The following is a 72,089-nucleotide window of genomic DNA, read 5'->3' on the forward strand; positions in this document are numbered from 1 at the left end:
TAGAACAGGGTCTTTCTACCTTCTCTGGCCTTGATCTGTAGTAAAAAAAAAAAAAAAAAAAAAAAGTCATATTTGTCCCAGAACACAAAAATACACAAGAAAACAGACTTCTTGGAAGAAAATTTTATTTTTATGTGCACACTATGGTACACTCTTATCATATTTGTATTATTTTGTTTAATTTTCTCCAAAGTGCTGATCATCAGTTGCTGATTCGTTTTAAGGATGTACTAACTGGGTTGTTTTGCTACAGTTTGAAAATTTCTCTTAGTGAGAGCCATTGCTCTCAGTTCATCCCACAAAAGTCTCAAGACAAAGAACATGAAGACTGAGGCCGGGTCTCCTCTCACTCTAATCAGTAATGCCTGGATTCCACGCATGGCTTCACGCATCTGTGTTTATCTATCTAAGGACTACTCATACTCTGGAAGCTGCACTCTAGGTGATATGTATGTCTAGGTATTAGGAATGAATATGAGAGCTAAAAAAAAAAAAAAAATCCAGATAGCAATAGGAACCGTGGGAACACACCTGGGGTCAGAGACAAAGTCATAGGTGTTCAGTTAGACAGATAGACAAGATGTCCCACATAGAAGCAGAGCTGGTCATGCTACAAGAAGCTAGAAGATAACCACTGCCTTCTAAGAACTTGTTGGAAGCTGAGTCCTACTTACTAGGGCTGACCTCTGAGACCTTCCTACTGAAGTGAGGGAGAAGTCCCTTGTGAGGTTGGATTCTGCTCTCTGAATCGCTTCTTGGGAATTCTGAATTATGCCAACATAGGAAAAGGAGCTTATGATAGTTCAATGTAAGAAGTCACTTCCAGCATAGAGCAACTTTAACCTCTATTTTCCTCTAAAGTAAGAGAAAGGGTCTCAAACCTAGAGATGGACTTCGGAGTACACAGCTCTGTTGACTGTCTCATTAGATATTCAAGGACACTCCTTCCACAGCCACATCTGTGCCCAGTAGTTGTGACCAAGTTGGGTTTCTATAACACCAGGATCTCCTGGAGTGAAGCAAACAAAATGTCTGAGTACCTTCAACAGTGTCAGCAAACACAGAGACAGAAGATAGCATTAGTATACTTCAGCAATGAAAACAGAATGGAGTACCCATATGTTGAATACTATTTAATAGGAAAATGAATAATCTACCAAATTATGCCAGTAAATAAGTTGGATATCAAGTGCCTATTGATAAATGAAAGGAGCCAACATAAGAAGTCTTTATACTATGATGCCACACTCCATTTATATGACATCCTTGAAAAGGCAAAACTGAGGAAGACCTTTTTTCTTTTTTTCTTTTGTTAATCTAGGAAGATATGATCAATATGTACAGTTCTCAACTGAGACAACCCTGCAATGTGAAGTCATTCCAAAATGACTAGGGATCTACTCAAGCTTAACAGGGACAACACTGAGTAATATTGTAGGCATTTTATGAGTCATTGGCATTGCTACCATCTCCATAGACAGAAAGCCTGTGAGGCTAATGCTTGATCCTTGAGGTAAGAGACTCAGTCGATTAATAAGAACATCTGAGGCATCTTTCCCAGAGAACCTCTCAGCCAGTTGCAGAAAAGCAGAATTGACTGGCAGATGGGTAAGAATTGCATTGCTCTCAGTTTGCCTTCTTTCAAACTATCTTGCAGCATGGGACAGCAAATGCATACTATTTGATAGTGTCCTGAAGATATTTATTTCCCCTAATTCACTATGACATGGTTTTGTTCATTTTCTTCCTTGTTCTAAAATTCTTAACCAAATTGGACATAATTTTAATCCATCACGTAGACCTTGGTTATGAGTGTGTAACTGGCATTCTGTTATTTCTCCTTTGTTACCATTTTATGTTAATATTGATGCCATATCTTATTATGTAATTACTGTCACTGGCCTTATGAAATCCACATATTTTAATTTTTAGTAACTTGCAGAGATAATAAGCTCATGATTAGCAAGATGTTTTTGTTTACTATTTCAGCCTTCATCTTAGAACTTATGCCTCAACCCTACCTCCAAAATCTACCCCAATAGAGCAGTAGCTACCTAGCAGGGGGCGCATGCATGTTTGTGTACTTGCTTCTCTCGGCTGTCGATAACACTGTACCTCTTCCCTCTGTTTGTCTTTGATCCGTGGCTCCTTCCTCCTGGGGGCATTTATTTGGTGATAGCCTTGTGTGCTCCCATGCAGAGATGCCACCACTCCAACCAGAGTTCATTCTCTACTATCAGGTGCTTTAGCAAGGGAGACTGCAAACCAACTTTGTGAGGAACAAGCAAGGAGAAGGGTGGCTCTTTGCCCAACATCCTAAAGAGATTCCAGACAGTCATTTGTATGGGTGACATTCACTTTTTAATTTCAACCTCTTGTCACTAGGCCTCGGGCATGACCCTAGAAAGACTAGCCCACAGAGAGACAAAGAACAGTGTTTTCATGGGACTCTGGATCCTTCCTCCACTTGCACATGGCCCAAGGCCTTGTCACTGGTACATTTTTTTCAAGCTGACTATTCTTAGGCAAACATTGTCTAGGAGGCTCCAAGATAGGGTCTGCCATAGTTACTTTTAGGAAAATCCCCCTCGCACACAGGAAATTATATCTTTCTATTGTCTTCCTGTAACTTAAAAAATAATAACTTTGGGGCTGGAGAGATAGGTTAGCAATTAAGTCACTTGCCTGCAAAGCCCAAGGACCCAGGTTTGATTCCCCAGCACCCACATAAGAAAGACGCACAAGATGGCGCATGCATCTAGGGACCACTTGCAGTGGCCCTGTCATGCCAATTCTTCCTCTCTACTTTATTCTCACTCTCTCTCTTTCTCTTTCTTTCACTCTCTCTCTTTCTCTTGAATAAATAAATTAAAAAAATTAATGATGACTTTTATGATCAGGGTATTACAAAACTCCTCATGAAGCTTACTAGAAAGAGGCCAGCAGTAAGTATAGTCTGTCCTTGAGCAAAGATACACTTGTGTCCTCACGTTGATGTTCAGTAGCTCTCTCAAGTCTTCTGAATGAGTCTTGATTTCCCTTTCTTTTCAGGCAACATGGTGGAGATCCAGAAGTTTGGGATATATAAATGATACAGACACAGAGATAGAAATATGTATGTACATACATAATGCACACATACATATATTTAAAACTATCTGACAGGATGTAACAACACCTTTGTTTCAGGTCCTGTATTGTCTTTGACTTCCCTGAAAATGACCTGGTGGGAAGTGACTGGTCTCTTCCTTTCCAGAGACTATGTACTGGGAAACACGCAGCACAGCAGCACGCAGTGCTGCACTTACAGGAATTGTCCAACCTGAGGCACTCATGTTTAGTTTTACAATTGGCCAGTTTCTTTTAACAGCTCTGGTAATTGTTACTCTGAGGCAGAACAATAGGATTCTGTGATATTTATACTTTCACAATTCACATTTCTGGCTTCTAGGATTGTTCTGGAATAAATATTGTCCCAAACAAGAATCATTTATTAATACTATAATTAATATAAGATTAGTTAAATTAAGTTATATACAATTGGGGTTTCAGATGAGTTTTTTTCTTTCTTGTTACCAAATTTATACATGCTCATTAAAATACAAGAAGAATGAATACTCTATAATCTCATCACCAGGAAATGGCTCCACTATTACTTGGAAATGTTTACATTATTTGAAATAGTTCTGACTCTGTCCTTGAACATATTTTCTGGTCTTTATATAGTTAACCTTTCTGAGGCTTATTTCCTCATCTTAAAAATGTGGTTAATGGGCTAGAGAGACTTCTTAGCAGTTAAGGCACTTTCCTGCAAAGCCAAAGGACCCAGGTTTGATTCCCCAGGAGCCATATAAGCCAGATGCACAAGGAGCACATACATCTTGAGTTTGCAGTGGCTGGAGACCCTGCCATGCCAATTCTCTCTCTCTCTCCCCCTTTCTCTCTCTCAAATAAATAAATAAAAAATTTTTAAAATGTGGTTAATATTTTATTTGGGTGGGGGACAGCTATAGTGATTGGAATATTCTTCCTTATTTTTTCTTAGCAAGGTCATTGTTGGAATATATGAATGCTACTGATTTTTGTATATTGCTATTTTTCATCCTGTAACTTTGCTAAATGTGTTTATTAAGTCTAAGAATTTTGGGGTAGAGTCTTCAGTCTCATTTAAATATAGAATTATGTCATCTACAAATAGGGATGGCTTCATTTATTCCTTTCTTACTTGCATTTATTTATTTATTTATTTATTTATTTATTTATTTATTTATGAGAGAGTGAGAGAGAAGGAATGGGTGTGTCAGAGCCTTTAGTCACTGTGAACAAACTCCATACTCATGCACCACCTTATGTATCTGGCTTATGTGGGTCCTGGGGAATTGAACCTATGTGCTTAGTCCTTGTAGGCAAGTTCATTAAATGCTAAGCCATCTCTCTCCAGTCCAGAATTTTATCCCTTTTATGTCTTCTCTTTTCTTACTGATTAGCTAAAACTTTGAGAAGTATATTGAGTAAGAGTGAGGCAGTGAGCTCCCTTGTCCTGTTCCAGATTTTACAGGACGTGTTTTCAGTTTTTCCTCACTAGGAATAATGTTGGCTATAGGTTCTCACACACATAGCCTTTGTTAATTTGGGGTATGCTTCATTTATTCCTAATTTCTCTATAACTTTCATCATGAAATGACTTCTCTGCATCTATAGGGATGCCCATGTGATTTATGTCCTTCAGTTTATTTTATATGGTGAATTATTTAGACAAGAAACGTCTCAAATTAATAAACTTAAATCATACTCAACAAAAGTTCAAAGGAAGAATATAAAAATAGCCCCGGTGTTAGAAGAAGAAAAAGATCAATAAAATACGAGTAGAAGAAAAATGTGGCTAAGAGTAAACTGACTACATTGCTATGTGCATTGAGGGAATGAATGTATGTGAAAACAGACCATTGTCTGAGCATAGTAAGTACTCGGTATGTGCCCATTGTCAACACTGCTATCACTGTGGTGATCAATATAATGCCTCTTGTTATTTTCTTAGGGTACTAACCTTTTCTTCCATATAATCGTTTTATATACTTGAGTTTTTTGCAGTCTACATAATCTTGTACATTGTTAAATCCCAAGCATTAAAAGATAAACACCGAACTAAGTCACTGCAAACCCTTTGTACACTTAATTAAAATCATGAAGTGATATTCTACTTTGATGGCAAACCTTAGTTTACTCAACTCTTGTGGAGTATTTAAGTTGCTCATAATTTTTCAGCATTACAAGTAATGAGACAGGAAACATCTGTGTGTAAGCTTCTTGTGGGTGTTAGATCTAATTTCTTCAGAGTGAAATTACTAGTTCAATAGTCATACTTGGAGTGCATCATGTAAAATTATTTTTTAAAAGGGTTGTGACAAATCATATTCCCAGGAGGAGTGCATAACTGGACACATTTCATCGAACTCTTGACAATGTTAAGGTCCATTTGGAGTTTTGTAGGTGATGGTGTGTTGTCATCTAGCATATTTAGCTGAGCCTACTGTGTGGTAAACACTATGCTGGGCACTAAGAAAAAGGAAAAAAGAAAAGAAAAGAACAGCCTATGTTCTTACAGAATTGTTCATGTGGGTCAGGCATAAGGAGGAAATGAGCACAGCTCAATTGCTGGATGGTGAATATGATAAAGGAGAAATAAATGCTACAGAGGGAGATGAATGAGGCAAGCAAATTGAACCTTGAGGGCTTTCAGGAGCTTCCTTCAGGCCCCGATGCCTCGTGTGCTCCATAAAGGGTGGGTGGGCCACAGAGGCAAAAGGGCAGGGAGTCCAGGCAGAGAGGATGCACCCGTGAGGATGTGGGGGGGGAGACCAGAAGCACGATTTGCTGGTGAGGCTGAGGAGATAGCCAGTGATGTGGGCCCTGAGAGGTAGGAAAAGGGGGTGAGGACATGTCCAGGCTGACCCATTAGGAGGAGAATGGTTTCTGGAAAGAAATGAAAGGCCAGTGTAGTTACAGAAACCCCTGGGGTTGGTTTTATAGGTGGGAAAGACAAGACATTTGAGTAGCAATGGGAAGAATCTAGGGAATTAGTGGTTGGGGATAGAGGACGGGAGGGGATACTGATAAAGCAAGGTATGAAAAAGACGAATGTGATTCAGGTACTGGCAGGGCAGTGGCCACAGCAGTAGAGTGGACGCCTCCTCCTGTTGCATATAGGTAGGAGGGGACAGATGCCCTCGTAGACAGGTTTACAACGTTGCAGGCAGGAGCTTCAGGAATGACTTGGGTGATTCCTTAAGACTAAAGTAAGATGATGGATTGAGTGGGAACAGACTAACTGGGCATCTGAGAAATACTAGGAGAATCCCCCCAAAAGCTGTTGAAGAAAACACCAGTGGCCAGGCCGCTGTAGTTTCATGTTTTTAGGGTATGCTAAGACACCTGGGTGTGTTTTGTTTTATGACTTGTGCTTCAGTAAAGGAGATGCCATTTTGTGCTTCATCTAAAGTTGCTGTTTTTTCCAAGTGAGCCGATGGAAGCTGGTAGGGAGATGGGAGCGTAGAGGCTACGTGACGACCGCGGCCGGGGAATCCAGCTTAGGAATGGGGGAGGCTGGAGGAGGAGACCAGGGGAGGGTGCAGCGGCCGTGCTGGAGACCAGCCGAGCACGGGGCTGTGGGACGGGAGGGAGGAAACCACGGACGTTTTCCCCAGAGGCCTTGGACGAAGTGCTGTGATGGTGATGGAAAGAGAAGTGGCATTTGAGCGAGTTTATGGATGGAAACTGATTCCCAGAGAACTCTCTGAACAAGGAAAGTGGGTGAGGAAGTGGACAGCCGCGGTGCTCAGGAAGTAGGCAATCCTTGCGTAGTCATAAGAATGAGGCAGCTAGGAATTCAGCCAGAGAGAAAACAGGGGAGTGGAGATTTGGGGGAGAGCAATGGAGTGTGGCCAAATGTCAGGAGATGATGAAAATGACTAGCGGGGGAGTGGAACACAACCTGAAGACTTAAACTTCCTTATTGCAGTTCATATATTTCTAAATGGTATGGAATTTGTAGGCTGTAGAAGCTGAGCTGTGTCTGTGGATCATGCATCTCACTTGCTGCGTGGTAGACACTTGTAGGTTCTCTGTCAGCGGGGTTTCCCATATTTTTCTATTGGAGTTTTAGTGTTTTTTATGATTGATTTTTGTTAGAAATACACAGATTTTGTTAGCTGTCATATACATTATTATAAATTAGCTATAATTATGGATATTTTAATTAATTTTCACATGTATGTATTGTGGGGGGGGGTTGGAATGTGGGTGGGAGTGACAGGGTCTCTCGCTACCGCAAACACCAGGCGGACACATGCATCACCTTTTGTGTCTGGCTTTGTGTGGATACTGAAGACTTGAGCCCTGGCTGGCAGGTTTTGCCCACAAGCACCTTTAACTGGTTAGCCATCTCCCCTGCTCTCTGGATTTATTAATGCATATCTATGTATTTTCTTTGTAATTTCTTGTAGTAATTTGAAACTTTAAATATTCTTGAGTGCACTACATCACAAAGATGGACATGTTTATGAATTTCCACAACGTCAGAATCTTTTGAATAACAACGATTTCACTATGTATGTTTTTTTTGGGTTTTTTTTTTTTTTTGGCAGTAATTTGCTATGTGGTCTTGTTTTACTTGACAGCCAGGTCAAAGCAAAGACAGACTCTTTTATTCCAATCTTAACTACTAATCTTAACTCTCAAAGCACACATCATACGAGAGAGAGAGAGAAAGAGAGAAGTAAAGAACTAAAGAGGCGCTAACAGAGCTGAAAAGATCCTCATAGAGTCCTGAGAAGTCGAAGCTGAGAAACTGATGGGGACCCACAAGAGGTCTCTTCCACAGGCATCAGATACTGAATCCAGATGGGAGATCTGCTGGAGGAGCTCCTACTGCTGTTATTCGGATGACAGCTGGTCACAAGTTTGAATGGAGGGGCACAAATGAGGTGTGGGATCAGGAATGCTACAGAAGTGAAGGGCTGTATAAGGTCTGAACAGGCAGACAGATGTTGGATCCAGACAGACAGATAGATGGGCAGGTGGCATGACCACATCAATTGCAGGGGTCCCAGCTGGGCATAAGCCCCTGGACAGTAAGGAGTTCTCTTCCTCGACAAGTTGGTGGGATATTACCATCTTAGTTTTTAGATTTCTTCCACTCTAAGGGAGGTAGTAGCATCCTTTCCTCAGTCTTGTGTCTGATAAGTTCTTGGACCTGGTTCTCTGGATAACAACTTAATTTGCCCATGGGCCCTATTGTCTCAACTTACTTTGACCAATGTGTATGGTTGTCCGTCTGAGGAATACTTTTATGTCTGTCTGTGGCTTGTGGGTAGTGCTAAGGCAGATGAAGCTGCTTACATGTCATGGTGCAGAGCCATTCTCCACCTGCAGAAAGGAGTCAAATTCTACTACAAAGCAGAGTCTCTCAGGGTGAGGCACATTCTGAAAAACTACCATTTTCTACAGTATGAATTGACTTACGGCTGGACACATCCTGGTCTTAACATGTGGCCATTAAGGGAACAGAGAGCTGGGGCTTTTGCTCAAAGATTCTTAGTATCATTAACAAACAAAAAACAAAAAACAAACCTTAGAAATGGAATCAAAAGAAAGTTTGAGGACAGTTTTAATGTTTCAGAGAAAACAACAGGGTAGGCAAGTCGTAAATTAGAGAGGCTTCCAGAAAGATGGAGGTGAATAACAGGAAGAGGGAAAGTCATGCCTTTTGAGTTAGGGTCAGGTGAGTTTAACAATGGATCAGCAAGTGGCTCCCTGAGGGAGGCAGAGTCTTTGGAAAAACGGTGGAATAATGCGGAATGTCTAGTCATGTTTTTCTGGGTTGAGGTCAAGAATACTGGCCAGGTCAGCCATGAAAATCTGGGAGCAGCTGTGTTGGGTGGACATGTCTTGAGAGAGAGAGAGACAGAGAAAGAGAGAGAGTGGGGGGGGGCAGGGAGAATGAAAATGTCCTCAGAGTCAGGTCAAACAGGCTTAGGATTTTTGGCTTGTGTTCAAACAAGAAAGATAAAAACTAGGAAAAGAAAAGAGTTGTGCTGAGTCAGAACTTAGAAATCAAGCACACGTAGTAGTGGGGATATATAAGAAATTACATCTTTTCAGATGGCAGTGACCTCTGGGATGATTCAGAAGGCATCATGGTGCTGGGAAGGAGTGACAGGAGTGCTCAGCACTAAAATATTTCAATTACACCTTCCATGGCTTAAGCTCCATTGCAGAAGAGGTGGCAGAAAGAATGGAAGAGCCAAAGGAAGGGTAGGACTCCTTACAACGTGCTCCTCCAGACACAAAATGGCCTGGATATCCATGACCTCACAGTGCCTGCCACTACCTACACAAGAACATCATAATAGGAAGAAAAGATCATGACATCAAAATAAAAGAGAGCCTGATTGAGAGGGTTAGGGCATATGATGGAGAGTGGAGTTTCAAAGGGGAAAATGGGGGGAGGGATGGAATTACCATGGGATATTGTTTACAGTTATGGAAGTTGTCAATAAAAAATATTTTTAAAAAAGAAATTACATCAAGAGAGGAGATGCTGGGGTACCTAAGTGCATATCTCACTAAGGGGACAGCCATTTCTTCCATCTTCAGGTGTATCGTGTTCCTTGAGCTTTTCTGGATGGCTTCCTGAGGAGACATTTTCCTGCCCATGGGATTTATAAACCCATTTGGATTGATTCCTCAGGGAAGAAACAATAGTATGCCTTTATAATGGTATAGCAGATTATGCAGCTCATAATGTCATGTAGAATGAGATTAGGAGCAAAGTAGTTTTCTTTGCAAATAGTTAGCGAGGGACACAAGTCCAAAAGAACGTACGCATCAATCTGCCCTGGTGAGACTAGCAAGGAAACCCCAGACTTAAGAACAAGGCAATCAAGGGCAGTTCTCTTCTTCACCTCCTGCTTCCCCCTCCTCCTTGGAGGCTTTCAGTGAATCATTTACAGTGGTGGGAATCCACATTTCTTTCTTTAACTCATCACCCCATCGGTAGCCCATCTCCCACACGTTCAAACTAACCATTGGATTTCACCCCCATTTGATGCCTAATTTACATCCCAAGTTATATCCCAAGGCTGGAGAGATGGCTTAACAGTAAAGGCACTTGTCTGTGAAACCTAAGGACACATGTTAGACTCTCCAGGTCCCACGTTAAGCCAGTCGTGCAGGTGATGCAAGCGCACAAGGTCGCACGTGTGCACAAGGGGGCACGTGCCTCTGGAGTTTGACTTCAGTGTCTGGAGGCCCTGGTGTACCAAGTCTTTCTCTTTCACTCACTCACTCTCACATTAAAAAAAGAAAGGGGGCTGGAGAGGTGGCTTGGCGGTTAAGCGCTTGCCTGTGAAGCCTATGGACCCTGGTTCGAGGCTCGGTTCCCCAGGTCCCACGTTAGCCAGATGCACAAGGGGGCGCACGCGTCTGGAGTTCGTTTGCAGTGGCTGGAAGCCCTGGCGCGCCCATTCTCTCTCTCTCCCCCTCCATCTGTCTTTCTCTCTATGTCTGTCGCTCTCAAATAGATAAATAAAAAATGAACAAAAAAAAAAATTTAAAAAAATAAATAAATAAGAAAGGGCAGTCTGTTGGGCTTGCCTGAAAAAAAAATTCCAAGTCACCAAGCAGTTGCTCACTTGGACCCCTCCCAACTAGAGAGCTACCTGTTATACTTTCCTTCCTAAAATAACATCTTGCCCTTCTGCCATGTCTGAACATGTCAGCTTTCTTATGAGTCCCAGGACCACAAACTCAAGAGCGCCTGAGTGGGTGGCTGTTGAGTGTTCTAACTCCTGAGCTACACACGTCCAGCACTGAGAAAGGTTGCTTCGAAAGCAGTAATGATGTCTCTACCCAGGGACAGAGGTATAAAACAAATCCCATTCTTTTGACCAAAACTCATGTGACAGCATAGATTAAAAAGATTTAAAGAAAAAGAAAATGGGCTGGAGAGATGGCTTAGCGGTTAAGGCACTTGCCTGTAAAGCCAAATAACCCAGGTTCAACTCACCAGGACCCAAGTAAGCCAGATCCACAAGGTGACGCATGCATCTGGAGTTCATTTGCATTGGATGTAGGCCCTGACACACCCATTCTCTATCTCTCTCTCCCTCCCCCACTCAAACAGAATAAATAGATAATAAACTATTTTTTAAAAAGAAAGAAAAAAATAATAAATTTATTAAAATAGCCATGCTTCATCATGGGGAAGTAGCCTTCCCTTAGTGAGATCCAACAAAGCCATGCTACATCCACCTTCCTCCTTTCACAGGGCATTGTAAATATTAAGGAGGAACAATGTGCTACTTCTTCCTGCCTTTCATATGGCTTCTCAAATTCTAAGAAGGACTAGTCATGAAAACTTCCCTTTCCTTAAATTAGTGTGATACAGGGACACAGAAAGCAGAATGAAATGCTGATGATGAAAGAGGTTTCTCCTTAATGACCTTCAAGCCTTCCAATGTCTAACTAGCAACATGAAAGTTTAAATTATGCATGCTAGACCCTTTTACTAATTGCAATATTTTTATAGCATATGAGTAGACTTAGAATGATGATACTTGTATCTTTGCTGTTTTGAAAATATTAAAAAATAAATGTTTTTTGTTGTCGAAAAGCCATTTACCCATAGGAAGACAGGAATGACATTCTAGCTATATGTCTGCAACATATCACATGTCCCATTAAGTAAGCTATTTAGATGTCAATTTTTAAAGCATGACAATATTTTAAGTTCCAAATATTTTTCACACTGGGCAATTAGGGTAGTTATTTCATAATGCACTCGTTTCAGAATTGGAAGATTTTTGAGACAATTTGGATAGAGAGAGTTAGGTAACTAGCCAATATTAGGCATGCCTTTGCGATTTTGAAATTCATATTTTGGCATTTAATAAGCCTTTTTTTTATTGGAAAAGTACCTGTTTGGCTTATAGTATATGAAGACTAAAAGAATAAATAGTCTTTAATTTGTGCTAATGGCTCCCAGTAGAGAGGGTGTTTTTAATTCTGAAATCATGGTACATGTGTGCTGTTTATGCTGGTTATAAAGGAGTGCTGGTCTGAGTTCCACAGGTCAAGTGCAGTGCCAGCCATCTAGACAGAACCCAAAGTGGCTTCTGGTTATGGTTTGAATAGAAAATATCTCCTTCAGGACCATGTGTTGTATGGTTGGCACCCAGCTAGTGGCCCTATCCTGGGAAGTCGTGAAAATGTTCCCAAGAATTAGGATCAACGTCTGTACCCTGGAAGCCTTACAAAACCAGGCTTGGCTATCCATCCCCAATAAGCCAGTTTAAACAACCAAACTGATAGTGCGATGCAGCAAAAGGAGATTTATTCAACATTGGGAAGAGGGAAAAAGAAAGATAATGACCCAGCCCACCTACACAGTCCAGCTTCAGGGTCCTGACATGGTGTTTAGGTTGCAGCAGAAGGACAGGGGTTTGCAGAGCTAAGTAGTGAAGGAGAATAGGAGAAATCTAGCTTCTTTTAGGTGGTTTCAGTTACAAACTGAGGCCCAGAGAGAGCCAGGAGATGCCCCCCACATGCTCCCTCACCTTGGCAAAAGAATGGAACTCTCCGCAGGAATGGAATGCCTATCTGACTGAGACTGATCTCCAGTGCCCTCTGCTGCTGGCAGTCTAGCAAGATACCTACACAGATGGCCCAGGTGTGCCTGCCCGAGGTCTGCCCTCCAAGTCTATAAGCCAATGAGGACTTCCCCTTAAGTACCTGAATCTGATGAAAGGCTGTGCCTTTCTTCCTGTTGCTCTGTCTGGATTCCCTCTTATCCCTGCCTGGATACACGTGAGCGACTTACTGCTCTCAACTAGCCTGGCTGGGTGGGAGGTAGTGGACAGAACACAACCTCTTGGTCTGGATGGTTTTTCTGCTTGCTTTTTCCCCCCTGCTTTACAGCTGGGGAAAGCTTCTCATTTTAATTACATGTGTGATTTTCCTCTGCTCTTGGAATCTACTGTGGGTCTTTTCCTTACACTCTAGATTTACCACGTGGGTGCTTTTTCTAACTCTAGGCCTGTTACCTGTGTAATTACTATAAACTCAGGGTAACCATGGGTACAACACTCTTTCCTACTCTTTTCCCATCTGAATATTTTCTCCTCTGTCCTATTCTTCCCTAAGTCACCAGCATTTTCCCCTTTAACTTTCATCCATGGGAAAACTCAGCATGTTTAAGATGGATGTTCCTTCCAAGTCTCCCTACATAAACACCTAAATTCTCTCTTCCACAGGTTTATTCCCTAAAACCCTCAATTTCTTTTAAATGAATCTCCTGGACTATGCTGTGTTTTCCACATGAGTGTGTGTTTCTTGTCTGCCACATGCTTATGGCTCTGCCTTCTTGCTAGACCACAATTTCCCTTAAGTAAATTCCACAGATTGTGACTTTTCCCCAAATAAACCTAATAATTCGTAGTATCCTTCTTGACTTTGTTTTTTATCAATTTTTTTGTTAAAAATACAGAGAGACTCAAAACTGGGGTTCAGAAACTTGGGAGACCCTTCTTGAACCCCAAAAGCCTGCATCAGTATTGTTAGTCAAAGTCAGGGTGAATCCTTATCTTGGCTCCAGGCTCTCCTGGGAGCTGGCCTGACAAGCTCTCCTCACTGTGAGAAATCTCTTTCCAGGACACAAGCTCCCATTCTGGCTGGCTTCAGCCTTTTTCTTCTCTCAGCATGAGATTCCTGGGGAAAATTCCAGTTCCTCAATCCTTTTTTTTTTTTTCTGGAAAATTCCAGAGTCCATTGTTCCAAGTCTGATAGCTAAAGGGAAGGGCAGAAGTCTTTAGAATAACTTCATCCCTGTCAGAGTGGCTATAGAAACGTCAGGAGGGAGCCTCACTGGAAGAGTGGGTCATTGGAGGCAGATTTGGGAGCGGGAACCTTGTCCTTGGTCCTTTCCTGTCTCTACTCTCTACCAAGAAGGGGAGAGTAACTTTAGCTGCTCATCCCCACTGCCATGGTGTTTCGCACAGATTCTCAGGTCCGAGAATACATGAATTGAACCCAAGGAAACCGTGAGCCAGTGTAAGTAATTCCTTCTTTCCAGTCAATTCTGCCAGGTAGGAGAAAGGTAAGTTACACAACCGAACAGGTGCGTGGCATGTCCTTAGCGATGATGGCCATCAAGGAGTGCCCAGGTGAGATGCATCCGGAATGAGGAAAGAGCGCAGCAGAAGCCCAGAACCGTGGCAGCGAGAGAGCGACACCGGCAGAGGAAAGGACACGGGATTTTTCCATGTCATCCCTGGTGCACGTGTTGGGAGAACACTCGGCAGGCAGTGGAGGCTGTGCACAATTCCGGTGGTGGCGGCGAACGTCTGGGAGCAGGAAGAGAGGGGTGGGCTGGGGGACGGGCTGCCCTTTGAGACATTTAACACAGCGCCCTAATTACCACTCCCCAGGACAAAGGCCAGTGCCGAGAAACTGCACGTGCACCTTCAAAATCTCACAAATGAGTTAACTGATAATCTTCAACTGCTTCGTTGGAGGTTAGCCAAGTCTGCACTCTGAGCTCTATTCCTCGTGACAGAAATATCCCGGGTCTAGCATTAGCATGCCACCGCCTTCGCGTTCGCTCTGCTGCCTCCGTCTGCTGTCCCGCAGCCAGCATAAATCAATAGTAGCCACCCTGGGGCGGAGGGATTGTTGGAGGTTCAGCTCACAATGAAAGCGGAACAAACCCCAAACCACAGGCCTTACCCACAGCCTAGACTCAAAGTCGTCTCTGAGGCCCCGAGCTGCCAGGAAGTCCCCATCCCAGCTTCGCAGGAGGGCCACAGGGTAGGAATAATAAAGTCACTCTTAATGCTTCACCACCTGCACCCTTTGAAAGCCTTAGGCAATAAAGGCCAGCTTGTTTGGGGCCTGGTGCGGGAGAAATTCTGACTAAGCAGTGTGTCTGGATTTGCACAGGGGGGCCTCCCTGCCCCCACACCATCACCGTCTCTGTGTGCCCCTGGCAGTGGTGTGTGTGGACCTAACGGTTTGCCTGTTCATACAGTAGGTCACAGACAGATGCTGTCTGGGTGTGACAGCCACTAAGGGAGTCTCTTCTTCACTTTTCCCTAAAGCTCAGTCCTAGCCAATCAGGAGATGGGCTGCAACTTAAAACAAATACCAAAGGCTTTCTCATTTCAGTGAATCATACATAAAGCACTGTTAAAAAAAAAATTAAAAAGCCTTTCAAGGGCTGGAGAGATGGCTTAGCGGTTAAGCGCTTGCCTGTGAAGCCTAAGGACCCCGGTTCGAGGCTCGGTTCCCCAGGTCCCACGTTAGCCAGATGCACAAGGGGGCGCACGCGTCTGGAGTTCGTTTGCAGAGGCTGGAAGCCCTGGCGCGCCCATTCTCTCTCTCTCTCCCTCTATCTGTCTTTCTCTCTGTCTGTCACTCTCAAATAAATAAATAAATAATTTAAAAAAAAAAAAAAAAGCCTTTCAAATGACAAAGGATCTCAAATACTGTAGAATTCCTCATTTTGGTAGTGTTTATACATTTTTTTGTTTTTCAGAGGCTGGTGGTAGGTAAAAGACACAGGTGAAGGAGCACAAAGCTTGAGGTGACCTGCTTTTCTCACTGAGAACTTCTTCTGTTTTTGTATATGCATGTGTTTGTGGTACACATGCATGTGTGTTCACGTGTGTGGACGCTCATGCGGGTGGCTATGTGTGCGTGCATGTAGAAGCCCGAGGACATCAGATGTCTCCCTCGATCACTTATTTCTTATTTATTGAGGCAGGGTCTCTTGAACACACGCCTGCAGGCTTGGTTGGTCCAGCTAGTTAGCTTGCTCCAGGACTCCTTGCCTCTGTCTGTCAAGTGCTCAGATAACGGTGGGGCCGCCACACCCGTTCAGAGTTTACATGGCTGCCAAAGATCTGAACTCCAATCCTCATTTGTAGGCAGCAAATGTTCTACCCACTAGGTTATCTCCCCAGCTCCATAGGTCAACAATTTCTACCACAAACCCTCTGTACCAGTTACTTTCTTGCTGCTATTAACAAATACCAGGCCAGACCAACTTAAGGAAGGAACACGTTTATTTTGAGTTATAATCCTCGACATTAAAGTCCTTTATCCCAGGGAGAGCCTGCTAGCAGAAGCCGGAAGCCGGCATCACACTGTAACATAATCAGGAGGCAGAGGACAAATAGCATGTAGGGCCCATACCCAGTGACCCACTTCCTCCAGCAAGGCTCCACCTTTTAAAGGTTCCACAGCTTTCTCAAACAGCACAACCAGGAGAGAATCAAGTGTTCAAACACATGAATCCTATTGGAGGCATTTTATATTCAAACCACATCACCCTCTGTTAACAGAGCTTGGCGCCTCCGCCTTCTCATGCTAAGTACTGAAGGCTTTAACGCTTGTGTCTGTTATTCTCCTAGAACTTGATCCATGCCCACAGACGGAGTTCTTTGCATTGAGAAGGGGCCTCTCTACATGGCACCCGAGACTGCGCATACACGGCTTCAAGTAGGAGCCTAGTTGTGCAGAGTCTGGAAACAGGCCCCGCTCAGAGCAGCATCTCCCAGTGCTGTTGATACCTCAACTGTGGCTGCTCTTGTTAATGCGCTTGTGTCTTTCGCCATCCTCTCTATCATTCCTCTCTTCAAAAGCCAGTCCTCTTCTTAGAGCCAGACTTCCTTCTTCTGTTCCTCCTGGCTGGAGATTCTTAATTTAGGATGAGGGAGATGGTCTTTCTCTCAAAGGTCCAAGTCATTTTTTAAAATTTATTTATTGCATATCTATTTATTCATTTATTTATTTAAGCAAGAGATAGAAAAATGAAAAGAAGCAGATAGAGGGAAAGAGAATGGGCTTGCCATGGCATCTAGTCACTGCAAATGAACTCCAGACACATGCATCACCTTATGCATCTGGCTTACATGCATGCTGGGGAATCGAACCTGGGTACTTAGGCTTTGTAGGCCAGCGCCTTAACGACTAAGGAATCTCTCCAGCCCCGAGTCTTTTTGTTAATGGCATACATATTAGAGCCTGACATTTTAGAGCACAGATTTTTATCAATCAGAATCTCTGTGAATGCCTTTATGTCACGTGAAATTTTTTTTTTTATTTTAATGAAGTAATACTCCTGTTGACTGGTTGACAGAAAGTGAGTAAAAGAAAAGATATCTCAAAATACCATCCCACAACACTCACTAGAGAGTGACATCTCAGGGGCTTGGACGCCCACAAACCCTAATAGTTGCCAACAGTGTTTTAGAAATACTTGTTATAAGACATGAAAAAGAAATGAGATATAAATATTGAAATGAAGCAATCCAAACTAATGATTTGCTGGTGACACAAGTGGCTACAAAATCCAAAGCAATCAGTTCAAGGACTACTACGGTTATGCTTCAAAATGTAGAAGAGTAGTGTAATAAAAGACATCCATCTGCATATATTTATGAAAGGTATTTTGCATGATTGTGATCCCAGTGACCTTGGAATGTTTAGTCCTTTCTTTTGCTGAATGTTCTAAATTTCTGGTTTGGAGTCTTCAAAATACCATACTAATAGTAAAACCATTTACAGACTTTTTTTTTTTAAAATCTCAGTGGACTTTTTCCACTCAAATTCTCCATCAATCAGAGCTATGACATACAAAAAAAAAAAACCCAAAAAAAACCTCTCACAAAACACAACCCTCTCTAAAACAGCATTGATTCTTTTAAAATATTTATTTATTTGCAAGCAGAGAGAGAGAGATGGGGAGGAGAGAAACAGACAGAGCAAATGGGTGTACCAGCACCTCCAGCTGCTGCAAAGAAATAAACTACAGATGTGTCACTTTGGGCATCTGGTTTTACATGGGCACTGGAGAATTGAACCTGCATCCCTAAGCCATTCGGGCAAGCACCTTAACTGCTGAGTCATCTTTCCAGCACCCCCACCCCAAGCACCATCAATGCTATTCACTGTAGTAAATAAAAGGATGGATGCACTCTGGTGGTTTTTGTCACTTTACTTTTTCTTGTCATTTATCACATCACATACACAATATTATCCTTATTTTTCTAAAGGTGTGTGTGTTTATGTTGAGCCAGAGTATCATTGTGTAGCCCAGGATGGCCTCCCTCAAACTCCTGATACTGTTGCCTCGGCTTCCTGAGTGTTGGAATAAAAAGTGTGTGCCTTGTATATCAAAGGCCACTTTGCAGGCTGGGGAGATGTCTCAGTGGGTGAAAAAGCTTAGTGCATAAGCGAGAGGACCCATGTTTGTTCCCCAGCACCCACGTAAAATGTTGGGCGCAGTCATACGTGCTTGTCATACCTATGCTATGGAGGGTGGAGACAGGGCGGGGGTGGATTTCTGGCACTACCTAAAATGGAGTCACCAAAGACTGGCCAACCAGCTTCAGGTACGAATACCCATTCCCTTTGAGTCATGGGACATCTTTGGGATGGTCTGGCCCTAGCTTTTGCCACTTTTAGGGCCTATATGTGGACTATTCTTGCTACTTGCTCTGGCCCCCTGCCTTCTGAGATGCATCCAAAATCTGGTGGACCAATTCACCCACCAAACATTCAACCAGCTTTTACTCGGCCTGTCCTTCTTCTATCTTCTACCAGCCTTTAGCCACTGAGGAACCCTCTCCTGAACACCTGCCCTGAAGGGACACCCATCGACCACATTATCCAACCTCCCCCATAAGAGCTCATTGTCCCCTATGGTCAGCCTGAAGACACTACAGAAGAAAAACCACGGCTCCTTGTCATTAACAAAAGGCTAGAATGTGAGGTCAATATGGGCTTTCCAAAGTGGAGTCACCAAAGGCAGCAGGATGGTGACAGACACAAGGAAGTGCGTTATCCAAATTCCTCAAGAAACTGCCCAGCCATTATCTCTTCCTTGCCTAACAGTGTCCCCCAGGTCATGACTTCCTGCCCTCTCGTCTTGTAAGTCACCTGATCACTGTTCTGGTGTCACGCCCTGGCTATCTTAGCTCTCCCTTAAAGAAACCTTTCTTTTAACTTTTCCCCTCCTCCCCTTCCCCCAACTGAAGAGCGCTATAAAGCCCATTGTCTGCGACCCCAAGTTGACTGTGCTCTACCCTTGAGAGCCAGTCCTAGCAGCTCGTGTTTTTTCCCCCAAATAAAAGCTTCCATGTTTGCCTCAGAGTGGCCTCCGTGGTCTCGGGCAGTTCTGAACCTTACACCTACTCAACCAGTTTAAACAGAAAACAGGATCTCCAGGTTTTGTTTTGGGGAAATAAGGCAAAAAAAAGGAATAAAGGATGGCACCTGACATCTTCTTCAGACATCCACACCTGGACACATGATATGAACATCTGCACATACATATGTATTCACCACACACACACACACACACACACACACACACACACACATACACACATAATGTACATTCTGGTCATCCATACACACCAAAATGATGCTGCCTTGCTAGTATTACTTTGAGATGCTGCTCTGTCATGGTTTGAATGTAAAATGTCTCCGTCCCGTAGGCTCGTGTGTTAGGCTCACTTGGTGACAATATTGGTGGCAGTATTTGGGAAGGTTGTGGGTCCTTTAGGAGGTGAAGCAGTAGAAGAAGTGAATAACTCGGGGTGAACCTGGAGGTTTTATAATTCAGCTCCACTTCCTGGTCACCTACTGCTTCCTGCCTCTGGCTGAAGTGTGACAAGCCAGGGCCTGCTAAGCCGTCCGTGTCATAAAAGACTATATCCCTTTAAAACATTTCCTTCTGGGCTGGAGAGATGGCTTAGCGGTTAAGCGCTTGCCTGTGAAGCCTAAGGACCCCGGTTCGAGGCTCGGTTCCCCAGGACCCACGTTAGCCAGATGCACAAGGGGGCGCATGCGTCTGGAGTTCGTTTGCAGAGGCTGGAAGCCCTGGTGCGCCCATTCTCTCTCTCTCCCTCTATCTGTCTTTCTCTCTGTGTCTGTCACTCTCAAAAAAAAAACAAAACAAAAAAAAAAAAAAACAACCACATTTCCTTCTTCTACTTGCTTCTGGTCAGGTATTTTACCCAAGCGTTGAGGAATGTAACGGATACATTCCTCATATTGGCATCAATAGAGTAACAATCTAGTAGAGACAAGTTGATTCTTTGAGAACTTTTATATAATGGAGGATAATACTATTGAGAGAAAATGGAATGCCTACTTAGAAAACATTTATATCAAATCTGACAGGTTAAGGGATAAAAGATAAAGGATTATATGAAAAGCTTATTGAAATGTACAAGCACATAAAATAGGCTTTTTTTGTGTTAAGAATAGCAACAAATAAAAGTGCTTATACAATTAGCAGAGAGGTGATTGGAACGTGATCATCTTTCTGGTATTCAAAGAACTGTTCATGTAAAGTACCTGTAGTAGTCATTTTGTAGGTATTAAAAAAACAAAAGCAAAATGACAAAAAAAAAAAAAAAGAAGAAGAAGAAGAAGAGATGGGTGTGGTGGCGCACGCCTTTAATCCTAGCACGCGAGGCAGAGGTAGGAGGATCACCGTGAGTTCAAGGCCACCCTGAGACTACATAGTGAATTCCAGGTCAGCCTGAGTTAGAGTGAGACCCCTACCAGGAAAAACAAAAACAAAAAAGGGTATGATCCCATGGACTGTGCTTTGCTAATGAAGTTGGGAGGGGATAGAAACCTTTTGGGAAAGTTGTGGAAATACTGAGCATAAAATAGAACAGTATTCACATTTCTTGGCTTGCCTATGGTTTTTCTCTGAAGTAATGTTTTCCAAGACAAAAAGCCTCATGTTTTCACAGGTAGGTTTGCTGTAGCACAGAGAGGGATGTGGTATCCTACCACACACACTGAGGAGTTGCTGCCCTGGAATTCAGTGACAAGTTTTTCTCTCTCAGCTACCTGGTGGCCTTGACAAGCAAAGTGACTTCTCTCTGTCTGTTTCTTCATGTGGGTATTAATGATGGAATCCAAATTGTGGGTTTAGGATCAAATGAGATAACACACGTTGAGTGCTTGAAGCATGGCTGGTGTAGGTAAGACATGATGTAGCCACCATTTTTTTTAAAACAAAGTCAACTTTGCTACTCAGCATTAGGAGAGTAAAGGTTATATGGTCCTGACATATTGTCCCTTAAAAGAAAGTTAAGATGGTATTTTGAGGATTCTGAAACAGAAAACCAAGTTTGTGGTGGAATGTTTATACAAAGAACTAAAAACTGTCAAGTCTCATTGATCACAGACATATGAACTATACAAGGAGGGCCCAAGAGCACTCTTTGGCTAGAAATGATTAGGATGATGTAGTTTACAGAACATTTTCTTTCATCTTAAGTCACCTGTTTAATTAAAAAAAAATGCAAAACCATAATGAAACTACTTCTTTTTAAGACTGCCTTGGGCTTTGAGTGCTGTGGCGTACAAGATCAGGTACAATTGGAATGAGGAAATTTGAGAAATCTTAGAGGCTGTAGACATTGAGCTGTGTGCTGGAAACAAGGGCACTACATGCTGTGTGCTCGATTGTGCTGGGGCACGGCTTCACTTACTGTTGTAGAGCTCCTTGCCCTGGCCCCATGCCCTCCCTCTCTCCCTCCTTCCTTCCCTTCTTCCCTTCTTCTCTCCCTCCCTCCCTCCCATCCTTCCTTCCTTCCTTTATCTCTCCCTCCTTCTTTCTCTCCCTCTTTCCTTCTCTTCTTCTCCCTCTCTCCCTCCCTTTCTCTTTCTCTCCCTTTTTCTCCTTCCTTCCTCTCTCTCTATCTCTCTTTCTTTTTTTCTTTCTTTCCTTCCTTCTTTCTTCCTTTCTTTCATTTCTCTCTTTCTAGAAACCTTGCCCTTGGAGAGGCAGGCATGCTCCAGGTTTATGACTGCTACTTGAGGACTAGTTTGTAAGAAGACATGAACGTGGAGGCAGTGTGGAGTAGCTGGTGGCGCGCTACTGGTTTAGGTAGAAATGGCCTGGCTCTGGTATGTTACCACGCTCTTCTCCTGTGCCACAGACTTTCTTCTCTGTGGACCTGAGGTAGTAAAGTTGCCTTATTCTATGGGTTTTGTAAGACCCAAACCATAAAGAAAATAAGGGCATTGCCTGGAATGTTGTTCCTTTTTAATGCATTTCCTGCTCCTAATATAGTTTGTAACAAGATTAGGCATACATGAGCCAGGCAGAAAGCAGGGGTTGGGGACAATCGGGTCGCTGATGAGGGTAAAGTGTACAATGAGCTAGATTGCTCAAAGGTCTTAATGAATCAACGTGCACAGTGAGCTAGTTTGCTCATTTTAAAGGCCTTAATGGATGAAGTTGTCTCAATGTCATTTGTGTTCAATCCTCCTGAAAAAAAGCAGTGATTTCTTCCATATTCCTCCCTTGCAATGGGCATTTGTGGCTCTTGGCTCATCAGTGTGCTCAGGGCCACTATTCTCAGCAAAACGCAAGGTATTGACCCTGGTGGTGCACAATGAACAAGGCTGACAGGTGAGGATGACTCTGCTGTGGGCTTGCCAGGGGTCTTTGTGTCCAGCTGCACATGAAGCGGTAGCCAGTGAGAATGCATGTTTCACAATCAGCGTCTCCCTTCCATGGCAGCTGTAGTTTCCAGAATTCTAGAATCATCTTTGGCCAGGCTTGGGTGGCTTTTATTAATTTTAATTTTTAATTTAATTTTATTCATTTTCAGTAGCATTGATGATAGTGGTAGATATTTCAGTGATGCTTGGCTGACAATTAACAGAGCATTGTGCAAAAATCACCATGGAGTTTCCAATTGCAGAGTCCCTAGGTCACACACTAAAATTGGAAACTTCTCTAATACATGTTGGAAGGGGGAAAGAAAAATATATACGAAGAAAAATCTTCCAGTGAGATATAGGCTTCCAGGGACAATGGTCAAATTGAGGCTAAGCTTCAGGCTAAGCCCCTTCATTTCTTTCCTGCTGATACAAACTCACATTGCAGCAAATGTACTACATTGGCAGCCCTTGTGCTTATTGCTTGACATGTTAGAACAAGAATTATTGCTTTAGCAAGATTGATTAGATCAGTTTTTCACTCATTTAACAAATGTTTGAGTTTTAACTGTGGGTTAGGGGTGATTCCAGGCTCTGGGGTTAGAATGAAAATATATATTCATCTATTCAAGTAGAATTCTGTCCTCATGAGGAGACTATCTATCTATCTATCTATCTATCTATCTATCTATCTATCTATCATCTATCTAATTAGGATATATACACATATATAATGAGGAGAATACACACAATGTGTGTGTGTGTGTGTGTGTGTAAATTTGGAAATCTCTCAAGGGCTTGTATTTGGGAAGAGGGATAAATTAGGTCAAGTAATGAGATATTCATCTAAATGAATATAATATGTAGGGAATCCTGTTAGCTGTAAATGTGGAAGTTTGAATAGATGCCTCCACATATATTCAGTGTTTTATTAGTTTGTAGTTTGCATCTGCAGCCACCTGGTTGGAGGCAGTGTCACTGGGCGAGTCTTAAGGTATGGTGGAGGGTTTGAAATTCCAATGTAAATATTTGAAAAGTGTTCCTGAAGTGTGCTGTGTGGTTGTGGCTTTTGGCTTTGGAGCTTGTGGCTTCCCTCTCTCTGTGGACCTGTGAAAGCAGGGCCAGCTTCTTCTGCCATTATGGAACTTCCCCTGGATCTATAAACTTCAATAAATACCCCTTCCTCCATAACTGTGTCTGGTCAGGAAGTTCATCTCAGTGAACCTGAAGCTGTCTGTTATAGCTGTACTGTCCAAAAATATATAGACCTCAATACAGACCCTTCTTGCCATCTCTATTGCCAACTGTCTCAGTGAAACATCTCAATATGAGTGACACAATTCCTACACACTAATACTCCTGTTTAAAATCCTCATCATCCACGCCACCCTTCCACCCATCTATCACACGCAGTCTATTCTCAATACAGCATCTAAGAGGGAGTCAGGTAGCTTTGTTAAGCAGGTTGAGTGCCCCCCTGAAAGTAAAAAGCCCAAAAGGTCTGCCTTCCCAAACTGTGCTTGCTAGAGAGCTGAGGATGGTCTGACTTATCTCTTGCCTAGTCCCCTAGGCCAGTTTTTCCATTTTTTTTAAATTATTTATTTATTTATTTGAGAGCGACAGACACAGAGAGAAAGACAGATAGAGGGAGAGAGAGAGAATGGGCGCGCCAGGGCTTCCAGCCTCTGCAGACGAACTCCAGACGTGTGCGCCCCCTTGTGCATCTGGCTAACGTGGGACCTGGGGAACTGAGCCTCGAACTGGGGTCCTTAGGCTTCACAGGCAAGCGCTTAACCACTAAGCCATCTCTCCAGCCCCGGTTTTTCCATTTCTGAGCTCCTCCCTGGGAGGGAGGTCTCCTTTCCCGGAATACAAAACTAATCCTGACATTGTGGTTGGTTAAGATTAGACTCCATAATTTGGCATCATGCCTGGCCTCTTCCTGAACCACCTGTAGCCCAGACCAATCAGCTGTCTCTCTGGCTCACCTGAGCCAGACAGCGAAACCCACCACAATAAGGTGATAAATAGATGCGTGTGAAGCAAGACTCCTCTCTCTGAGCTGCCTGACCACCACTCCTGAACTTCCAGGTTCCGGTGAGTTTCCCCTCATTTCCGCCCAGCCTGGCTGATATGAGGGGGAAACCCCTCACCCTACTCCCCCATGGGCTCTTTACCCCTTCCTGCTCTCCATATGGCAGGAGCTCTTAGTACTTTCTTTTCTTTCCTCTCTTTATTTAAAAAAAATATTTATTTGAGAGAGAGAGAGAGAGAGAGAGAGAGAGAGAGAGAGAGAGAGGCAGATAGCTAGAGAGATTGGGCATGCCAGGGCCTTCAGCTGCTACAAATGAACTGCACACACATGCACCACCTTGTGCATCTGGCTTATGTGGCTCCTGGAGAATAGAACCTGGGTCCTTTGACTTTTCAGGCAAGCACCTTAACTACTAAGCCATCTCTCCAGCCCTCTTATCTCTCTCTCTCCTTTTTTGTAATTTTTTATAGTTTTTCCAGGCCCACATCGTGGGCTCTCAGACCATGTGGGTGTATCTATTTTCCTTCTATTCATTTTGTACTTCCCTAAGTAAAAATAGTAATTTCACTATTATCCTTGTCAGTCTTATTTTATTCAATTCATTGGTTAAATGTAGACACAAACCTAGGGTTCAGGTTTGAAGGACTTTCCTGAAACCCTGACATCCCATTTCACTCCGGGGTATATCTTCAGAATTCTAAATTATACAGTACTCTTCTAGTGCTGGAAATCCTGAATGTCTTTGTTTCATGTGTGTCTGTGAATAGGGACAAGTGTCCTGTGTGATGCAGGAATGAGTACTTCTCCCATTGTTACCCTGAACCTGAGAGAAAAAAAGCTTCTGCTTCTTCCACTCCTACTTCTGCATTTACTACTACTTGCTGTGAATCTTGAATGACCTGAACAGCAGAAGCTAAAATTCAAGTTTAAAACTCAGGAGTCTTTTCTCATAACCTCCTTCCCGGAAACCAATGAGAAAATATAAATGTCAAGGTTAAAACCTACTACTGTGTCAGTCAGAATAAAGCACGCTGGAGGGCTGGAGGGATGTCTTAGTGGTTAGGCACTTGCCTGCCAAGCCTAAGGGCCCATATTCGACTCTCCAGATCCCACATAAGCCAGATGCACAGAGGTGAAGCAAGCGCAAAGTCGGACATGCCCACTAGGTGGAGCAAGCATCTGGCGTTCAATTGCAACAGCTGAGGCCCTGTTGCTCCAATTCTCAACAAAACAAAAAATGCATACTGGTTAAATATTAATACTTTCAAGTGAAAGGCCCAAGAATTCAGAAGCCCAGAAATACTATCACGCTCCAAAGGGAGCTTAAGCGGGCCGCTGCATACCTCAAACTCCAGGCTTTACTCTCTGTTGGAAGCAAGTAAAGAATCCCTCTTCTCATTATATCAGAGCCCGCTCCTAATATAAAACTAGGTAAAAAGGGCATGAGATAGCCCTCAAGGATGGGAAATGAGTAATGAAGTGAACCACTTATTTGGTTTCTGTAAATAGCCTGTACCATAAGCCTTAATAGCCCACACTGTAAGCCTTAGTAGCTCGCACCATAAGCTGTAGCAGCCTGCCTCAGACTACCAAGGTCATAGGAGGCTGATACCATACTCTGCTACCCCCACCTAAGGAATTGCACAAGTGCTGACCTCCAAGGTCATAGGAGGCTGATACCACACTCTGCTACTCCCACCCAAGGACCTGCGCAAATGCTGACCTCCAAGGTCATAGGAGACTGATTGGTCCACAAGGGGCATGAACAAATTAAACTAATTGGCTTAGAAACTATGGGGTGGCACAAACTGACTGGCTCGTACCCTGCGGGCTCCTGATATTAAAAAAACGATTGGTCTAATGCACAGGCTTTGTTAGAAACCCTATAAAAACTGTCCCGTTCCTGCATTCGGGGCTCTGCAGTCCTCTACCCCTGTGTGGTGTACGACTGTGGGCCCCAGCGCGCTTGGAATAAAATCCTCTTGCAGTTTGCATCCAGACGGCTTCTCGTGAGTGATTTGGGGTGTCGCCATATCCGGGCAGAGCGTGGGGTCCCCCTACTGGGGTTCCTTCACAAGCAATAAAGTTTATTTGAGATTCATGCAAAGTGATGGGGTTGAGAGAGGGTTCATGGAGATATCCTCCATCTGGTGGTTTGACGAAAGAAGAGGGGCAATGGAAACCGGCAGGGATGTTTAGTCTTTGCTTTGAAAGGACGTATATCACATTCTAGCTGATACCTCTGGTTATAAACCCTGCCTAGATAAGAAAGGGTACAAGAACGCCCTGCCTGTTTATTTTGCGTATGGTTTTAGAAAGTTTAGTCTGTCATGTCATTGTAGACAGGGTGTGGAATAGAGAAGCGAACACTATGGCAGACAGGAAGTATAGAGCAGGAAGGGGAGAGCAATACAGGAAGTAAATGTTCCCAGTGGACCCGCTTCCTCCAAACAGGCAAGATGTCCCATCACCTCCCAATACATTTTCTAAATTTGAATTCATGGTCTACTCATCTCTGGAAACCCTCTCCCATGCTCAGGCAGAGGTGTGCTTTGCCAATATTCTGTCCAGTCAAGTTGACCATCAAAAGCAGACACGTTTGTCTCTTACGCAAGAGGAAGGCTTGGTAAAGATTTGGACCTGCACATGTGTGAGATCTAGCTCCTTGGGACATGAGTTGGTCTAAATGTTGAGAGTTCTAGGCAAGGAGAATAGTGTCACAGGGCATGGTCAGATACAGACCCAAGACAAGCCAAGGCATATGCAGACATTTGGAAGTGTTCTCTGTGCCTTCAGAGAGTGGTGAAGATCAAGAGTTGACATTTGAGTGCGAGGCAGAGGTCTGTGCTGAGATAATGAGCAGTTTGGGTTTTCTCCTGTATTCATGAGGAGGGGGAGGGGAGGAGAAGAAGGAAGAGGAGGAGGAGGACTTTCAATAAAGGATTGTCATGCTTAGAGTAACATTCTGGAATGGAAGACAGGACTCAAAGGAAGGTGGTTTCTTTCAATATTTCCTATCTCAGAAATTCTTTAATTCTTTTTAAGCTTGAGTCATACACAAGCTATATTTTACAATTTCTCTCAGTGTAAGATCAATATCTATCTATCTATCTATCTATCTATCTATCTATCTATCTATCTATATCTTACACACACACACACACACACACACACACACTTAAAAAAAATCAAGGTATTTAAAATAGTAATTTTCACACATTTAATTGAATCGTTCAGCCTGTAACAGATTACAGATTTCACTATTTGTACAACTGCTGGTTCACATCAGAAGACAGCACTCTGCAGCCAGTGTCTAGGTCCAAATCTGGGATTATTTGAAATGGTTTTGTTGCCCTTACCATCTCATTAGTTTTGCCTTTCTTTAAAAAAATATTTTTTTTTTTAGATTTACTTTCAAGGATAGAGGGAAAGAATGAATGGATGTTCCTGGGACTCTAGCCAGTGCAAACAAACTCCAGAAATATGCGCCAGTTTGTGCATCTGGCTTTACGTGGATGCTGGAGAATGGTACCAGGTCCTTAGGCTTTGTAGGCATGCACCTTAACTGCTAAGACATCCCGCCAGACCTTCCCTCTTTCTTTTAAAAATTTTTTAAAAATTTTTATTTATTTATTTAAGAGTGACAGAGAGAGAAAGAAGGAGAGAGAAAGAATGGGTGTGCCAGGGTTTTCAGCCACTGCAAAAAAACTCCAGATGCTTGCACCCCCTTGTGCATCTGGCTAATGTGGGTCCTGAGGAATTGAGCCTTGAACTAGAGTCCTTAGGCTTTACAGGTAAGCCCTTAACCTCTAAGTCATCTCTCCAGTACCCCCTCCCAAATATTTTTATTCCATTATTTCAGAAATAGTTACAGGGGGAGAAGAGAAGAGCAGGTATATTGAGAGAATGGGCCTACCAGGGTGTCTAGCCACTGCAAATGAAATCCAGAGGTAAGCACCACCATGTGCATCTGGATCACATGGTAACTAGGGGTTCAAACCTGGGTCCTTAGGCTTCACAGACTTAACGGCGAAGCCATTTCTCCAGCCCTATTTATCAAATACTCTTCTCTTTGGTTTCAATATTACCATTGTTTACGTGAGTTGTATGTAACATGTAATCTAGGCATCCTAGACCATTTTATGAGGGTCATAGAGCCAATTACATTTTAATTTTTTATACAGTAAGGTAACATGTCATTTTTTTTTCTTTTTAAATGACATGGTCTTAGCTGGGTGTAGTGGCACATGCCTTTAGTCCCAGCACTTAGGAGGCTGAAGTAGGAGGATCAATATGAGTTGGAGGCCAGCCTGGGGCTACCGGTTGAGTTCCAGGTCAATCTGGGCTAGAGAGGGATCCTACCTTTAAAAAAAAAGGAAATAAATAGATAACAAATAAAGCCAAAAAAAGGCAGGGTCTTGCTATGTATCTGAGGTTGGCCTTGAACTCAAGACCCTTTACCTCTGCCTCTTCAGTTTTGTAATTATAGGTATGTGGGCCAACATGCCCAGTTAAGATCTCATTTTCTTTTTCACATTTCTATGTACAGTGGACTTATCCAGAAGCTGCATTATTAAGTGATGGCACCATATTCTTCTGATAGCTCATTAAATAGATGTTTATTCCTGCCTTTCACTTTAAAAAAATTAATTTCCAATAGGTTTTAACGTATTGGATGTTGCATGACTTTTACATATAATGACAACTTTAATATTTTCCAAGAGTGCACTGAGGTTTAGAAATCAAAACGATTGCTCTTGCATTTCGTGATTCTTTATGCTCATTATTGCTATCAATGATAGTGTTGGACAGCTCTGAACACTCTTAGCTGCCAACCGGCCCTCTCTGTCTACAGTAGAAGTTCCCTTCCTCATTATCCAGGAAATGTGTGCATTGTGATTCCTGGAATTCGCCAGTGGCTTTGTTCTTGCACCTCAGCCTGGTGCGCCAACTTTAGAACATCAGAGCGCCACGTAGCTCCTAAGTGTTGGAATGCTCTAACGTTCTATTGACGCCTTCTGCTGCTTCCGTCAGAATTCATGTAACACACATACCAACTCATGCTTCTAAGCACTATCTACAGTCGGAAAACACAGGCGTCTTATCTCCAATTCTGACTCCACTTCTGAACTGTGGGCTTGAATGTCGGATCCAGCTGCCTGTTATGAACCTGTTTGGATAGAAACGTATCATCCAAATTAGTGTGTGGAAACTGAATTCAAAAATTCTCCCGTAGTTGTTTCTTTCCCAGATTCCCTCACCTCAACAAAATTTCAGTTCTTATTGTCCTCAAGCCAAAATCTTTGGCTTCCTCAACAAAGTATCTGTGTGCAAATAGATTTAGTTTATCAAGTGCATTTAGCCAAGCCATCAGAGGAACAGCATCTCTCCTAGATTTCCTTAGCTTTGTTAAGGCCGCTTTGGATTCAATCTCCATTATCTTTGGCAATGATTTGATAGATGCTCTACTTGCAGACCTTTGTCCTTGACTTTCAAATCTCCACTCAGCTGATCGGTGTCTCTCCAGAACCTACTGAAACAAAAAGTCCTGCTTTCAATATCTGTGTTTCTACAAGACTTGTATTTTCCAGAGAAGGTCTTACCCTCCTTCAAGGGGCACGTGGGAGAGGCTGACACTAAGTAGTCACACCCACAGAGGTTGATCCCTGCTATGCCTCCTGGAAACTGATCTCAACCAGACCAAATGTTTCTTTTCTCTTTCTTTAAACTGTTTTGGGGTGTGTGTGTTATTGCGTGTGTGCATGTGTGTAGTATGTGTGATACGGCGTATGTAGGAAAAGCAGAAAAGAAGGAAAACTGATGAGAGTGAAGACTTGGCTCCACAAGAGAGACAGGCTTTATTAGGTTAAAAACCTGAGAAGAAGCCAGGTGTGGTGAGAAGAAGCCAGGCATGGTGGTGCATCCCAGCACTTGGGAGGCAGAGGTAGGAGGATCACTGTGAGTTCGAGGCCACGCTGAGACTACATAGTGAATTCCAGGTCAGCCTGGGCTAGAGTGAGACCCTACCTTGAAAAACTAAAAACAAACAAATGAAACCTGAGAAGGGCTCTAACCAGGCAAGGTCAGAAGCCACTTCCCTTACAGACCAGTAGATACATACAGAGCAGTGGGGCTCATCGGAATTCCTTGTTTGCAGAGCAGTCCACCTTGCCTCAGGGCTTGGGTCTCCACAGGGAGGTGACCATGGGGGATGAGGGGTCTGTATCATCCCAGGAATGTGATCATTGAGAGTGGTGGTTGTGTCACTCTTGGGAAATAGAGTTACAGTGAAATGTCAGTCAGAGTGCAAAGATGGGGTCATTCTGGTCTTATCAGTATGTGTATGGGTAGTGTATGCACACGTGGGTGCCCCCATTTGCATGCATGTAGAGGCCAGAGGAGAAGACTGGATGTCCTCTGCTACTGGTCTTCTGCATTGTTTCCTTGAGATGGAGCTTCTCATGGAATCTGGATCTGCTCGTCATTCCTCCTCCCTAGCAACTCTCCTGTTGCCAACAGGAGTGTGAGGCCTTGCCTGGCCTTCCATGGTGCTAGACAGTCAAACTCAATACCCCTAGCTCTCTGTTGCTTGTACTGGTAAGCTTTCTGACTTCCTGAGCCAACTCCCCAACCCCTAAATTTGGCTGCATATTGGCCACTTTCTAGAGATGATATGCATGTTGGGGGTGTTCAAATACCTGACATTATCAATATCCACCACCAAATTTTAAAATATACACCAAATGTTTTGAGCTAACCATTGGAGACTAGACCAACCACATCTAGAAAGGCAGGATCATGCTAAAGATATGTGGCCTTCTACAGTTTGTGGCAGACAGCTTCAGGTTCTCTGAGATGAACTTCCAGACCAGGCACAGTTATGGAGGAAGGGATATTTATTGAAGGTTACAGATCCAGGGGAAGTTCCGTAATGGCAGAAGAAGCTGGCCTGCTTTCACAGGACCAAACACAGAGAAAGAAGCACAAACCTAAAAACCAAAAGCCACACAGCACAGCACACTTCAGGAACTCCAGCTAGGCACACTTTGCATATCTTTAGGTTGAAATATCGAACCCAGCACCACACCTTATGATCTACCCAGTGACACCACCTTCAGCCAGGTGGCTGCAGATACAAACTACAAACTAATAAAACACTGAATATATCAGGTCCCTTCTATTCAAACTACCACAAGTAGAGTCCCATAATTCTAGCCCAGAGGTTTCTTGTGTGCTTTCAGCCCATCTGCATGCTCTGTCACCTGAATTTCTCTCCTTCCCTGACCCAGAGCTAAGCACACTCTCCAGTCATATTCTTTTCTGAGGCTTAGTAAGAACAAGTGGTTCTCAGTGTTTGGAGCTATGTTCAATCAGATCAAGAGGCAGATGAAAAGTCACATACAAAATGAATGAGTCACGACTCATTTCTGGGGCCACAGAAGCAGAACTGATCTAAAGATGAAGGCAAAATAAAAGGAATAAGACACAGGAGAAATCCCTTAAGATATGGACAATCAAGTAGAAAACTGAGATGGGATTTTAGACATAGGTAGGAAAGAAAAATAAGCACACCATCCAGAAGAAACAGGGCACATGTCTCAAAACAATAGTTAGGGGCTGGAGGGATGCAAAGCCAAAGGACCCAGGTTCAATTCCCCAGGACTCATGTTAGCCAGATACACAAGGGGGCGCATGTGTCTGGAGTTCATTTGCAGTGGCTGGAGCACCTGGCATATTTATTCTCTCTCTCTCTCTCTCTCTCTCTCCCTCTTTCTCTGTCAAATAAATAAATAAATAAACAACATTAAAAAAAATAATAGACTGATAGCAATAGCCATGCATACTTAATAGTGAAAACTTTAGGCATTTAAATACTCTTGCTCAATTAGGTTTTTTGGGGGGGGCGGTACAGTGAAGTGGGGACTAGGCCTGCAGCTGTCAGCTTTTCTAAGGTATCAGTCTTGGGCAGGTAGCCTGGAGGCCAGAAGCCAAGGAGGAAAACGCCTCTCATTTGTTGGTTCGATGTCAGCCCTTATGCTCCATGCTGCACGAGCATTTCCTCATCGATTCTTTAACAGCCCGTTAAAGAGGAGTGATTATCCCTGTCTTAAAGGGGGGGATTGTAATCCAATCAATCAGAACACACCGAGTCGGTGAGCTATGGAGTTGGGGTTTACACCTGGTCTCTGACAACCACAGTCCCGTGCAGTTCCACCGGGGCACCGAACTCTCAGCCCCGAGTCCTGGAGCTACGGGACCATTCATTTCTAAGCAACTAGACAGGTGTTAGCAGCATCTGCCATAGAGCCCTGCCGGTGCTGGAGAGGTGGAAATTGCCTGAACTCAACTGGGCTCATCTCATCTGCCCAGTCATCAACACACACAACAAGAATTTGAACCTCCGATATCTTGAAAATGACAATACAAGTTAGTGCCTTCATTTTCACCCATTAATTTTGACTCCATTAAACCTCCACTGCCACTGTTATTCTGCACATTTCATACATTTCGAAAGACCAGCCCTCAAGCCAAGTCAGAAGGACTGACTTTCTCTCTGTTCTTGGAAAATCACCAGCTCCCCTCCCCCTCCCCCCCAGCACTATCTGGAACATTTCCCTGAGCATTAAGGACCGTTGCCATGGTGACTAGAAGGCACACATGTGCTTCTTCTGCCGGGCTTGTTTCTCAGTGAGAGACACGGGAGAAAAACCTATCTAGCTTTCCTGGAGGATTCCATATCATTTTCTCCTAACGGCAGGCTCGTCTTTCTCCACAGAGCAACACTTTGCCTAGTCAGATGCTGGGCATCTTGCATAGCTGTTTGCTCATGTATGTTAATGTATTGTTCATGTATGTTCTCTGGGCTCCAGCAGCTCATGAACAGTTTCCAGAATGGCAAGCTGTCAGTTCCCACCCAAGATTATTGAATCAGAGAACTATGAGACTAGAACCCGACCCAACTGCTTTAGGTCCTTCAGACCCACATTAAGATGTGAGACTCCCAATCTAAAATGTGCAAGAAGCTCTTTTTTTTTTTTTTTTTGTTCCTTGCTGTATTTGGGGCTTTGTAATAAAGAGGGAAGCTGAAATTCAATTTTTGCATCAAATTCCCTGTTCAGCAGCGATTTTCACCCAGAAGAGCCAAAACCCAGAGTTGAAAACTTTCTTTACTTCTTAAGAGTTTGCGTACGGTGCCTTTGCCCTTGATATTCAAGTGTTCCGTCAGCTTTGTGTTTCTTTGAGAATTGCGTGGTCCTCTTTGGCGGCTGAACTCTGATGCCTCTTCACTGTATTGACAGCTCCTAGATGGAGTGAGGAGACTCGTCTAGGAGGCAAGATGCAGTGACTGAGTGCAGACAGTAGTTGAAAGTGAGAAGGGAAATGTATCAGATTGACTTGTAACAGCTTCCTATGCCTGGGGACAGGGGGGCGAATGTACCTTCTGGGTCCGTATAGGGATGACACCAAAGGAGACAAGTGCTGTCTCTAGCCCTGGGGTTGGACCTCCTGGAATGGAGTAACTCTGGATACAGCAGCCTTGTGAAGACAATTCTTGACAATAGGACCTTAGGGTAGCTAGGAGGTTGGAAAGAGGCGGCTTTCCCAGGAAGCTTGGACCCTGGCTGTGCAGTTGAGTGATGGGGGCATCTACAAAGACAACTGCAAGACCTACGAACAGGCAGGGCCAGCTTTAATTCAGATAACTCTCGAGACGGTTATACCGAAGGGCGTTCATGGTGTCTCTGGCATCTTGTTAGTTCTCTCTGGGGAGGAATGGCATAAATAGGGCCACGATGCAGAATATCTAAGAAAGGAGGAAGGGATGTTACCAGGATTCTAGTACAGAAAGGGATGTAAGTACCGTGAGGAGGTAGGTAAATTATTGGTTCCGTTCACAGGAGCTCTACCCATCCTCCTTTCCATGTGCCAGGTGAAGAGAAGTTACATTGCTGATTTCGTTTTGGTTCCAAGACGCCTTTCTCTTGTTCCTACTTTCTCCTATTTCAGGTCTTGTTATGTCTGCAGATTGTCGTGGTGTGAAGTGCCTCGTGTCAAGCCGAGGTTTCCGTAGAAACAAATAGAGACCTTGCTTTCTGGTTATTGCCGGGAGCATTTGTGGCAATTTATCAGACACAGCAGTGTGTGTATGTGTGTGTTCTTTGGGCAAGGTATTTGCACGCCTTAGAAGGAAAAAAGGAAACATTATAAACAAACCATTATCAAAAATCAGAGCTGTGGTGTTGACTTTTCTATTTTTCCATTCTCCATCATTCCTGGCTCTGCAAATACACCTCCAAGTAGCTTCACGGTGTCTCCATTAAAAAAATAAAATAAAATAAAACCTCAGTGTCTATTTGAAACTGGTTGGACTCTGGTGATTCTCTATCCAATGTTGCTGCTGCCTGGCTGCCTCTTAAAAATGCTGGTATCTTGGGGTAAAATTTATAATGCTATGCATGCTATGAAACCTTGAGGAAGTTTGAAGTTTGATCCCAATATCTAGGCAATAGTCATGGCTATAGCCTGAAAATACCTGGACTTCAGAACTAAAGATGAGATCAAAACATAATCAATCCAGATTTCCTAATGACCATGCTAGAAGGTCTTACAAAGGGAATGCTAAATTAGAATCAGGATCAGTAATCACATTATGAGCATATGTTAATAGAAACAAGCCTGAAGTCAGCAGAAATTCTAACTGCATCGGCCTTTATGTTCAACCTTTTTGCCTTGCGGACTGCCCTGAAACAGTGTCTGCTCTGTTATCCTTTGATAATGCCACCTGGGGAGAACCCCAGCCTTCTCCATCGTAGAACATGCTGATACTTTCCACTTGTGATGTGAGGAGTGCTCTTTTTGTACCGGGTTCCTCTCTCTCATTCTTTGACTCAATATGTGGAGTTCGTGTAAGTTTAATGTTTATTTAAATTTTCAGTGTGTGGCTGCTGGGTGTGCTGAAGAGCACATTGGGACCCAGGCCATGTACTTGGCAGAAACATCCAGATGCATCGGGAACTCATCTGCGGATTTGTTTTCTGGAACTCGTCAGGTCTTCAGCTGTTTACACGGGATTTGCAGGCCCCACTGTGATGATTATGTGACAGACCCACCAAGGATCAACTCCTCTCAGTAAGTGGTGAGGGTCACTGCTTTTGGCTTAATCAGTACGTCTCATCGTCTGGCGTTCCAGCTCCATAATGGGGGGTGGATATCATTCTGAGCGATGTACTAAGCTAATAAGATATTTTGAAGTCTGATGTAATGTGTAGAAGCAGCTTAGCTGTCATAAGCATTTGGGATGATAGAGTTGCATATCTAGGTTTCAGATGTCTCATTGCCTAGTTATATTTTCAGAGGGTATCATATAAATGATCAATTAAATGTCCAAAGAATATTGAAAACAAGTAATGTTTTATCTTCCTTAGCTAATGCAGTGATCCCTAGAGATACAAGCAGTACAGAGCCTTCAAAAGACTGATGATATAATAAAAATTAAATTAAAAAAAACTTACATGTGTGTGCGTGCATGCACATACTCTCTCTCTCTCTCTCTCTCTCTCTCTCTCTCTCTCTCTCTCTCTCACAGAGTATCCTGCCACTGCAAACAAATGCCCAGCTGGTTTTACATGAGTGACTGTGGAGTTGAACCTGGGTCAACAGGTTTTGCAAGCAAGTGCCTTAATCTATAGAGGCAAATCACCAGTCCCCAAAATCAATTTTCATATCTTGCAAGAAAGGTTGAATGTATTTGTACATCATTTTCCAAGACAGTGATAGTACATGGTTGTTTTAAAACAGGGCTGAATATGCTGTGACAATCTTCCCTTAGAGTGGGTATATGTCCCAAGCTCTTGCAGCTGGTAGGATTGTGACTAGATTAGTTAAACCAGCAAGGCAGAAGGGACTCTGGGTGCCTCTTACAGGTGAGGCATGAAGGTTGTGTGGTTTCTGTCTGCTTTGGTGGAAGATTCAACCTCGAGTCCTCTCACAGAATGACTTCCACTAGACTGCTGTGATGGAGCCGTCACACGTCATTTCCGAGTTACTCTTCTAAACCTTTGGGTGAAGACGTTCCCATATGAGTCCAGGCCTGCCTCTTAAGTCAATCCCATCCATTGTAGCCTTCCCAGCTGGTGCCCTGGACATCTTGGACAGAGATAAGCTCTTCCTGTCCTGCCTGATCTAGATTTATGATCTGAGTGGAGAATAAAATAGTGATTGTCCTTTCCGCTGAACTTTAGGGTGTGTTGTGTGCTGCTCTAGAGAAACGAGTACAGCGAGACCGGAGAGCGGGATCAGTGGTTAAGTTCACACCGGAAGTTCAAGCGTCAGGGCCCGAAGGGAACCTTACTTAGACCACCAGAGTTGGAATTGACAGATCCCACCCCAAAACAGCTGGGCATGGCTACGCATGCTTGTAATCCCGATCCCTCAGGGGAAATACCTAGTCCTACAAACACCAAAATCAGTAAGAGACTCCGGATCAAAACAAGACCAAGCAGAAGAGGGACAGAGCAGACACCTGGGGCTCTGCTTGGGCCATGTACGAGGCAATGGCAGCTGATAAGAAGGTAGGCAAGGGAAGACAGTGTCCCTGTGCTTCCAGTCCCTTCCTCCAGACTGGCCACCTGAGCAGACACGTATCTGGTAGGAAAGAGCCCCTCACTATAGGTGAGTGTATGTGTTGTAACACCACACACACACACACACACACACACACACACACACACACACACAGAAAAAAAAAAAACAACTTAGAACAGTGAATGAGGCTGGAATTTGTAGAGTAGCAACAATCATACCCTATACAAGTTCTGCTCAACACAAGGTATCTCTTATCGCTTGGCAAGAGGGCAGAGAAAACAACATAGCCAGCACCGAGGAATCAGCCTGCACTTGAAACAACTGTCTGCCACTTAGTGGGCATACTCACAGGGAATGAGGAGGTGGGGGAATTGTCAGCTAGACAGGCATCACCTGGACCTAACTTGCCAGTTGGTTACGGGGAAATCTTGTACTATTAACATTCCTGACCTGAGATTATCGATCTGCCTCATTCCCTCTGCATTCCATTTTTGCAAGGATAGTTGGTTTTTGAATTGATTTCCACTAGGGAAAAGCAGAGGATAACTTTCTATAAAGGGAGCTTAAATTAGTTATGTAGTTCATAGCAATGTTTTATTGCTATAATAGTGCTGGGTAGCATGCCTCTTATTCCCTCAATATTTGGTCAGTTAATTAAAATAACCCATTTTTCTCTTGAATCTAGAAGTGGAGATACAAAAGAGAAGTAGTGAAGGGCTAGGGGTAGTGGTGAGAGTGTTTGCCTGGCATGCCTGAAGAGCTAAATTCAATCACCATTTTCACAAAATAAGCAAACACACACACACACACACACACACACACACACACACACACACTCACACACAATAGTGAGGACACCAGATCTGTGGTGGCTTGGGAGAGATTCCCTGCAGCATCTTCTCTTGCTCCTTGTGTCCCTGCTCCCATCACAAAGGCAGACAATGAAGATTCTGATGGTACCACTGACAGTGTCGACATCTCAAATGTTAGAATTTATGCATTTTGTCAGCTCAGTTTCCAGCCTGGAGACAAGGACTAGAGGCATAGAGGTCCCTTTGCCTACTTTCTGTTTTTACCTTCTCTCTCTCTCTTTTTTTTTTAAAAAAATTTATTTGAGAGAAAGAAAGAGGCAGAAATACAGAGAGAGAAAAAGAGAGAGAGAGTGAGGGAATGGGCAAGCCAGGGCCTCCAGCCACTACAAACGAACTCCAGATGCATGCACCCACTTGTGCATCTGGCTAACATGGGTCCTGGAAAGTCAAACTGGGATCCTTTGGTTTCCTTAACCTCTAAGCCATCTCTCCAGCCCCTTGCCTAACTTCTTACCTACTGCTATTGACCCAGCTAACAGGAAAGTCGTTCACAAAGGCTTCTGGGAAATTTAGTATGTGAACTCCCACCTCCAGCTTGACAGAGTACCTGAAAGATGGCCTCAGATCTGAGAAACAAGAAGTGAATAATCATCACAATTAGACACCCTAACCCTCCAAAATACTATCCACAGATACAAAATGGGTCCTTTTAAGTTGGATAAAAACAAACCTGAATACAGAGTAACTTATGTAAAAGTGAATTTTGGGCTCTTGTGACTGAAGAATTCCAGCATTGCTAGGCTTAGGTTTAGAATTCAATAATGTAACCAGGTTGGTTTCTCTTCATCTTTCCTTCTGTCTTATTTCATCTCTTCCTAGCCAGAATCTCTTCATATGGTAGCAAGACATTTTTTCGATAGATTTAGTGTTGTCAAGTCACAGCCACTAAAACAACAAAATAAGGACTCTTGTCTCTCTAGGTAACTCCATCTGACATCCCCAAGTCAACTCTGATTTTTTCTGAGATGTGATGTTCCAGATTGTGATGGGCTCAACCACTAAATAGAGCTTGGAAGCAAGTATTGGTGGTCTCAACTCAGACTCAGTACATCTGAGCTTTAGCTCCAAATTAGGAAGAAAGAGGTATAAAAACATGCATACAGATGGAGTATACTAAGTGCGTAGATGTGGTTCCCTGTTGCCTTTCTTACTTTTCTCAGAGGCAAGCTTGAAGTTTTATCAATGGTCACTGTGTAGAGACTCCCCTTGCTTCCTTATCCCGTCACTTCAGCATCCAGAGGAAAAAAAAAAAATACATGATCCAACTCAATGATTATTTTACTTAGCAGGCAGTGCTCCAAGCATTGTACCTTGGCTTTGAAAGGTTGCTTTTTATGAGCCCTCAATTAGCCAGCCTCCCTTTTCCTCCACCTATGACAGAATCTGAGTATGTTTATTTTTTTATCTGTTCGGAATTTTCACATGCACAGATTGTCACCTGACCATTGCGCCAATTTTGTCTAGAGCTTTGATGCCATGATTGCATATATTAGTGTCACATGCTTATCCTTGGACCTCATATATGATCAGCCCAGTCTAAAGAACAATGAAAACCAAGAGAAAAACAGTTGTTTCTGCAAGAGGGAAAAAAAGTCCTGGGAGCTATCGTTAGAAGAGGCAACTGGGTTCTAGGGAGAGTAATGTTTCTATATTAGTGATTTCCTCTTATTCTGGGAATAGAAGACTAGAAAATCGTCCTCAACTTGTGTTCTTTGAAAAGACAGGCCTTCAACATGCTCCCTGCAATCCTGGCATTGTTTCCCAACACCTGGCATGGTCCATTTTTCCCTGGCTACATTCTCGTGATGGCTGTCAGTGAACCTCTGAACGCCATCGCCGCCTCTCTGGATATTGCCCCTGTGTACTGGGCGGCCGCCTACTTTCCTCCAGCATCTGCTCAATGTGCGCCTGACTCTATCCAGTTTCTTTGGTGTCCTTTCTCTCAGGGTTCTGAGTTCTTTCCAACTTCCATGGTTTCCAAGATGCGATCCATGCTGTCTCTCTTCAGTTTTCTAGCCAAGCATGACCTTTTGTTAAACCATCCCTTCCCAATATTCTCTCTGCAACCGCTGCATGTAACTGACAGATGGATGTCTGATCTGCAGCAGGTATAATGAAGATTTATTTTCTAAACTGTTAGGGCACGCCAAGGTTGTCATGTAGCAAAGAACAAACAAATAAGCAAGCAAAAATACTTGAGCTCACATTTAATTCAACCTAAATCATGCATGTCCTTGGGTATAGCTTTCCCTCCAAATAATGCAAATCATCTAGGTCTATTGCTACATCCAGAGGTTAATAATCTGGATGCTTCATTCAGGCAACTTGAAGAGAAATGCTTGTACTTGTAACATCATCGGGATGAGTTAATAACTGACTCTAGACAACCAAGTCCTGGGATTAAAGTTAACGCTGAGCTCACTATTACATGAACAGACCAACGTATTCTGAGAAAGTCCCAGTTTTTGGAATCAGGCAACTTATTACCCTCTCTGATTTCTTTGCTTTTTTGAGGAGCTTCTTTTTCTTTTTATAAAGGAGCTCGTTCCCCTGTTCCTATACTGGAGGGTTGTCGGATAGGAGCACGCTTACAGTTCAGATACAACGGCATTCTTGCAGATTGCCCTTGGCTTACTTACTCTTACTTGTGCGTTCATTTTGTAGTGCTTGGGATTGAACTCAGGGATTTACACATCCTAGACAAATGCCCTAGCACCAAGCTACATTCCTCACCATTTGTCTTTAAATAGTTACAGGCAAGTATAACAAACTGAATGAGAAATAACTGACATCTCTGAAGTCTGCCCAGAAGCTGAAATGCCATTTCTCAGTATCCACCAGTGCCTGCTGAATGCTCTGGTGGAGGAACTGGCTCTGTACCCATGCAAATGGTGCAAGCAAGTCATAAAAAAAAAGATGTACTAAACCACCAACCGACATTATGGAAATAAAGCATTTGTTGGCCAAAACCCACAGTGTATCAATTAGCAGGATCTTAGTAGCTGGCAGGGAGAACTCTTGGTTCTGGAAACAGAATGTGGTATGTTTTATACAATCACAGTATTTCCCTTGTAGCCAAAGAAGGGACACAATCCTTGCAGTAGGTGTTGGTTAAGTGCAGACTGCATTGTTGAAGTTTGAGTCAACTCAGTTGGGTGTTTCCATCCGTTAAGTTTGTTTCACACAATCCAAATGGATCAATCAATCTACTTGTTTTTCTCTCCATAGCTCTGTGGAAATTTCAACTGTGCAACTGTACAACATACACACGTGTCTTGGAAGGTAAAACGATAAGGAATCTTAGTTGCCTAATTGCGTGTGTGAGTGGGCCTGTATGTGCAGGCACACACATGTATGCACCTGTGTGTGGAGGTATTCATGCACACGTATGTGTATGCGTGTGGAGGCCAGAGGTCAAGATCAGGTATCTTCCTCAGTTGTTCTCCATTTTACTTTATATTTTATTTTATTTTATTTTATTTTATTTTATTTTATTTTATTTTATTTTATTTTATTTTATTTTATTTTATTTTATTTTATTTTATTTTATTTTATTTTATTTTATTTTATTTTATTTTATTCAGGTTATTTCATTGACCAGGAAGGCTCCAAGCATCCTTCTGTCTTCACTTCCCCAGCTCTGGGATTACAGGCATACACTATCTCTCCTGGTTTTCACCTGAGTGAAAAGGATCTGAGCTCAAGTATTCCTTGTCTGCATAGCAAGCACTTTATTGACCAAGCCATCGCCCCAGCCCTGATTGCCTCTTTCAAGTAAGAAGTCACATGATGGCTGAACCTTGGTGTGATCATCACAGCAGATGGAAGTGACAGCTGTTGGAACTGTCAGTTCCCAGATCTGAAAGATCCAGGGAAGAAGTTTATGCAAGCGGAGTTCACAGGGGCCTGTCCTTGGGACAAACTGGGGGCAATATGTGTTTTGGGATTAAACTGGAAAGAATTAGAACATTGGCTTTGTTACTTAGTTGACTCTGGGAAACCGGCCTGTCCTTTCTAAAGTGTAGTTTCCTCACTTGGAAAACGGAGTGATCAACTTCCTAAAATAATTACTGTGAGGATTACCAACAATATTTAAGACTCGATGTGCCACTAAGTATTGTTTTCCGCTTCCATAAGCAATAAACCTGTGCACACCAATGTGCTTTGGCATACCAACTGACAACTCCAAAAGGTAGTTTGTGCCCATAAATTCCAAGTGAAAAATTTTGGAAGTCCTTTATGGAGAAATATATATATTTGTCAGACATAATAATTTTCACCCTGACCACTTTGAAGTCAGGCAGATTTTATTCCCTATGTCGTCCTTGTAAACATCCTGAATTTCCACAAGTCTTAGTTCCTTTACAGGAGAACAGACTTGAGAATCCAGGTGCGTTAGGGTGTTGTGACATGTGCCTGTGATCAGCACTTGTGAGGTGGAGGTAGGAGGACCAGGTCATTCCTTGGCTACATAGGTAGGTTTAGCCCAGCCTGAAGTAAATTAGACCTCAGCTTCAAAACAAATGAACAAAAATTGGGGGTTGAGGTAAATCTCCAAATGCGGTAGAACATTTGCCTAACAAATACAAAGCCTCAGGTTTGGTCCCCAGCACCAGGGGAAAAAAAAAAAAAAACGGATTCAGGTTGGCCAGTATTACTGTAAATGATATATCTAAGGCATTTCTGTAGTGCCCAGATCTTTGTGGAAAATGACAATTAATAAACAATGGCTCTTTTCCTTCAGTGGATAGATTTTTATCTTACTGACAATTGACTGAAGTCTGAGGAAAATCTTCAGGGAGGTCAGCACCATTGCATGGGTCTTCTCTCTGTTTCTAAATGCATGTTTGAGGAAAGAGGGGTATGGAGTATCCCACAGCATTAGTATCTGATATGGAGTCCTTTATCTTGGCTTTGATAAGAATTTCAAGGTTTTTACTTTATTGTTATTTAATCAATGAAAACCTCTCCATCCTTCAGGGTCACACGTGGAAGACACAGAAGGGAAAACGCAGATCTGAGCATTAACTCTGACATTTCATTTATTGACATTCCAGTCAGGGCTTTTGTGAATTTGCAAACCACCTTAGCTTGCCCTCCTGAATTGGTTTTCAGCTGTTGTGGTGACAAATTGCAACAGGTTTAGCTGTTTATTCAACCTAAACTTAGCATACACTTTTGTAGGTCACAAGTCTGACATGGGTCTCCTTGGGTCAAAATAAAGGACCATGTTCATTTCTGATTTGTTTCTTAGTTCATTCATTGTTGTGGCAAATTCAGTTCGTAGGTATTTTAAGATCCACGTTCCCATCTTCTTGCTGGCTCTCTGGCGCGGGCAGTCCTCCTCTTCTAAAGGCTGTCATTCATTTCCTCTTGACTTCAAGTCAGCATGTCCTTCCCCACTGTGACCTTCAGATTTCTGCTCTTTCTTCCATTTCATTTCATTTTGAAGAATTCCTGGGCCCACCCAGAAAATCCCCATCCTTTCTTTCTTCCTTTCTTCCTTCCTTCTCTCCTTCCTTCTTTCCTTTCTTCCTTTTTTCTTTTTTTGTCCCTATCTTAATTATGTCTGCAAGGTCCATTTGTCATCAGGGCAATTGACTGAAAGGTTTCAGAATTAGGGTGTAGCTGTCTTGGGGGCAGGGGTCTTTTTCTGCTGATTCTACCCATAGACAAAACTGGACATGTAGGGAGCCCAAGCCTAAGGAAGGCTCTGAGGCTGACTGACTTCAGCACAAGGGACGGACACAGTCAATTAACTGTTGCAGGTAACACATAACAATCCCTAAAAAGCAGAAAGAAAAAAAGAACTAGACATTCTCATACCTAGTTATGAGTCCTGCTAACTACAGTTTAAATTATTCTTTAAGGAATTTTTGACAGATTGGTAAATTACAACCCACACAGCCTTAATTAATTTTGTCATATCTCCAGTTCACGCAGATTGCCCAAGTTTCTCTCCTTTCACGTTTCGAGTAGCTCTAAGTTTTCTTGCTCTCCCAAGATAACTGCAGCAAAAACCAAGTAATTTTTTTTCTTTTTTACTCCATCCATACTGGCTGTGATTTTGGGCTCAATTCATCAAGGCAGAGAAAGATTAAATGGATTGTGTTCACCTACACTAATAACATGGAGTGATAACATGGGAGAATATCATGGAATAAGAGGAAGTTATGGGTTAAGTAGCTCTTCCAGTTGAGACTCCAAAAATTTACTCTTTAGGGCATTCATTCTTTCGCATGCAAGCTGGTCTAGAAACTGTTGGAATGCCATGGGATAGAGGCAGCTTGAGAGAGTGTTTGGTAATATTGCCAACCAGGGACCCCAGGAGCTTTAAAGAAGACCGATAGTCAGATGTCATCCTTATAGCTTTCAGTTTAATTGATTTGGGGATTTTCTGTTTTATTTTAATTTTATTTATTATAGGAGGTGGAGAGGATGGGCATGCTAGGGCCTCTAGCTACTGCAAACGAATGCCAGATGCATGCATTATCATGTGTATCTGGCTTACGTGGGTACTGGCAAATCAAACCTGGGACCTCAGGCTTTGCAGGCAAATGCCTTAACCACTAAACCACCTCTCCATCCCTGAGGATATATATATATTTTAAATAGATCTCTACTTCCACCCTCCAGCAAGTGATTCTAAAATTTTGCTAGGAACAATTAACCCCTGCAACCCAATGATGTCCTTGTCCAATACAATAAGCATCCTTGTGACCAGATGTCAACATGGACTGTTCTTAAGGACGCCATCACATGGCAGAATGTGACTGAGGCCAGGAAGTCCTCCAGGTGCAGCAACCACCAGATTGTGCCTTTCTGTGCTCTGGGCAGCCTCCCAGTTATAAAGATTCAGTGAGGGCTGGAGAGATGGCTTAGCAGTTAAACTCTTGCCTGTGAAGCCTAAGGACCCAGGTTTGAGGCTCGATTCCCCAGGACCCACGTTAGCCAGATGCACAAGTGGGCGCACGCATCTGGAGTTCCTTTATAGTGGCTGGAGGCCCTGGCACGCCCATTCTCTCTCTCTCCCTCTTTCTCTCTGCCTGCCGCTCTCAAAAAAATAAAAATAAATAAAAACTATTTTAAAAAAGATTCAGTGAGAAGTAGATGGCGTTTCATGGCTCTGGTCAAGATATCAAAACTGACTTCTACTTCCAAGGAGCCTGGGTACAGGGGTGCTTCTCAATCTGATTCCAGAGAAAAGATCCCCCATCTCACATGCCAGTCACATCTCTCTATTGGAGTAAGCGAAGGCTAGGATATCTCTGAACGCACATTAATGAGAGTCACACATACTCCTGACTTCCTTCCTCTCGGGGATCCCGCACAGTTTCTCTGGTACCAGGAGTCATTGTCCCCTCAGGAGACACACTGCTTCTCCAAGACCTGAGGCTCTCTTGTCCCTGCTGCTCTGCCCACGTCTCCCACACCGGCACCATTGCTTCTGGTATGGTTGGTTGTGAGAGCTGTCCCTTAGACTTGGGAGAATCTGCTGTCTGTTCAAGACTTGCCATCACTCATGTTTCAGTCTCACCCAGGCCCAGCCTGGCTGCCAGACAGGACGGCAGACATCTGTAGGGACCTCAGTAATGTTGGAGACAACAGTCATACCTAAACATTGCTGACAGCGTAACTGATGTCTGAAAGTACTTTGAGATGTTCACAGTGGCAAACTTAAATAAGCATGTATGTTGATGCAAATTTACATACAATATATATATACACAGCTATCTCAAAATGACATGCCACCAAATCAAGAAAGTTCCCTTAAGAGAGTCTGTATTGGGCTGGAGAGATGGCTTAGCAGTTAAGCACTTGCCTGTGAAGCCTAAGGACCCCAGTTCGAGGCTCGGTTCCCCAGGTCCCATGTTAGCCAGGTGCACAAGGGGGCGCATGCGTCTGGAGTTCGTTTGCAGAGGCTGGAAGCCCTGGCGCACCCATTCTCTCTCTCTCCCTCTATCTGTCTTTCTCTCTATGTCTGTCACTCTCAATTAACTAAATAAAAAAAAAATGAACAAAGAGAGTCTGTATTATTTCCAGGTCATCATTTGTGTCATATGTGTATATATATATCTTACTTTGTGACATATATATATATATACTATTTGTGATAGATTCATAAGTCTAAAAATAAAAGCACTATGGACGAAGATTCCACTCCTCTCTGATCTGTTGAGACAGAGGGAGCTCCCCTTGTTCTCCCCCTTTAAAAATTAGTCAAATTGAGCCTGAAGTGGTGGCGCACGCCTTTAATCGCAGCACTCAGGGGGCAGAAGTAGGAGGATCACTGTGAGTTTGAGGCCACTCTGAGACAACATAGCCCAGGTCAGCCTGGGCTGCAGTAAAACCTTATCTCCAAAAACAAAATAGTCAAATTGTCTTGTCTTTTTCCTGAGGCTGACAGTAGAGACGACAATGTGTGAGTCTAGCCGTAATGGTTCTACTTCCTAGCACCATAGCCGGACTAAGGGGGTGCATTTTTGTTCCCATATTACATCATCATTATTGTGTGTACATGTCACCAAGGAAGAGAAATAATCTTTGGGCAGTAATAGTACCATTCCACTCCCGTTGCCCAACAACTTCTGTTACATAGCTGTCACGGGTCAGAGACAAATTTCACTATCTCTGGGGGAAGGAGGCATCATGACGAGGTTTGTGCATGCTGGGATGCACAAACATGAAATGGCATAAATTCTCAGGAGCAGAGTCTGAGATGCATGGCAATGAATACTGGAGATTATTAAATTCTGCTGTAATTCATTCTCTTCTTATATCTTTACTAAGATACTAAGAGACATTAATAATAGAGAGCTCTGGAGAACAGAGCAATTGCACTGGATAGCCTAATGGATTACACTTGGATGGTGTGTTAACCCTCAAATCCCTTTCTTGGGGCTAGAGGTAGAAAGAGATTATGATAACCATGTTAATATTTTATTGATACTTTTGTACAAATAGATTCATTTCACCTTGCACATGGACTAATAAAAATGCCAATGCCAGAAATTATGATTGGCTATCACATCAATCCCATCCTTAGGATCCTAGCCCTTATTGATGGCAGTTACCTAAGAGGTACTTCCTGGAATTCGTCAACAACATCAGTTTCTTTTGCTCACAGCTTTGCTTCAATATTTTCTTGGAGTTTGCATTTTTTACTCCACATTAAAAATGCCTGTCTGGATGAAGGAACATTGGATCAGTGTTCAGCTTATTTTACAGAGGATCATTTTCTGTGGAAAGAGTTGGATTGTTTCCCAGTTTTCTGATTATGTTCAGGTCTCTGCATCAAGCAACAAACTGTAGAGGAGGCATTATTTTCTCTCCTTACAGTTTTGAAGGTGCTCTTTCTTTCTTAACATTCAAGTGGAGTCTCCCTTTGATGGACACCTTAGTAGGATTTTCTCAAGGTAGCTTTATCTACATTAGAACCAGACTCTGTTATTTTCAGAGCCCAGCTTGAGCCTGTATGACTTCATTTACTATGCTGTATTTTTATGTTTTCCTTGGATTCTCATCTGTATTTTAGTGTGAAATTGAGAGAGGCTGCCTTGGGAACTGCTTCCAGCCATCATTTGAACCAGAAGTCCTCAAGGCTGTTTATCAGCTCTCCTTATTTCAAACCACCTGGCTCAAACACTTCTTGCTTAGACTTTTCTCCCTGCTTCTGAGGTTTGCATGGCACAAGAATCATAACTGTTAGGGCTTATGGGAACTGTGATTACTGATGGTTGAAATGCCTCTCCACTTAGGAAGGTGACAAAGGCAGAATGTGTTTCTATGAACAACAAAACAAAACCAAGGATCTTCATGGTCATTCTTCACTAAAAAATGATCATTTGGTTTGGTCTTCATCATCCAGAGGTGTTTTGAGAACTTCAGTGATTACAAGGGATAGCGTACATGTTTATCTGCCTCCCCCATGTACCAGGAGTTCCTGGGAGAGATAGCATCTGAGAGAGGAGAGGACATTCTCTCTTTCTTCCTAATACTCAGATGCCAGAAGACACTTACATACAGGTAGAGAGGTTAGTGTGGACTTGCATGGACCCAGGGGAGAAGGCTTATGAACATTTCCCAAGTTCTCAACACTTAGAATTCCAGGTTAGTTGCAGTGGAGAGATTCTGTCTCTATTGAGCAGAGAAGAAGTAAAAACCTTTCCAGACAAGGTGACATGGTGGAGTACATGATTGGAAAGCGATTCTTCTACAGAAATCTGTAGTCAGGAGGAAGGAGATAATGGACATGGGGAGAGGATCAGGGTGTAAGTGGCCACCGTGACAGTGGGGAGAGACTGAGGTTGGGAAAGAGTGGTGGGGTAGGGACTGTAGCAGGTGAAGTGAAGACAGGAAAAGGGCTGTGAGGATGTGAGATAGGGAGAAAGGTGTGAGGGTGGGAACGATGTTGGGCAGTAAGGATGAGTGCTGGCTGGGTACAGAGCAGCTTATATGGGTGACAGATGGGTGTGAGGATAGGGAGTAGGGTGATGTGAGAGCAGAGGCCAAGCTGGGGAGAAAAATGTCATGAATGGAGCTGACTATATAAGAAGCCTTATAAATCAAGAACATTATCAACATGCAAGCAACAAGGGGAGGAAAAATTATACTGATAGCTCAAAAAATCAAAGGACATTTTAATTATACACTATTGATGACATATGGTGAGAAATAGTTTTCTCCTACTCTTTGGCATCAGTCCAAGTTTGGACGTTCCGAAGCTGAATGAGGAAGGAGGAGGGAGTTGGCCCTTGGTCATTAGAGTCTGTTCTGGCAGAGATGATTAGATATCTGGGCCAAGATGTCCTAAAAGTGTGTCTATTATCCCTCTGAGGGCCATTTGTGACATGTTACATATGTTATAAAATATGGTTTCAGGACCTTTGGGATCAGTCCCGCACACTGGTGAGTTTGCTCCCGTGTCACCCAGCTGAAAGGGTGGTGATCCTCCAGATAATTCATGATCTACAGCCATTTCCTCTGTCCCTTCCTGTCCTCATATCCAGAAGAGAACAGATGTGCTTAGCCCCTAGAATACCTCTTCCTTTAACTTGAAAATAACCTAGTTGAAGACCCTCACTTGGAGCGTGAAGGGAGTTCTTGGCTCCCTCCCTGAGCCTGCACTGCAACAATGGTATCAGGTTTGAGGCACCTACATTGTGCCAGGAGAGATGGATGGCACAAGTTCCAGATGCTGCCCTCATGCAGGCCATCCTTTCATTATGCTACCATCCACGCCTTCCCCACACCCTAGCAATCTGTGATGCTTAACACAGCAGGCCATGAAAGAATTAGCACATATCCAGCTCTACCTCTGTTTTCTAAAACAGGAGAACTCTGGAGAAAGACTCGCAGTCATATTTCACCAAAGTCTTTTTACTAAATTAATTATAGGAAGCTATAATTCATCATGCTTTCAATTAACAATTAATTATGTACAAGAGAGACAAATGTTTTATTGAGACCAAGAAACAACATGTATCATTTGTAGTGTGGTGTCATCCCCTCTCACCACAGGGAAAGGATTTATGGGTTACAGATTGCATGAACCAGTTTTGCTCTTGACAATACAAATCCAGATGGATCCACAATCACAATGACAGCCTCGGGTCATGGAGAGAGGGATGGAGTTCGTAGGGAGTTTAACACTTAGGCACTTTCTTTCCCATCTCAGCACAGAGGTCCTATGTCCATGACTTCTGCAGTCTTAACAGGGACCTCATCACCCGTGCCCCCTCCATAGCCAGCCAAGTCTGGGAGAAAGTTCTGGTGTGGGAGAAGTCAGAGAGAGGAAGGCAGAGTGATAAGGGCCTCCTATGCTGCTATATAGATCCCCGTCTTTGCAAAGAGCATGTGGGCATATAAAGGAGGAACTCAGAGAGTGTGAGAACATCTCTTACTTTTCAAAAATATTATTTATGCTTATGTATTCATTTTAGAGAGGGGAGAGACAGGGAAAGAAGCAGACAGAGAATGGGCACACCAGGGCCTCCAACCACTGCACACAAACTCCAGAAGCATGAACTCCTTTGTGCAACTGGCTTATGTGGGTACTGAGGAATCGAACCTGGGTCCTTAGGCTTAGCAGGCAAATGCTTTAGCTGCTAAGCCATCTCTCCATCCCACATCTCTTATTTTAAATGACGCTTAAGGATAGTGTGACAACAAGAAAAGAATTAAAAAAAAACAAACAAACAGGAAAGTGGAGTTCATGAAAAAGAAGAGGAAAAGACCAGAGAAAAACATCCCTCATGGAGGGAGCAGAAGTCTCAGAAGCATCAAAATGGAAAAAGGGAAGGAGAAGGTGCTTACACACGTGCTTCAGGTCCATTTATATGAGTCAGAAATTAATTAGAATGAGCTTCATTTCCAGGTGTGTAGGAATGAACCTGGTTGGCTGGCAGGCTCAGGAGGATCAATGATTTAGGAAAATCCCACTCACAGAGTCTAAGCCCACAAAACCGGGGAAGAACTAGGAGGCTGTTGTATTGCTGAGGAGGGATTAGGAGTTTTCTGCCTACAGCAATCTTGGATAAGACTGGATAGGAAAACATCACATTGCTGGGACAAAAATGCTCAACCAAAACCAGATGAGGAGAGGAAAGGATTTATGGTAGCTTATTGTCTCAAGGGGAAAGCATGAGCAGAGGCTGGACATCACCTCTGCCACAGCAGGTGGAAAATAGAAGAAAGAGAGTGAGCTGAGCTCTGGCCCCAGGGAGCTGACTATAACACACGCAAGCCTGACGCCAACAGCACACCTCCTCCAGTAAGGCTCCACTTCCCAAATTGCTACCAGTTGTGACCCAAGCATTCAGGACACGAGTGTGTAGGGGACATGTGATTCAAATCACAACATCCAAACTTTTGTCTTGTCTTTAGTAACCTTTGGGTAAAAACAAGAATTGTCTTCAAGCTGAGCCAAATAGTATGGCAGTGAAGACTGAACACTGTGTTTCCTTTATTGGATGATGTCTACTGGTTTTCTGGAATCTTTTTCCTTTCCCTGTTCTTCAAAAAAAATTTTATTGACAACTTCCATAATTGTAAACAATATCCTGTGGTAATTCCCTCCCTCCCCCCCAACTTTCCCCTTTAAAACTCCACTCCCTATCATATCTCCTCATCCTCTCAATCAGTCTCCCTTTTATTTTGATGTCTTGATCTTTTCTTCCTATTATCATGATCTTGCATAGGTAGCATCAGGCACTGTCAGGTCATGGATATCCAAACCATTTTGTGTCTGGAGGAGCATGTTCTAAGAGGTCCTACCCTTCCTTTGGCTCTTACATTCTTTCTGCCACCTCTTCCACAATGGATCCTGAGCCATGGAAGGTGTGATTGAGATATTTTGAGTGCCGAGCCACTCCTCTGTCACTTCTTCCCAGCACCATGATGCCTTCTGAGTCATCCCAAGGTTACTGTCATCTGAAAAGAGAAGGTTCTCTAACCAAAAGTGAGAGCAGCATTAATTTATGGGTATGAACATTAAGAGAAATACTCACTGGGCAGTTTGGTGAGCATAGTATACATATTTAGCCAGACAGCAGCAGACGTTATAGCCCTTGGGCTCATGACTACCCCTGTTGTAGATTTTCAGTATCAGGGATATATTCCCTCCCATGGAGCGAGCCTTCAGTCAAATTAAAGGACAGTTGGTTTCCCCCATAACAGATGTGCCACTATTACACCCATTTGTTCATTTGACCTGACTAGCCAAATTTAAGGCTTGCAGTGTCCACTGTTGGGTGTCATGACTGGTGATTTCTATCTCTCCCATTGAACTTCATGCAGCATGGCCTTTTCCAGCTTTCTGTCAGCTGGTCTACATGGAGGAGGTTTTCAGCTCAGCTCCATAAGGATTTCTCAGTCACCTTGCAGCTAAGTATGTGGAGTCTTCAGCAATAGGGTCCTACCATCTTTTCCTGGTGGGAAACCAAAGGCCTTGGCAATGGCCTGTAATGTTTTGGGGTCATCAGGGACCTCCCTGGCCAACAACTCACTGGAAGACATCCCATCTCTGGCATTGAAAATTTTCTAGTAATAATCTATGTCTTCTGAGTGTTCCATTTTCCCAAAAAGTAGGTTTCCACATAACTTATTCATTCCCTCTTAGATTTTCATTAGCCCTCTCTCCATCTTTCCTTTTCACCCCCATTAATCTGTTCTACTTACATATATACAATACCATAATACCATCCTATTAAGTCCCTCCTCCCTGCCTATCTATTCCCTTTATATCTCCTTTATAGCTTACTGGCCTCTGCTACTAAGTTTTCTTCCTATTCACACACTGTTCTTCTGTGAGTCCCACATTTCCCAGCCTTGTAAAATGGACACTCTTCCCCTAGATCTACGTATAGGTGCTGAACAGCTTACACCCACTGGCACATCATCCTACCTTTCAGGGAACTCGATGGAAGCCAAGGGCCTTCATCACAGGAAAGCTGAGACACAGCTTTTCTCTTCTGTACTAGAGGAGTGGAGACTATTACTCTTGTTACTCCACTTCTGCTGTGGTTACTATTATGACAAACAACCATCTCACCCCTAGTGCTATGACCTTATGACAGACATAGTACTAAGTGCTTTGTATGAATTTTCTCAGTTAATATAATGACCCTCTGGATCTATGAAACAATTTCCCCTGTTTCGCAGAAGAAGAAATTAAAATCATAGCAGTCGAATACTTGTGCAAGGTCACCCTGCTAGTAACTCACATTTAGACATCCTACTGTGTGCAACTTTTCACTGCTAACCTCGTTGCAGGGGATCAGAAGCTGCAGGAGAACTACTGTAAGGGCCAGAGGCAGAAATGGATCTAGTGGAAACTGAGGTTAGGTTGTGAGTACAGAATCAAGTTCTCCATGAAGTCTATCTGTTGCTTTAAGTCATGTGATTCAATAAATTTCTTTGGCTGCTAAAGCTATTTTGAGATGGGCTATTTTCTCCTTTCCAAAATTGAAAAAAAAAAAATGTTGAGTTTGTACCAGGAAATAGGAGCTAAGCATCTCAGGCACTGATGTGAGTTGCCTGAATTGATGTATGGAGAGGGGCAATGAGAAGAAACACCTTATTTCCAGCAGAGGGATCACATGATTTGTTATGGTGTAACTCATCTCCTGCCTGAAGTGTCTCATGTTGGTTTTTGAGCTTCAGATCACTCATCTTTCCAGGTTGAAGCTTTGGGAATCTTGGAAAATGTTAGGATATTTTACTGGACTCCTTCTTGCAGCCTTCAATAAGGCCAGCTCCAGCTGTTTAATGACATGGAACAAAGCACTCTAAAAACCCAGTGACTTAAAACACATATTTATCCTGACCTTTCATGGTCCTGTGAGTTGTTTCCTCTGTGCTCTGTGGAGCTCTGTGGAGGCTGTCCACATGAGTGCCTTCAAGTGGGATTTCCAAATCACAGAGGTTGGGTTTGAAGAGGGTGGATCTCAAGCATTCCCAGAGGCTCAGGTGCAAGCTGAAAGACTTCTTATAACTCAGCTTCAGAAATCAGAGTGTCTTTTCACAGTGTCCTCTGGGTTAAGAGAGAGCCATATTGTTAGCATGATGGTGCATGCCTTTAATCCTTGCACTTGAGAGACAGAGGTAGGATTGCCATGAGTTCAAGGCCACCCTATGACTACATTTTGAATTCCAGGTCAGCCTGGGCTGGAGTGAAACCCTGTGTCAAAAAGAGAGACACAGGGCTGGAGAGATGGCTTAGCGGTTAAGCCCTTGCCTGTGAAGCCTAAGGACCCCAGTTCGAGGCTCAGTTCCCCAGGTCCCACGTTAGCCAGATGCACAAGGGGGCGCACACGTCTGGAGTTCGTTTGCAGAGGCTGGAAGCTCTGGCGCGCCCATTCTCTCTCTCTTCCTCTATCTGTCTTTCTCTCTGTGTCTGTCGCTCTCAAATAAATAAATAAATAAAAATTTAAAAAAAGAGACACACACACACACGCACACACACACATACACACACACACACACACACACAGAGAGAGAGAGAGAGAGAGAGAGAGAGAGAGAGAGAGAGGGAGAAAGAGAGAGCAAAATGGATCATTCAAATTCTTGAGCAGAAAGGACTGCACAGAAGCAGGACTATGCAAGGACTGGTTGGTTTATTGGGAGAAAAATTTGGAGTCTGGGCTCCACAAGGCTCTGAAAGAAAACAATGTGTTTCTTTTGGATCTCGCCAGAGGAGAAGTAGAGGCCTCAGGCAGGAAGAACTAAGAGATGCTCTCCCAGCAGGAAGTCTCAAGACCAATCATCTGGCTTTGAAAATGCTGGCAGTCTTGCAAAGCTAGCGAAGCTGATCTCTGAGTTATAGGCAAGGCCAGAATGTGTGCACAGGGTGATCCCAACTGCCCGGTCTTGTCCCGCCCGGGTCTATTCCAGCCTGTCCTGATTCTGCGTGTTCTGTCTGGCATCATAAACAAAGATGCTCTGCAGCTGTGCTTTGAGGCAACAGGGAGCTCTGTGTGGCCTCTTCTGCCTCCTCTTATAAAGCTTCAAATTTTGCTGAGATGGAGTGTGATGTATAACTTGAGACCTCTGGCGGAGTGGGTGGGAGGGGGAGGCAAGGACCAGCGCTAACACAAGAAGGTCAATTTCCCAGGCAATTTCTACACAAAGACACCACTTGTCAGTCTCTGTCTGAGGCTGGTCCCTCATGGATTGGCTGAGAACAAACAGACCACCTATGAATTTTGTTATCTTTTGTTTCTCTATGAGGTACCTACCTTTCTCTTATAAATTTATAGGAGCTTTTGATGTGTTATAGACATCACTCCTTTATCATGTATCTACGTTGTAATGTTTTCCCAAAGGCTATTTGTTAATTAATTAATTTAACAATTTATTAATTATACAATTCTCTGTTGCACTATGTAGTGATTGACTATTTATTTTGTGCGCATATATGCATATGTATATTCGTGCTTGTATGTGTGGGGGTGTAAGTGCACATGGTATACACATGCATGTAATGCATGTAGCCAGAGATTGATATGGGTGTCTTCCTTGGTCATTCTCATTGTCCTTTGTTTATTTATTTATTTTTTTGTTTTTCAAGGAAGGGTCTCACTCTAGCTGAGGCTGACATGGCATTCACTCTGTAGTCTCAGGTTGGTCACAGAGTCAAGGTGATCCTCCTACCTATGCCACCCTAGTGCTGGGATTAAAGGTGTGTGCCACCACGCCCGGCTGTGGTCATTCTCCATTTTATTTATGTTCTGTTTAACCTAGAGCCTGCTGATTCTGCGGGTCTAGCTGGCCAGTTTGCCCCATGGGACCCCTGTTTCTTTCTTGTGACTGCTGGGATTACCCACAGGACACAACCCCTTGGGCATTTACATAGCTACCGTGAATCTGAACTCTGGTCCTCTTGCTTATGTGACAAGTGCTTTACCTACTGAGCCGTATCTCCAGCTTTCTTTTTTTTTAATCAGTAAATTTTGAGCTCGTATCTTTGCTTTCAAGGAATCCCTAATTTCTCCTGGCTACTTTGCCATAAACCAGTCTAGAAGTCCTGAAGAGTATTTTTGTTTAAACTTATTTTTATTAGTCATGGACATACTTAGTATGTAAACAAAGCATGTTGTTACCATCCTTTCGTTTACCCCCGCCCCTTTCCAAAGAGGCTCTACTCATTCTGAAGGGCATTTGTTGTTGTTGTTGTTGTTTTGTTTCCCACCAACTCAAATTCCAGTTTTACCTCAAGTTTAAGGAACTCCACAGAAAATATTAGTGGAAATGAAGAAAGGAAAAGACGAGAAAGGATTTGGTGTGACTCAAAGTTTCATCAACATAGTACCCCAGAAGCAACTGTTTGTTGCTAGGTCTCCTGCCTATGGTGGCAGCTGGAGACAAAGGAAGTGTGGACATGACTTCAAAAGATGGCAGGTTTCCCTTGCCCCTGAGTCTACCTTGGCAAAGAAGTGTCTGAGTGCTTTGAGCTAAAGAAAAAGCCCTAGGCTAAGAGGACCCCAGCGAATGAGTCCCATTCTTTTTGTCTCATTTCACTTTAGACGTTTTCCTTTGTTCATCCTCTTTATCTCAGTTCTTATTCTTACTTCTTCTTTTCTTCATGAGCCTTGACCTTGTAAACACTGGGTTCAGGAGTCGTCTTGGTACAGTCCTCACAATTAAGCTCAAGTCTTGATTTGTTTTACAAAGTCCCTGGCTCCTTCTACAAATGGGTTTGGCAAGAATGAGTTGGCAGTTGTACATCACTCACAGGTACCTCCTCTGAGGCAGAAATGCCTCCTGTGAAGAGTCAGTGCTCACCCTAACACCCCAGAGAACATGACTTCTCCAATACCAGCTCTCGTCACTCCCCAATATGCAACACAAAAGACACAGCTCTCACCTCAAAGGGATAAGACATAGTTTATTTGGGAACCAAATATGAGTGACCATGGCCCAGGAACACAGATTTAGGCTACCTCAATACCATGTTCAAATGTGTTAAGAATTTCATGAAGGTTTTCCAGTTACAGAACAAAAGAAAGTCATCAATCAAGGCATTTTTCAAATACATTGGCTGACCAGCAGTTAGGCAAAGTGGAGAAATCTCCACCGTAGGCCTCATATGCTATTTGAATTGGTAGATGTTGCTGGTCTCTTAGTACATTCTGAAAAGGTCACACCTGATCAACTGATAGCCACCAGGATGTTAGGTCAGGCACAGAGGTGGGCAATGAATGACCATTAAGGGGCGAGGGGTAGCCCAAGATAGTTTGGCTCTGACCCTGCAACATTTGATCTCTTTCTCTGATCAAAGTAGTTTTCTCAGTCTGCTCAGCCTTGCGCAAAGAAGGAGCAGCAGAGGAAGCAGAGTTCTGGGAACTTTAGTTCACAGACACGAGGATACACACATGGAATTCAAACATGACCTTGGTCTCAGGGACCTGGAAGACTTAGCTGTGTTTAGGGAAGTTATGTGGAGGTGAAATGAGCTTAACCGTTATCATCGTCAAGTAGATTTCCCCCAAGGTACATAAAATTAACCATTGCCTGGTGTAAAATAATAAAGAAATATACACATTGGCCTCTGTCCTCCTGTTTCTAACAGAGCTCCTAAAATCTTATAGATAAGGGGCATTAGGAAAATCTTTTGTTTGAATATTTGGTTTTTAAGCTTGATTCCTTATGTGGAGCTTTTAATAACTTCGCAATTTCCCAAATAATAGGATCATCTGGCACCAGGCTTTTATATCCCTTGGGATTTCCTGGGTGATAGAAGCCTCTTACTCTAATAATAACACTCTCCCTGGGCTCCCGGGACACCTCAGGGTAGGGTGTAGTTGCCAGGGGAACCAACAAAATGATTAAGGGATATAGCAACTTTTTTTTTTAACTTAAGAAATTCTGTGTGTGTACTTGTGTGTGTGTGTGTGTGCATGAATAGGTGTACAAACACAAGCACACACATGCCACAGCACATGTGTGGAGGTCAGAGAACAACCTCATGGGTTTGTTCTTTCCTTCCACTTTGCTTGAGGCAGGATCTCTCCATTCTCACCACTGTAATGCATCAGGCTAACCTTGAACTTCTAAGGGTTTTGCTGTGTCTGCCACCTAGCAGTGTTGGGATTACAGACACATCCTTCTGCATCCAGCTTCTACATGGATCCAGGGATCTGAACTTGGGTCCTCACACTTGTGTGGTAAACGCTTTACCCACTGACCCCTGTGTCTAGCCCAAGGAATTGTATTTTAAGCCCTGTCCTCTGACCTTAGGGAAAAGAGAATGAATGGAGGTTGTGCTGATGGATCAGTGGCTAGTGGTACAATCCATCACACCAAATGCAAGGAAGGCTCCACAAAACTGGAAGAAGAGGGCTTGGAGAGCTTCCAGGCTGCAGAACACATGGAGGCACCCAGGAAAGGCACACCCACCTGGGGAGGTCAGGGGAGTTCTGTGCGCCTCTTCCCACACACCTTGCCCTATTGGCTCTCAATCTGGCTGCCCATCTGTACCCTGTGCAGTAAGTTTTGGAATAAATGGATATGTTAAAGCATGTGTTCTATGAGTTGCTCTAGCAAATTAGTCAAATCCGAGGGAAGACACATGGACATCCCCAACTTATAGCAAGGCAGTTGGAAGTTCTAGAAATCTAAGCTTGCGATTGGCACCTGAATTGGAGCAGTCTTGTGGGATTGAGCCTCCCTAAAATATGGGAACTGATTCTATGTCAACCTCCAGGTACATAGTGTTAAAATTGAATTGAATTATGGAACATCCATAATTCAATGTGTGGCTTGGTGTGTGTGGGAATCCCACACACATTCTGGTGACCATAGATGAGGTATTCTGAGTTTAGTATTGTATGTTGTGTGAGAGATAGAAAACACTACTTGTTCTGTTGCTTATATCTTGACCATGTAAGGAAATAAATAAACTTACTGTTGATTTACTTTATCATTTATTGAGCTATGCTGATTAAGGCTGGTGTTGGTGTTGAAGACCAAAATAAGTAATTAATATATATCTACATATATACATATATCTACTATTATCTATCTATCTAGATATATATCTAAGTTAAAGACAAGGCTTAAAATCTTGTAATATTATTGCACAAATAGATGTATTAAGCACTGGGTTGTGAAGATGGCACAGTGGTTAAAGTCACTTTCTTGCCAAGCCTCTTGCTATGAGTTCAATTCTCCAGTGTCTATGTAAAGCCAGTTGCACAAAGTGGTGCATACATCTAGAGTTCAATTGCAGTGGCAAGAAGTCCTGGCACATACATTCATAACCTCTCTCTCTGTCTCTCTCTCTCTCTCTCTCTCTCTGTATGTCTCTCTGACACATACACACACACAGACACACACACATACAGAGAGAGAAAAAATTTAAAAAGGGAGTATTAAGTACTACGAGGATAGTAGCAAAAAGATATTAATAATATGGAAATACTGCTACAATAATAGCCACAGTAATACTGCCAGGAATTGTGTGAGCTTTTCACTGCTATGACAAAGATACCAACAGAAGGCAACTTAAAGGAGAAAAGGTTTATTTTGATTCACAGTTTCAGTCCATGTTTTTGGGCCCTAGGGCCATGGCATGTTGGAGGGAGTCTGCTCTCTTCATGATGACCAAGAAGCAGACAGGGAGGGAAAGAATGAAGACAAGTTATATCTCCCAAAAGTGCAACTAAGTGATCTACTTCCTCAAACTTGGCCCTACCTCCTAATAGCCTATTCAGCTATGAACTCATCCATGAATTAATCCATTAATAAGAGAGACTGGTAACCTCATGATTCAATCACTTCCTGATAGCACCATGAGCTGAGGATCACACCTTCAACATATGAGTCATTGGGGACATTTCTTATTCAAGTCATAAGAGAACTCAGTAAGTGCTGACTGCTTATCATGGCTCCACACAGTGTTAAACACTTAAATGTATTCCCTTGTTTAATTTTTATAACTACTGTGGAGGATTTAAGTGATTTTGCTTTCCATTTCATGAAGGTAACCAAAGCCACAATGAAAACAGCAAGAGGTAAAGCAATTTGCTCAATAGAATAGGAATGGAATGCCCAAGTGAGGGTCCATGCCTAAGTGTTACTGGCATTAGCCTAGGGCCCTGGGACAGCTGCCTCTACTAGGCAGGGTCTAAACTGCATGCTGAAGAATGGAGAGTGTCCAGAAATACAGCTCAAACTCCTGGGAAAAGGCAAAGAAGAAACTAATAACCCAGTGCTGAGGAATGCTGATTGTGCTCTGCTGTTGCGGACTAGAAATTCTAAATAAGTTCGAAGCTGCTGGAAATGAATGGATGGTCGTTGATCCTGGGCCAGAAGCAGAAATATAAATCAATGGAATGGAAAGAAGTCCTGAGACTCCTAGATATATGAGATATTAGTTTGGAAAAGGAAAGCATTTAAAAATCACCAGTTATATGATTGATTATTCTAGAATAACTGACTTCAGACAACTTTGGAAAGCCAAAATAAAGTTGTGTCTCCACTTCACAGGTTATTTAATTATATATAATGAAAACAGGCTAAAAGAAAAATCTATAAGGTAAAATAAGAAATGAGGGAGATGCTTTAACAGTTTGGTGGCAGGCAAGGTCTTTGTATTCCAAGCACAAACTCAAAAGCTAGCTGTGAAGGAAAATTTTTTTTAAAAAAATCTGCTGACTTGGCAATATAGAATTTGCACCATCTGAGCAGCAGAAGTATTAGAAATATAGTTAAGTATTTTTTTTATAAATTTTACCAACATTTTTATTAGATATGGATGTATTTTGTATGTAAGCAACACATGTTGGTACCATCCTTTCCCTCCTCCCTGCCCCTTTTCTGAAGAGGTCCTTCTTCTTGGGGATGCCGGTCAAACCCATGGGATTGTGGGTCATGCATTCTGGGGGTAGCAGTCAGTTATGGGGGCGAGGCAATGTCTCTGTGCAAAACGTCCTAACTTGTAGCTCTAACAACCTTTCTGTCCCATCTTCTGCAAGATTCCCTGAGCCATGCTGGGAGCATTTTAAGTCTGCTTCAGTGATGGGCACTTCAGGAACCTCTGGATCTCTGGTTTGGTAGGTGTTGAGTGTCCTCAGTATCTTTCTCCATCACTTTTGTGGTGATATCAGCTTAACTAAGAAAGTAGCACTCTTGCTCATTCCTCCAATTCCCCTGTGGTATCAGCTCGGGCTGGTCTGGAGTTCCCTGGGTCATTTATCTCCCCAGGTTCAGCTCCCATCTGAAAAGAGAAACAGATTCTCCAACAGAAAGTGAAGTCAGCACCAGTTAAATGGGATAACCATTATTAATTTAGAAAGAATTACAAAGGTGCAGACCCTCTTATGGTCTAAGGTTAGTGGGAGCTTGACAATGGTCCTCTTGAGGATTCAACCTTTTAGTCTGACTTCCAGGATGTAGGATTCAATGGTACCAGGTCAACTTGGGTTCATTTTTGTTCTGCCCTCTGCCATTTCCCTTTCCCCAAGCCCCGCCCTCCTTACTGTACAAGCCTCAAGATGCTATTCAGTTATGTCAGCAACTTGGGCTGATCCAGGTTAGGAAATGCAGATTAGTGAGATCATGCAATGGTTGTCTTTTATTATTGTGTGAGTTTACTTAGAGTGATCTGTTCCAAGTTCGACCATTTTTCTACCAGTTTCAAGGTGTCATTTTTTTTTTCTCAATGCTGAGTAGAATTCCACCAGGTAGATATACCACATCTTGGCTATCCATTCATCCAGTGATGGGCACCTTGTTGATTCCAGTTCTTAGCTATCATGAATTGAGTAGCTATAAACATGGTTGAGCAAATATCTCTGAACTAAGATGTGGAGCTTTTAGGGTAATTGCCCAGTAAGGGAATAGCAGGGTCTGTTGGTAACTCTATAGTTATCTTTTCCAGGAGTCTCCAGATTGATTTCCATAGTGGTTGTATCAGCTCACATTCCCACCAACAGTGAATGAGTGTTCCTATTTCTCCACAGCCTCATCAATGATCAAGCAGCTGTAGTTACTTGACCTAAGGTCTGGGTTTTCAACTCTGTTCCATTGGTCTATTTTTCTGTTTTTATTCCAGTACCATGCTGTTTTTGTCAGAATGACTTTGTAATATAGCTTTAGGTTGGGTATGGTGATACCACCAGAGGTGATTTTTTTTTTTCCCTGAGGATATGTTTGGATATCCAAGGCCTTCTGCCACTCCATATGAATTTTGAGATCAGTTTTTCAAATTTCTGTGAAGAATGATGTTGGTATTTTTATTTGTATTGCATTAAATCTGTATATTTCTTTTGGTAGAATTGCCATTTTCACAATATTAATTTTACCTATCCAGGACCATGAGAGAGGGATCTTTCCATCTTCTCAAGTTCTCCACAATTTCTTTCTCAGTGTTTTTATGTTTTCATTATATAGGTCTTTCACATCCTTGGTTAGTGTTATTCCAAGGTATTTAACTTTTTGTTCCTATTGAAAATGGGACAGCCTCACTGATTTCTTTCTCCGTCTATTTGTCCTTTGCATATAGAAATGCTACTGATTTTTGTATCCTGCCATTTTATGAAATAATTTATCAACTTTAGAAGTTTTGAGATGGAGACTTTCAGGTCACTTATATATAGGATCATGTCATTTGCAAATAGGACTAACTTGACTACTTCATTTCCAGTTTGAATCCCTTTTATTTCTTTCTCTTGCCTCTTTGCTTGGGATAGCACTTCTAGTACTATGTCGAAGAGTAGTGGTGAGAGTGGGAACCCCCGTCTTGTGCCCAATCTCAGTGGGGGTCCTTGAGTTTTTCCCCATTAAGTATTATTTGGACTATAGGAGCTTTATATATACCCTTTTTTGTGTTGAGATATAAACCCTCCATGCCTATTCTTCCCAGGTTTTGATCATGAAGTGGTGTTGTGTTTTGTCAAAGGCCTGTTCTGAATCAATAGAGGTGATCATGTGGTTCTTATGGTTCAGATTATTTTTATTTATTTATTATTATTTTTATTTTGAATATATTTTTAATTATTTAATATTTATTTAAAAAAAATTTAAGTGACAACTTCTATACTTACAGACAATAAACCATGATAATTCCCTCCCCTTCTCCACTTTCCCCTTCAAAACTCCACTATCCATCATATCCCCCCCACTTTCCATTAGTTTCTCTTTTATTCTGATGTCATCATATTTTTGTCCTATTATGAGGGTCTTGTGGTGGTATTTCTAGGCACTGAGAGGTCATGGATAATGATGCCAATTTTTGTCTGGACAGTTGCATTGTATGGAGTGGTGGCCTTCCTTTGGATCTTACATCCTTTCCACCACCTCTACCACAATGGACCCTGAGCCTTGGAGGGTGTGATAGAGATGCTTCAGTGCTGGACACTCCTCTGTCACTTCTTATCACTATGTTGCCTTTTGGTTCATCCCAGTGGTCACTGCCATCTGAAAAGAGAAGCTTCTCTAACCAGTAATGAGAGTAGCATTAATACATGAATATGAACATTAAATGTAGTGCTTTCAAGGGCAGTTTGGTGAGAATAATATATGCAGTTATCCAGACAACAGCAGGATTTATACCCCTAAGGCATATGACCTCCCTTGCCATAGGCTTTTGATTAGGTTTCAGTACCAGGCATGTTTTTTTTTTTCCTATAGAGCGGGCCTCAAGTCCAATTAGAGAGCAGTTGGTTTGCCCCAGAGCAGATATACCACTATCGCAGATTGTTGAGGTTTCCACTGTTCTTACTGCTGATGACTTCTGTCTCCCATAGAGCTGCATGCAGTGCAGCTTTTCCTAGCTTACAGTTGGGTGGTCTACAGGGAGAAGGATTTCAACTCAGCACCAGCTTGATTTTTCAGTGATTTTACTGTCTTCAACAGTAAGGTCTTACCATCTGTTACTCCTGGGAAACCAAGGGCCTTGGCAAAAGCCTGTAATGTTTGGAAGACAGCAGGGGCCTCTCTGGCCAACAACTAACTGGTAGGCACTGAAAATTTTCTACCATCAATCAATGATTTCTGGATGTGCTGTTATCCAAAGAAGCAGGCTTTAATATGCTTTATTCAGAATATTCTCATTTTTTTTATTTTTTGTTTTTTGTTTTTTGAGATAGGGTCTCACTCTGACCCAAGCTGATCTGGAATTAACTATGTAGTCTCAGGGTGTCCTCAATATCACAGCAATCCTCCTACTTCTGCCTCCAGAGTGCTGGGATTAAAGATGTGCACTGCCACACCCAGCTATTCTTAAATTTTGAATGACCCCTCCCACACCCATCTCTTACTCAATCTCTTCACCTGGCCTCACTTAGGCTATCCCCTCCCCATAATCTGTTCTTCTAGTTACACATATACAATACCACCCCCTAAAGTCCTGCCTTCTCCTCCCTCTTTTATAGCCTTTTTCAAGCTTAGTAAGCTCTGCTACCATTTTCTTTCTTTCTTTTTTTTTTTTTGGTTCCAGTTTACACACAAATCTAAACATTTGTAGCTAGGATCACATAGGAGAGAAAACATGTAACATTTGATTTTTCTGGGCCTGGGTTATCTCACTTAGTTTGCCAGATCCATCTATTTCCCAGCAAATTTCATAATTTCGTTTTTTTTTTTTTTTTTTTTTTTTTTTTTTTTTTTTTTTTTTTTTTTTACTGCTGGATAGAACTCCATTGTGTAGATGTACCACATATTTATTATCCATTCATCTGTTGAAGGACATCTAGGCAGGTTCCATTTCCTCGCTATTATGAATAGAGCAGCAATAAACATGGTTGCACAAGTATTTCTAAGGTACTGAGAACAGTTATTAGGATATATGTCTAGAAGTGCTATAGCTGGATCACTTTGCAAATCTATTTTTAGCTGTCTCAAGAACCTCCACATTGATTTCCGCAATGGCTGTACCAGATTACATTCCCACCAAGAGTGTAAAAAGGTTCCCCTTTTTCTGCATGCTCACCAACGTTTATTGTTATTTGTTTTCTTGATGGTAGACAGTTTGACAGGAGAGAGATGGAATCTCAAAGTAGTTTGAATTTGCATTTCCTTGATGGCTAAGGATATAGAACACTTTTTTAGATGTTTATATGCCGTCTGTATTTCCTCCAATGAGACCTCTGTATTTAGTTCCATACCCCATTTTTTAAACTAGGTTATTTGATTTCTTTTGGCTTTGTTTTTGAGTTCTATGTATATTCTAATACTAATCCTCTATCAGTTGTATTGCTGGTAAAGATTTTCTCCCATTCTGTAGGTTGTCTCTTTTCTCTATTCACAGTGTCCTTTGTTTTACAAAAGTTTTTAAATCTCATGAGGTTCCAGTGGTTGATTAGTGGTTTTATTTCCTGAGCAATTGGGGTTATACTCAGAGAGTCATTACCTATGCCAATATGTTGAAGGGTTTCCCCTACCCTTTTCCTGTAGCAATTGAAGAGTTTCAGTTCTGATATTAAGGTCCCTGATCCATTTGGACTGGATTCTTGTGCATGGAGAAAGACAAGGATCTATTTTCATCTTTCTATATATAGAAATATATCCCAGCACCATAAGTTGAAGAGGCTGTCTTTGCTCCAATGAATATTTTTGGCTTTCTTTGTGAAAAATAAAATGGCTGTAGTTGCCTGGATTAACATCTGGGTCCTCTATTCTGTTTCATTGATGTATGCGTCTGTTTTTGTACCAGTACCATACAGTTTTTGTTACTATGGCTTTGTAATATAGCTTAAAATTGGGTGTGGTGATACTTCGAGCCTTATTTTTGTTGCTCAAAATTGTTTTGGTTAGTCGAGGTTTTTTGTGCTTCCAAATGAATTTTAGGATAGTTTTTTCTATTTCTGTGAAGAATGACATTGGAATTTTAATAGGGATTGCACTAAATGTGTAGATTGCTTTTGGTAGGAGTGACATTTTCGCAATATTGATTCTTCCAATCCAAGAACATGGAATGTCTTTCCATTTTCTAGTGTCTTCTTTAATTTCTCACTTGAGTGTTTTAAAGTTCTCTTTGTAGAGGTCCTTAACTTCCTTGGTTAGGTTTATTCCAAGGTAATTTATTTAAATTTATTTTGAGGCAATTGTGAATGGGAGAGATTTTCTGATTTCATCCTCCACATGTTTGTTGTTAGTATATAGGAAAGCTACTGATTTATGTGTATTATTTTGTATCCTCGTACATTGCTAAAAGTGTTTATCAACTGTAACAGTTTGTTGGTAAAGTCTTTAGGGTCCTTTATGTATAGAATCACATTATCTCTAAATAATGATAATTTGATCTCTTCCTTTCTAATTTGTATCACTTTTATTAGTGTCTCCTGCCTTATTGCTATAGCTAAGACTTCCAGTACTATATTAAATAAAAGTAGGGACAGTGGACACCCTTGTCTTGTTCCTGAATTTAGTGAAAAAGCATCAAGTTTTTCCCCATTTAGTATTATGTTGTCTGTAGGTTTGTGATAAATAGCCTTTATTATGTTGAGATGTTATTCTATTCCCGGTTTTTGTAGAAATTTTACAATGATAGGACGTTGGCTTTTGTGGAATGCTTTTTCTGCATCTAATGAGATGATCATGTGATATTTTTTTTCCTTCAGTTCAGTTATATAGTGCGTTACATTTCTTGATTTCTGTATTTTGAACCATCCCTGTATCTCTGGGATAAAGCCTACTTGGTCCAGGTGAATAATCTTTCTGATGTAATCTTGTATTCTGCTTGCCAATATTTGGTTAACAATTTTGCATCTATGTTCATTAGAGAGGTTTGTCTGAAATTTTCTTTTTTTGTTCTGTCTTTGTCTGGTTTTGGTATCAGGATGATGCTGGCTTCATAGAAGGAGTTTGGTAGAATTGCTTCCTTTTATATTTATGGAAAAGTTTGAAGAGCAGTGGTGTTAGTTCTTCCATGAAGGTCTAGTAAAATTCACCTGTGAATCCATCTGGGCCTGGACATATTTAGTTGGGAGATTTTTGATAACTGCTTGGATCTTCATACTTGTTATAGGTCTATTTAAGTGATTAATTCTCATTTTGATTTAATTTAGTTAGGTCATGTAAATCAAGGAAATCATCCATTTCTTTCAGATTTTCATACTTGGTGGAGTATGTGTTTTTATAGTATGTCCCTATGATTTTTTTGAATTTCTCTGATATCTGTTGTAACGTTGCCTTTTTCATCTTTAATTTTATTAATTTGTGTCTCTTCTCTTTTTCTTTTGGTCAGATTTGATTAGGGTTTATCAATATTGTTTCTCCTTTCAAAGAATAAACTCTTTGTTTCATTGATTCTTTGTATTTTTTTGTTTCTATTTCATTAATTTCTGCCATAATCTTTATCATTCCTTCCCATCTACTGATTTTTGGTTTGCCCTTATTCTTCTTTTCCCAAGGCCTTAAGGTGAAGCATTAAATTGTTTATTTGTGAACTCTATAATTTCTTAATGTAGGCATTTAGAATTATAAATTTCCCTCTTAGGACTGGCTTCATTGTGTCCCCAAAAATTGTATTCTCATCACCATTTGATTCTATGAAGTTATTGATTTCCTTTTTGATTTCTTCAATAACCCCTTAATCATTCAATAGTGTACTGTTTAGTCTCCATGAATTTATGTATGCTCTGTAGTTTTTCTTGCTACTGATTTATAGTTTAATCCCATTGTGGTCAGATAGAATACAGGGGATTATTTCAGTTTCCTGTATTTGTTTAGATTTGCTTTGTGTTCTAACATATGGTGTATTTTAGAGAATGTTCCATGTGCTGCTGAGAAAAATGTATATACTACAGCATTTGGATGGACTGTTCGGTAGCTATCATTTAGGTCCTTTTGTTACATGACATCATTTAATCCAGATGTCTCTCTCTATTTTTAGCCTGGATGACCTGTCAGTTGATGAGAGTGGGGTATTGAAGTCATCCATTACAATTGGGTTTGGTGTTATCTGTGACCTTAAGTCAAATAGTTTTTGTTTGATGAAATTGGGAGTTCCTATGTTAGCTGCATATATGTTTAGAATTGTAATGCCCTCCTATTAGAGTGTTCCTTTAATCAGTATAAACTGAACTTCTTTATCTTTCCTTACTAATGCTTGTTTTAAGTTAATCCTGTCAGATATTAGGATAGAAACCCCAGATTATTTCCTAGGCCATTTCCTTGAAATTTCATTTTACATCCTTTCACCCTAAGACAGTGTCTATCTTTTACTTATAGATGAGTTTGCTGGAGGCAAAAAATGGCAGGGTCCTGCCCTTTAATCCAGTTTGCATGCCTGTCTTTTGGTTGGGGCATTGAGGCCATTGATATTAAGAGTTATTGAAAGGTATGTATTTATTCTGTCCATTCTTCTTGGTTTGCAGTGCTTCTTGTTTTCCCTTTACTTGCTTGTTTTAACTGTTGAGCATGGCTTATTTTTTCCTATTTCATCATGTTTGTGTTTTGCTTTCTCTTCAGTGTGAAGGATTCCTTCAAGTATTTTCTGTAGAGCTGACTTAGCTGTCATAAATTCCTTTAGTCTGTTTCTGGTGTAGAATGTCTTATTTCTCTATCAATTTGTATAGATAGCTTTGCAGGATAAAGTAATCTTGGTTGACAGTTGTTATCTTTCAGAACATGGAATACATCTTTCCAAGCCTTTATGACTTTTAAAGTTTGTGTTTAGTAATCTGCTGTTATTCTTCTGATGGGCTTGTCTTTGTAGGTGACTTGCTTTTTCTCTCTAACTGCTTTCCATATATTTTCTTTGGTTTGTGTGTTTATTAAGTATAACATGGCAAGGAGAAGTTCTTTCCAGGCTTTGTATATTAGGTGTTCTAAAAGCTTCTTGTATCTGCATTGGCATTTCTTTTCCAGTTTGGGGAAATTTTTCTTCTATGATTTTATTGAAAATTCTTACTAAGACTCTGGATTGAAGTTCTTCTCCTTCAAGCATGCCTTGAACTCTTATGTTTAATCTTTTTATAATGTCTAAGATATCTTGAAATTCCCATTCATACCTTCCTATTAGCTTGTCTTTCTCTGTGTTGTACTGTATTATACCTGCCACCTGGTCTTCTAGTTTAGATATTCTGTTCTCTCCTTCATCTAATCTACTGGCAAGACTTTCCAAAGTGGTTTTTATTTGACTGACTATACTTTTCAGCTCTAGAGTTTCTGCCTGTTTTTTTTTCATCAGTATTTCTATTTCCTTACTCATGTCTTATAATGACCTCCTTATTTCATTAAGCTGATTTTCTGTGTTCTCTTGGATTTCCTTCAGGATTTTGTTTTATTCTTCAATTCCTTTGTTTTCTTCTTTGATCCCTTTGATTTCTTTGAGTATCAGTAAAATCATATTTTTTATTGAAATCTTTGTCAGGCATTTCATTTAAGTCCATTTCTGATGGATTTATAATTTTTGGTGGGATTGTATTGTCTTGGTTCTTTGTATTCCTTGTATTATAATGTTGTGATTTTTGCGTACTGAGTTGATTTGATGCTTGTGTTTTCTAATAATCTGCAGTGCTTTTAGATTTATCCAACTTTATGTACCTTCCGAGTAGGATTATGTTGCCAAATGCAGCACTTATAGTCCAATCTGGCCACAGAAGTAATCATCGGCGAGGTGTTTGCATGCTATTAATGTCTTCTAGTGGGCTCAGTAGAGCATTTCACTGGCAATTTCTGAAATTCAGCCGTACAACATACACAACCAATAAAAACCAGCACAGGGTATGCAAGTGTGGGGAATGAAACAAACAGATAACCTTATAAAGCCACAAACCCCAAGGGGGTGTGTTGTTTTACAGTCTTAATCTTGTCAACTGGGAGGTTGAGATTTCTGTTCCGAAATGAGTTCCAGTTCAGCCTGGGTCTGAATCAGACCCTTCCCCCAATAATGACAGAAGAAAGAGACAAAGGCCATAAGAGTCTGAAAGCATGAAAGGCAACAATAGTCAACCCCCAAATGCAGCTTAATTGAGAATGGTAAATGCAACCAAGAATACGTATCCCATAACCTGCCCTGACATAGAAAGAGAGATGAGCACTTCCAGTGTAGACCTATGTATCTGCTTTTATGTCAGTTTACCTTGATGCCATTTGGGGTGGCTTCCAATCTCACCAATGCTGAGAGAACACCTTGATCCCTCTGTGTTGTGCTGTGAATCTGGTGCTCTGATCAGCTGTGCTGGATGCCCTGCCATCACTGAGCACTAAATACATTCTGTAGGGCCGTGCTTCTGTTGGCTGGGAAATGAGAGAGTGCAGGAAGCCTGGCGTTGTAGTGGAACTGCTCAGCTCATCCTGCCTTGTCCCACTGTGCTGTCTCCCCTTCAGATTTCTTGACTTTGCAAGGAGGCTGATGAGGTTGGAAAAGTCCCTTATTTAGTCTCTTCTCTGGCAGCTGTGTGCTGACAGGGTATGTGGATCCACACAGATCCTGCAGCTCGGTCTGCAAGCTCCTTGGTGGGATTATAGCTGATTTCCTTCTTTCTGATAGATCTTAGTGTCTCCCGCTTCTCCTCTGTGGCAGAAGAAAAAAAAAAACCTATACACTTTCACTTTTCAGATGAAGAGTGCATTTTGCTGTGGTTTTGCTCGAATCCCTTCCCAGGCTGGATTAGTGAGACTCCCATGCCATCATCTTACCCAGAAGTCTGGCTCACCTTATTTATGTGGTATATTACATTGACCAATTTCTGTATGTTAAACCATCACTGCATCCCTGGGATGAAGCCTACTTGGTCAAGGTGGTAATGCTTTGGATGCATTTTTGAATTCAGTGTGCAAGGATTTTATTCAGGATGTATGCATCTCAGATCATAAGAGATATAGGCTTATAATTTTCTTTCCTTGTTGCATCTCTGTCTGGTTTTGATATTAGGGTAATGCTACCTTCATAAAAGGAATCAGGGAGGATTCTCTGGTCTCTGATTATGTGGAACATTCTGAGAAAAGTTGATTTCAGTTCTTCAATGAAGGTTTGATAAAATTCAGCCAAGAAGACATCTGGTCCTGGGCTTTTCTTTTTGGGGAAGCTTTTGATTACCTTTTGAATCTCCATGGATGTGATAGGTTTATTTAGTAGATTAATCTGCTCTGAGTTTAGTTGTGGTAGGTGGTATGTGTCTAGGAATTCACCCATTTCTTCCAGATTATTTAATTTTGTGGAATAGAGGTTTGGGAAGTATGCTTTGATGATTCTTCCAATTTCATTGATGTCTGTTGTGATCTCTCCTTTTTCATTTCTGATATTGTTAATGTGAGACTTCTCTTTTTTTTTGCTTGATCAATTTGGCCAGGGGTTTTCAATCTTGTTTATTTTTTTCAAAGAACCAGCTCTTCTTCTCATCAATTTTAAAATTGTTTTCTTACTTTCAATTCATTAATTTCTGCTCCAGTCTCGGTTATTTCTTTCATCTGGAGCTCTTTGAGTTGTATTCTTCTTGTATTTCCAGCACCTTTAGGTGGATATTCAGGTGATTCATATGGAATTTCTCTGTCTTTGTAATGAAGGCATTTAGGCCTATGCATTTTCCCCTTAGGACTGCCTTAATTGTGTCCCATAACTTTTGGTAGGTTGTGTTTTCATTATCATTCAATTCTAGGAATTTTTAAAAAGGCATTTTTATTTATTTTTAAAAAATATTTATTTTTTTTCATTTTATTTATTTATTTACTTGAGAATGGCAGACAGACAGAGAGAGAAAGAGGCAGATAGATAGATAGAGAATGGGCCCACCAGGGCCTCCAGCCACTGCAAACGAACTCCAGATGTGTGCGCCCCCTTGTGCATCTGGCTAACATGGGTCCTGAGGAATCGAGCCTTGAACTGGGGTCCTTAGGCTTCACAGGCAAGCGCATAACCTCTAAGCCTTCTCTCCAGCCCCCATTTTTAGTTATTTTAAATAAGTATTATTTTTTTATTTATTGCAGTCAGAGAGACAAGAAGAGAAAGAGAGGGAGAGGGAGAGGGAGAGGGAGGGAGGGAGGGAGGGAAGGAGGAAGGGGGAGAGAGAGAGAGAGAGAGAGAGAGAGAGAGAGAGAGAGAGAGAGAGAGAGAGAATGGGCTCATCAGGCCTTCTAGCCACTGCAAATGAACTCCAGATGCATGCACCACTATGAGCATATGGCTTATGTGGGTCCTGGAAAATCAAACCTGGGTCCATAGGCTTCACAGGCATTCGCCTTAACCACTAAGCCATGTCTCCAGCCCCGATTCTAGGAATTTTACACCTTCTGTTTTGATTTCTTCCATGACCAATTCATTGTCTAAAAGTGTGTTGTTTAGTCTCCAGGCGCTCTTGGAGATCTTGAGGTATCTTTTGTTGTTAATTTCTAGCTTTAAAGCATTGTGATGTGGCATGATGCAGGAGATTGCTTCAATTTTTTTCTGACTTTATGAAGGTACACTTTATTGCCTAATATATGGTCAATTTTGGAGAAAGTTCCATGGGCTGCTGTGAAGAATGTGTATTCTATACAGTTGGGGTGGAAAGTTCTACAGACATCTATTAGGTCTAGTTGATCTATGATGTTGTTGAGCTCTATTATTTCCCTGTTGATTTTCTGCTTGGATGATCTGTCTATTGATGACAATGGAGCTGACTATGATGGTGTTGGCA

At 42.2% G+C, this 72,089-nt stretch overlaps 1 long non-coding RNA gene across 1 annotated transcript; it reads left to right on the forward strand.

Annotated features, from left to right (window-relative positions):
- The first annotated feature begins 13,999 nt into the window (after nucleotides 1-13,999).
- On the forward strand, nucleotides 14,000-41,923 carry LOC123455744. The gene is made up of 4 exons (XR_006634115.1): nucleotides 14,000-14,106; nucleotides 35,505-35,698; nucleotides 41,254-41,307; nucleotides 41,610-41,923. It is a non-coding gene; the product is annotated as an uncharacterized LOC123455744 (long non-coding RNA).
- The last annotated feature ends 30,166 nt before the right edge of the window (nucleotides 41,924-72,089 follow it).

This window comes from Jaculus jaculus, chromosome 18 (genome assembly GCF_020740685.1).
Source record: "Jaculus jaculus isolate mJacJac1 chromosome 18, mJacJac1.mat.Y.cur, whole genome shotgun sequence".
NCBI classification, from domain to species: domain Eukaryota; kingdom Metazoa; phylum Chordata; class Mammalia; order Rodentia; family Dipodidae; genus Jaculus; species Jaculus jaculus.